Source organism: Manihot esculenta, chromosome 5 (genome assembly GCF_001659605.2).
Source record: "Manihot esculenta cultivar AM560-2 chromosome 5, M.esculenta_v8, whole genome shotgun sequence".
NCBI classification, from domain to species: domain Eukaryota; kingdom Viridiplantae; phylum Streptophyta; class Magnoliopsida; order Malpighiales; family Euphorbiaceae; genus Manihot; species Manihot esculenta.
This window is the reverse complement of record NC_035165.2, coordinates 6592413-6656683: the sequence shown is the minus strand read 5'-3', so window position 1 is coordinate 6656683 and position 64271 is coordinate 6592413. Positions and strand designations below refer to the sequence as shown.

The 64271-nt window shown below is 35.5% G+C and overlaps 8 protein-coding genes across 10 annotated transcripts; 4 read left to right on the top strand and 4 right to left on the bottom strand.

Annotated features, from left to right (window-relative positions):
• Window positions 1-3834: 3834 nt before the first annotated feature.
• Window positions 3835-6791, bottom strand: LOC110614412 (chlorophyllase-1, chloroplastic). Its single transcript, XM_021755937.2, has 3 exons — window positions 6424-6791; window positions 5788-6253; window positions 3835-4264 (listed from the first exon to the last, which is right to left on the bottom strand). The coding sequence occupies exons 1-3, from the start codon at window positions 6733-6735 to the stop codon at window positions 3948-3950; spliced, it is 1095 nt and encodes a 364-aa protein (XP_021611629.1). The 5' UTR covers window positions 6736-6791; the 3' UTR covers window positions 3835-3947.
• Window positions 6792-16456: 9665 nt separating this feature from the next.
• LOC110614397 (protein LIFEGUARD 4) lies at window positions 16457-19084 on the top strand. Its single transcript, XM_021755917.2, has 4 exons — window positions 16457-16973; window positions 17075-17188; window positions 18403-18560; window positions 18682-19084. The coding sequence occupies exons 1-4, from the start codon at window positions 16724-16726 to the stop codon at window positions 18886-18888; spliced, it is 729 nt and encodes a 242-aa protein (XP_021611609.1). The 5' UTR covers window positions 16457-16723; the 3' UTR covers window positions 18889-19084.
• A 302-nt stretch (window positions 19085-19386) lies between these two features.
• LOC110616282 (protein LIFEGUARD 2) lies at window positions 19387-21209 on the top strand. Its single transcript, XM_021758658.2, has 4 exons — window positions 19387-20078; window positions 20167-20280; window positions 20395-20552; window positions 20650-21209. Exons 1-4 carry the CDS (start codon window positions 19835-19837, stop codon window positions 20854-20856), a joined length of 723 nt encoding a protein of 240 aa, XP_021614350.1. The 5' UTR covers window positions 19387-19834; the 3' UTR covers window positions 20857-21209.
• A 521-nt stretch (window positions 21210-21730) lies between these two features.
• LOC110615125 (VAN3-binding protein) lies at window positions 21731-24987 on the bottom strand. Its single transcript, XM_021756836.2, has 7 exons — window positions 24607-24987; window positions 24301-24414; window positions 22853-23285; window positions 22531-22758; window positions 22376-22425; window positions 22216-22273; window positions 21731-22109 (listed from the first exon to the last, which is right to left on the bottom strand). Exons 1-7 carry the CDS (start codon window positions 24928-24930, stop codon window positions 21874-21876), a joined length of 1443 nt encoding a protein of 480 aa, XP_021612528.1. The 5' UTR covers window positions 24931-24987; the 3' UTR covers window positions 21731-21873.
• A 2769-nt stretch (window positions 24988-27756) lies between these two features.
• Window positions 27757-32463, bottom strand: LOC110615058 (serine/threonine-protein kinase Nek1). 3 transcript variants are annotated; one of them, XM_021756761.2, is made up of 7 exons: window positions 31763-32463; window positions 31349-31492; window positions 31096-31162; window positions 29644-29709; window positions 29331-29377; window positions 28989-29215; window positions 27764-28423 (listed from the first exon to the last, which is right to left on the bottom strand). In XM_021756761.2, exons 2-6 carry the CDS (start codon window positions 31432-31434, stop codon window positions 28996-28998), a joined length of 486 nt encoding a protein of 161 aa, XP_021612453.1. In that variant the 5' UTR covers window positions 31435-31492; window positions 31763-32463; the 3' UTR covers window positions 27764-28423; window positions 28989-28995. The 3 variants fall into 3 exon arrangements, with proteins under 3 accessions (XP_021612454.1, XP_021612455.1, XP_021612453.1); XM_021756762.2 differs by lacking the exon at window positions 31763-32463 and having other exon boundaries at window positions 27757-28423; window positions 31308-31486; XM_021756763.2 differs by lacking the exon at window positions 31763-32463 and having other exon boundaries at window positions 27758-28423; window positions 31320-31486.
• A 9092-nt stretch (window positions 32464-41555) lies between these two features.
• Window positions 41556-46235, top strand: LOC110616031 (sulfate transporter 3.1). The gene is made up of 12 exons (XM_021758329.2): window positions 41556-42077; window positions 42161-42368; window positions 42671-42842; window positions 43013-43078; window positions 43549-43662; window positions 44363-44479; window positions 44616-44742; window positions 44862-45148; window positions 45257-45447; window positions 45535-45620; window positions 45719-45795; window positions 45893-46235. The coding sequence occupies exons 1-12, from the start codon at window positions 41741-41743 to the stop codon at window positions 46079-46081; spliced, it is 1971 nt and encodes a 656-aa protein (XP_021614021.1). The 5' UTR covers window positions 41556-41740; the 3' UTR covers window positions 46082-46235.
• Window positions 46236-47633: 1398 nt separating this feature from the next.
• Window positions 47634-49969, top strand: LOC110615254 (protein ANTAGONIST OF LIKE HETEROCHROMATIN PROTEIN 1). The gene is made up of 2 exons (XM_021757047.2): window positions 47634-48296; window positions 48764-49969. Exons 1-2 carry the CDS (start codon window positions 48134-48136, stop codon window positions 49816-49818), a joined length of 1218 nt encoding a protein of 405 aa, XP_021612739.1. The 5' UTR covers window positions 47634-48133; the 3' UTR covers window positions 49819-49969.
• Window positions 49970-50436: 467 nt separating this feature from the next.
• LOC110615253 (protein NETWORKED 1D) lies at window positions 50437-58863 on the bottom strand. Its single transcript, XM_021757046.2, has 5 exons — window positions 58687-58863; window positions 58273-58358; window positions 57885-58125; window positions 52167-56230; window positions 50437-51839 (listed from the first exon to the last, which is right to left on the bottom strand). Exons 3-5 carry the CDS (start codon window positions 57985-57987, stop codon window positions 50667-50669), a joined length of 5340 nt encoding a protein of 1779 aa, XP_021612738.1. The 5' UTR covers window positions 57988-58125; window positions 58273-58358; window positions 58687-58863; the 3' UTR covers window positions 50437-50666.
• Window positions 58864-64271: the final 5408 nt, after the last annotated feature.

Below are 64271 nucleotides of genomic sequence, written 5' to 3'. Positions count from 1 at the left end.
TATGCAGGTCGGCTCTGACATATTCAATATGGCTTCTACTTTCTCCGGGTTAGGCTCAATGCCCCTTCCACTCACCATGTATCCCAGGAACTTTCCTCCCCTGATGAAAAAGGCACATTTTGCTGGGTTTAACTTCATTCTGTATTGATCTAATACCCCAAATATCTCCCTTAGATCTGCTATGTGTTGTTGAAAAGTTGAACTTTTAACCACCATGTCATCCACATACACTTCTACATTCCTGCCAATTTGGTCCTTAAAGATTTTATTCATTAATCGTTGGTAAGTTGCCCCGGCGTTTCTTAATCCGAAAGGCATAGCTTTGTAGCAGTAAGTCCCGTCTTCAGTTATAAATGAGGTTTTCTCCTCATCCGACTTCTCCATTGGGATTTGGTGATAACCAGACATAGCATCCAAAGAAGACATATAATCAAAGCCGGCCGTTGAATCGACCATTTTATTAATATCGGGGAGGGGGTAACAATCTTTGGGGCAGGCTTTATTTAGGTCGGTGAAATCTATGCACATCCTGTATTTGCCATTGGCTTTTTTAACTAACACAGGATTTGCCAACCATTGTGGGTACATCACTTCCCTAATAAAGCCTGCTTCTTCTAACTTCTGCACTTCCTCCCGGGTGGCCTGCTGTTTTTCTCTTCCTACTACTCTCTTCTTTTGCTTCACTGGTCTGGCCTCGGGGAGGACATTCAATCGGTGTGTCATCACTTTGGGGTCAATTCCTGGCATGTCCGAGGGCTTCCATGCGAAGGTCGACGCGTGACCTCGGATCAGAGTCATGACTTTACCTTTTTGTTCTTTGGTGAGGTTGGCGTTGAGACTGAAAATATTACTTGCATCTGCTTCTGATAAGGGGAAAGTTTCCAATTCTTCAACTGGCTCTGTCCGGGCTTCTTTTGTTTCATCTCTGACCTCCAGAACTTCTGAGTCGAGCGCTTCTCCAGTTGAGCTTGGTTCTGTTATTGTGGCCAAGTATACCGCCCTTGCTTCTTCCTGGCTGCCCCGAACCATTCCCACTCCTTCTTCCGTTGGAAACTTGAGTGCCAAATACCTGATGCTGGTGACAGCTTCAAAGCTAAACAACGCCGGCCTCCCTAAAATCGCATTGTAACTCAGTGGGAGTTTAACCACCAAAAACACCTCATGATGGGTGCGAGCTCTGGGTGCTTCTCCCAAGGTAAGGGCCAGCTTCACCTTTCCTTCCACAAATACCGGTGCTCCTCCGATCCCTTTGATGGGTGACTGGTCCCGAACCAGCTGTTCCTCCGGGATTCCCATCTGCTGAAAAACCCGATACGGCAATAGATTGACCTTACTCCCATCATCCACCAAAACCTTCTTCACCCGAAAATTATGAATGACTGCTTCAATAACAAGCGCGTCATCATGGGGCATCTGAATGCCCTGTGCATCTTCTGAAGAGAAAACGATGGCCATGGGTGAGTGTTCAACGATCTGCATGATCTCGCCATTGCTGATCTCTCCTTCCCGGTTTCTCTTCTTTCCTCGACGGCTCATCCGTCCTCCGGTTCCTCCAACAATCATATTAATAGTCCCACTAGACCCATCATTCACTGGTCCAGCTCCGGTTCTCCTGGGCATCTGGGCTGCCGGACTGGGCGGAGGCCTCTGCCCCTCCGGTTTCTTCACAAAATTTTTGAGATGCCCCCTTTTTATCAATCTTTCAATCTCCGTGATTAACTGAAAACAGTTATTTGTATCGTGGCCGTGTGTCCGGTGGTACTGGCAATACTTGTCGGGATTCCTCTGATCTGCTTCCGACCTCATGGGTTTAGGCCACTGGAGGAACTCCTTATCCTGGACTGCCATGAGCACTTCGGCTCTGGAAGCATTGAGGGGAGTAGGCTTCTCAGGAACCCAAGGGGGGAGCACTCGTGGTTCATGAGCCCTGGGAGGAGGGGGGGGCCTTTGATCCCTTCTTTCCCAGGCCTGCTTATATGGCTCAGGCCTCTTCCCACGCTTCTTCTCGTGTTTCTCCAGCCTTCCTTCCTCCGGGGCTTTCTCTTTTCCTGCCACCCCTTTGGCAAATCTACTCGTTACTAAGGCGTCATCCTGCCTTATGTATTTTTCCGCCCTCTTCATCAACTCGGCCAGTGAGGTCGGAGGTTTCCTGCTTAAAGAACCAAAGAACTCGGCAGAGGTTGTTCCCTTTTGCATGGCCTCTACCGCCCTTCCTTCGTCGAGCTCGGGAATTTGCAGGGCTTCCGTATTGAAACGGGCGACGTACTCTCTGAGAGATTCACCAGCTTTTTGCCTAACTGTTTCCAGATAGCTTGTCTTCCTATCTGCTGGCACCCCGGCTACGAACCGGCTAATGAAGCGGAGGGCAAGGTCTCCAAAACTTTTAATGCTTCCGGCCTCCAGGCTGTTGAACCATGCCCTCGCTGGCCCCGAGAGCGTTGTTGGGAACACTTTGCACATCAGAGCATCTGACAGAGTTTGCAACTCCATGAAGGTCTTATAGTTCATGACATGTTCTCTCGGGTTTCCAGCCCCATTATAGGCCGCCATCGGCGGCATCATAAACTTTTTGGGAACGGTCTCCTGCTGCATTACCTTTGAGAAGGGAGAAGAAGTAGGCAAGGAGGTTTGACTCTGATCTTTCTTACCTAGCTCGGCTAGAAGCTGCTCCTTCAACCTTTTCAGTTTTTGGTTCATTTTCTCGTCTTCTGGGTTGGATCTTTTGCCCAAACTACATTCTTCCTCCTCTGTTCCAGTTCCCGTTTCCCTGGTTGTTTCAGCAGAATAGTCATCCACCTCTTCATTTTCTATCATCTCTCTTGCCCTTCTCCCATGGATTCGGGCCTCCGGTTCTTCCTCTTCTCCGGCATCGTGGTTGTTAGTTTGGAGGCGGATAGAGGTGGGTCGGGGTTCATCGGTTCTGGGTTCCTCCACTACTGGGAGTGCGTTTACTGGGGTGCCAAGTCCCCTTTGTTGCATTATTTGCCCCAACCAGTGAGCAGTGGTTTGTAGCTGGAGAGTCATGGTTTGAATGTCTTGGTTAGACAGGGTCATGGTGGGAGTATTCCCTGCCAAGCCTGGCGAGGGATTAAGAGAGATGGGTGTTTGGTTATTTAACGTCGTAGGGCTAGAAAAAGAGAACTGCTGCCCCTCTTGGGCGGAGCTTAAGTCATTTGGAATATTAAGGTTACTTTCTTGGTGGTTTGCCATTGTGGATCTCAGTGGGTTTTGAAAGTGAAAACTCTGGTGATGAAAAGATCTCCTTCGTTTCCCACAGACGGCGCCAATTGATGATCTGAGATCCAATAGAATAGAGTTTTACAAGGGTTTTGTATTACTGAATCAGGCTTAAACTTTCTGAGGAGAGGACTCCTCTTTTATACATTGTCTTGCTTGCTGGTGACGTGTAAAGGTCTCTCCAGGATTGGGCCACGCGTCTCTGCCATGCGGATTCGGAGGTACTAGGGTATCAGCCGCCTGCTCCATGCGTAACGGCCTCTGATTCTCCCCGTGCGTACGCTCCAGCGGATCTGCCAGGCTGTCTGGTGAATATTGTTCTGGACTCCGGGCTGGGCCGAGAGTTGGGCTGGACGCTGGGCCTGAGAGGGGTCTGCTGGTCAGGGATCAGGCTGGACTGAGTGAGGAAGCTTGGTCGAGCCCGGCCCGGAAGCTGGGATGAGCCAGGCTTGTTGGGGGGTATCAAGTACGTGGGCCTCCGTGTCATGGGCCTTTGGCTGGGGTCAAGCCCCTGTTCTGGGGTGAAGAAATCCAGCGGTCATCAAATTTCAATTATTTCTTAATTAATAAATAAAAAAATTAGAAAGATATATTAAATAAAATCAAAATACAACAACTGGGTTATTAATTATTAAAAACTGAGGAATACATATATATAAGGAACTCTAGACGAAGGGCTTAGAGGATTGCATACGCGAGGGGATATTTTTTTACATATACACAATATTAGAATGACAACCAGGAACCCAATCTAAAATACAAAAAAGATCAAACTTAAAGCTGTAAGAATCTCCCAACTTGACCAAGCTTTCTTGCGTTTCATTGATGAAGAAGCCAGGATTCAGATCCACTGGAGCAACAGTAGGGTCATTCGCAATGGTCAAGTAGTCCTTTGTCTCAAAACGAAAGTAACCATTCAGAAACGCCACAATAATTCCACCTACAGTTCTCCTCAGTGGATCTCTATGATTATTCCCATTGCAAAAGTTAAATATGCGTTCATGGTCATCCAAGATGTCCATGTGACTGATCAAGCATAATTTAGCCACATTTTTATCATAATTATTGTTGCTTATTTACACATTTTTTAGTTTAATTTATGATTTTTATCTTGTTTTTACAGAAAAGGAAGAAATTAGAAAATGGGAGAAAAAGTGCAGAAAAAGTATAGAAGGATGATTTGCCCAGTGATTTGCCCAAGATCACCAGCTAAACTGCTCCAATCACTGCCCAGATCAAGCTAAAGCAGAAACCCGGAGGCAACAGACAGCAGTGATATGGGCAGTGATTTGCCCAAGAAACTCGAAGATCACTGGCCAAATCACTCGCAGAGACATAGAGGACTGACTCACAGAGAAGCGATCTGGTCAGTGATTTGCCCAATCACTTGAAGAAACTGGTTAAATCACCGGGCAAATCACTTCGACAGCAGAAAATACAGCAGAGCGGGAAATTGTTCAGGAAACCGAATTTCAAGTTTTCAGAAGTCCAAATCCAACTCAATCACTACCAAAACAATTCCAAGAGCCACGAAAGAGTTTCTCACCTAAGGAATTCCAGTTGCAATTAAATTCAACATCAAAAGAGGAATCACAAGCCAAATTAAAGAGGGATTTCAAAACCCTAGAAGGATGAAACTCTTCAACTATAAAAGGGCAGCCTCCAAACCAGCAAAGGCATCTTCTGCTGAGGGATTGAACTCGCCAGAAACTCTCCAGCATCTTCCTTTTTCTTTTCTTTTCATCTTTTTGTGTATTTAGTCCACCATGAGTGGCTAAACTCCTTCTTTTCTAGTTGAAGTGGGTGAATTTCAGATTTTGTGATGAATTGGGAGATTTAAATCTCCATTGTTAAACTTCTATTTAATTTCAATATTTATGCAATTTGAGCTTTCCATAAATATTACTTTGCTTTTAGAATCAATAAGGGCCCATTGCTTTTAAATTGCTTAAGTAATATTGTTTGAATGATTTAGGTCCGTAATTGCTTAGGTTGTTCAAATACACATTTAATCAAATTGCATAATCTAAACTTGACCACGCGGTTGGCAAGGATAGAATTGGGTTTCTCTAAGTCTTAATGCAGTCAACAGTTGTTCGATGCTACAATGCCCCAAGGACGTTCCTTGGCAACTTGTTGATTAGTGTTTGATTAGCGAACGTTTCCTAATCAAACTAGAACTAAGGAGGAATTTGGATTGTGAGAAGCGTCTTCCACATCCAAAACTAATTTATTGGAATAAATAGGAGAGTTAAAGAATCAATGATCAATTCTAAACAATCTGAAATAGATCCATACTTCAACTAGAAGTTTCTCTCTTATTGATTTACTCATCTTTAAATTATTGCTTTCTTTTGTTATTTAGTGTTAATACATCAACTCAAAACCCCCCTCTTTTAATTATTTGTTATTTACTTATCTTGGTTATTATTAGGAAGATCTTTAGTGTCAATTCCCTGTGGTTCGACCCTATTGCCACTATCTACAACTTTATTGTTGATTGTTTAATAGGTTTATTTTTGACGGCTTCGACAACCGCTTATCAGTGACCATACTCTGTGGCAACAAAATAACCAATGGGAGGCTTGCTCTCCGAGTAGAACTCCTTATGGTTCACTCCACTGGGAGCACAAGGATGAATAATGTTAAAAAATTTCTGATCACCTAACCCACTGCCAATTACGGTAACAGGAATGGATAAGTTAAAAGAGTTGGGGACATATGTGAGAATTTTGGGATTACAGCGGCATCCTTTACTCCACCCCGCTACAGGATCTACGCCAACGAGTATTGAAATGGGAACTTGAAGGGGGACGTTGGAATATCCGAGAGCAAGTGCAAAAGCTGCCTTTCCACCTCTGCTGTGGCCTGAAACAGCAAGCTGTTGGAGGTTCCCTTTAACATTATCAGGTAATGCAGCGTCGAGGCCTGAGAGTAACCAGTTAGCTGTTTCCGCCGCGTGATTGAGTTCGTCATTTTCACTTGTGGTAGGAATGATATCTGGGCAAGTATATAACTGAGCCAAAGATTAAAATGGAAAATAAAAAGTAAGAACTTTGTATCTTTATCCTTGCATGTAACAAAAAAAATAAAAATAAAAACAAAAATGGCATCATTCCCTTGGACACTGGTAGCCTATGGCTCATATAGAAGAGAATCATGAATCCATATGGAAAGAGTACGTACCTGAGGAGCAACAACTATGTAACCATGAGAAGCTATATGATTGAAGAGGCGACTGTAGGCAGAATTGCTACTACAGGTGCCAGGAAAAAACAAGAAGACAGGGTAATTTCCCTCTACAGTTGGGGAAATTATAAACAAGGGCTTGGGAGAAGTATCCACTGAAATACGCTTTGTGGAAATATCTCCTGCTTCAAATACCGGAAGCTGCTCTGCCAAAACTGGCTTCACCACTTCCGACGACAGTGATGCCATTGCCAGTAGCATTGCCGACAATGTTATTGACAGTGTTACTGTTGCTGTTGCCGTTGCCATCTCTGTGCAAGAGAGAGTGTTGAGAGCTCAAAAGCGTTAGAATTTAGAGCTTGCTAGCTATCCATTTATAGACTTGCTGAAGGAGGTGATTTCATGTGGGCCAACTTATATGAAATTAAAGGTGTAGATTTTTCTGGTTATAATCGAATTATCAAATTAAAACTACCGTTAATTTTATGAGAATAATATTTATTTCAAATTGATTTTTATTAATAATTTAAAATTATTTATGACTTATTTTTTAAAATGGAAATCGAAAATCGAAAAATAAAATTTGAGATCTTTTCAATTTATTGAGATGTATTTATCATCAGACTAAATTTGTGAGTGCACTTACATTTGTGAGTGCAATTATTTATGATTTATATGCTCTAATATCATTTTGAAAAAATTATTATCAAATTTTTAGATTTTTATAAAATTTATTAATTTATTTAAACATCACTCTTTATATTTCATAGAACAAACTATTTAATTTTTTTTTAAAAAAAATTATTAATCAATTTATTTTATTCATGTGAATAAGGGAAAAATGATAATTAATTTTGTTCTGTACTCATTCAATTCAATGCGTCCATTAGTCATGTGTTGCACACACAAGTAAGGCCAAATTTTATCAATAAATCTGCCAATACTTCAAATCAATCAATAAGGTATAATAATAATATTTCATTTTTAGGGTGTATTTTTCAAATGCGTCCATTAATCATGTGTTGCACATACAAGTAAAGCCAAATTTTATCAATAAATCTGCCAAAACTTCCTTATCTGCCAAATTTTATCAATAATAATAACAATTCATTTTTAATATAGGATTTATTTATAGACATGCATTTATTATCTATCTTTTTTTTTTTTTCAAAAAATCATTGTCATTCATGAAGAAGAGTATATCATATTATAAGACAATAAACAAGCAAGATTAGGAGGGAATTGCTTTCCCATTCCGAATAAGGTTTCTAAATTGTACCGTCAAAATTTTTCGATTTGCATAATTATTTACTAATTTTGAAATATGCTCTATATTAATAGTACGGTAAGCATCTATAAATATCGTGAATGACCGTCTTTATTTTTTAAAAGATAGAAAATAAAAGAAAATTATAGTGTTGTTTAAATATTGATAATATTTTAGATAGATTTTAGTACACATTTCAAATGGTTTATGAATTTAAATTGATGAATTAAAAGAATAATAATAAGACGACAATAAAATTTTTAAGTGAAGACGATAAGATGGGATTATTAAAGGTCCATAACAGGGCAAGGAATACAAGGGGACGAGCTCATATACATAGTCTAGAAGATTTACATCCAAAGGCCCAGTTCAATCTAGAGCAACACCAGTAAGCGACACACCCAACTCAACCAATTAACCAGAAAGGGAATCCGCTAAGAAACCCTCTATTGATCCCTAACCTTTTGCATCGCCACCCTGCCAACCGTACCAAAATCAACCAACCCAAACCGACCACCATACAGTAGCACTGAGAAAGGCCAACCAAAGCGCACAAGCAAGCTCCCAAGCAGCTCAAACAACAGTGAAATAGAAGAAGCTTGCATCCGTTTAGGAATGCAGGAACTCCAGCTACAGTTCCACTATAGATCAGCTCCGAAACCTGCCCTTGGCCAGGACTAGGTTTCGTTATGGATCATACTTGCTGGTTCGTCAAGTTTTACGAGTTAAATCAATTTCAAAATGTTTCATTAAAAAGTGATTCTGATTTGGAAAAGTTTTATTTTGGTTCTAATTTGGTTGGACCTCGATCAAAATATTTTTAAATTACAATAATATTAATGTTATATATATATTAAAATAAATAAATTATAAAATTTAGATTTATAATATATTATTTATTTAGTTTTATAATAAAAAATTATAAAATACCAAATAAATATAAAACTTATCAACGGTTTCGATCGACTGTCAAGCCCACTATTTATATGTCAAGATAACCACTTGAATGGACTATTTAAAATAAGGCCGAGTACTTGTTCGGCGAGACAACTATCTGGCCGACCTAATAATTAATCATGACAATCACGTGGTTAGACAAGATGACCATTCAAAGAGAAGGATACGACCTGACTCATATGACTTGACAAGACGACCTAAAATGAGGTGTAAACCTAGATGATCCAACAACTTAGTGAACGACTTAATGATGACCAGTCTAACCTGATAAGTAAATGGAGTTAGTAAGATGACTTGACAAGCAAATGGTCAAGACTAATGGTAAGCACTCGAAGGGACGACCTGATAAGCAAATGGTTGGACCAATGACCAAGCAATCCGAGAGATGACCTGATAAACAAATGGTCGAACCAACGACCAAGCAGTTAGTAGGACAACCTAATAAGCAAATAGTTGGACCAACGACCAAATGGTCGGACCACTTTGTGGACAGTGCATCATAGTCTGATGACTAGTGTAACGACCTGATTAAGCGGCACCATATTATTTTACACTTATATTATTTTTGTAAAAGGACACAATTTAGTTTAACTTAGATTCTTTAAAATTTTATTCTTCTGGATTCTTTTAATACGTGTTGTGCACTTGGGTTAAGCTTATAGATAAAGTATAAATAGCCCTTATTATACAGAGAAAATATATCAATATACAAATAGTATTATTCTTTTCTCTTTTTACATGGTATCAGAGCAAGCGAGTTTCTAGGGTAAAGATTTGGTAAAAGTTGTGACTTTCGTTTCACTCAATCCATTTTGCTAATGCCCAAAAAGACGAAGAAATGACAGATCCAGTGTTCATGATAGAAATTAAGTCATCTAGTTCGTGAAAGTATAAAGAACTTGCAGTCGGCATGGCAAATGGCGATCCATTTTGTCTACAATCGTCGGACCATCCAAGTATGATTTTGGTCTCAACTTCTCTAATGGGGAGCAGAAACTTCAGGTCTTGGGATAGAGCCATGAGAATAGCATTAGGAGTTAAGCAAAAGTTAGACTTTATTGATGGCACTATTCCGTACTGAGTAAAAATCATGAATTCTTCGAAAAATAGAAAAGATATGACTATATGGTCACATCTTGGATTTTGAACTCCATTTCGAAAGATCTCATAGATGGTTTCATCTATACGGCATCTTCAAGAGATTTGTAGTGTGAAATTACAGAAAGATTTGGAGAGAGTAATGACACTCAAATATATGAGTTGCATAGATAGATTTCTCTCATCTCTTAAGAAAATTCTCTTGTTTCTCTTTATTTCACCCGTTTGAAAAGGTTGTAGGATGAGTTAGGGTCTATAGAAGTATTACCCCCATGTTCTTGTGGAACATCCAAAGCCATTGATGAAATAAATAATAGGAATAGACTCATGCAATTTTTGATGGGTTGAAATAAAAATTTTGATTCTGTGAGAGATCAAGTTTTGGTTCTTGACCCCCTGCCATCCATAAATCGAGTATATTCTATAGCCCTAAAGCACGAATCTCAAAAAGGAGGTTCTGAGCAAAAGAAACCTTGAATCAAATAAAATCTTGGTGTTGTTTAATTGGTCACAAAAGGAAAAATAAAAAAGATATGATCCAAAAAAGGGACACTGCAATCATTATAACATGGATGGTCATGTAACATCATTCTGTAATGTCTCCGGCTCAGTTAATCAAATAACCGGGTAGGGGGTGTTACAGGTCATGTTAGGGATAATTGTTTTAAGCTTATAGGATATCCTGATTGGTTCAAGGACAAAACCAAAATTGGAGGGAAACTTGTTAAACAGGAGAGAGAAAGAAATGTTGATCGGAAGTTGATGGCCATCACTAAGGATCTAGAGTTTGAGGAGGATAATCCTCTTGATGTAATGCATGATGGTGCTAAAATCGATGAGATTGGAACAACCCTAAGTAATCTCCAACAGAAGTTCTCAAGGCTGGTGAAAGGAAAAGCAGCCTTAGCAACCACGACCATTGGTGCAAGTACTCAAAGATTCAATTGTGGCCCAGACGCCTTTGCAAGTAATTTATGTTCCGTTAATACTTAGATCAATGAGGTGCATAATAATATAATCTGGATTCTAGATACAGGTGCCACCAACATCATATCACCAAATAAAATTTTATTATGATCATGTTGAGATTTACAGGTACACAGAGAGTATAGCAGGCTTGCTACGGGTTCTGGCGGCCTTAAGCCGACCTGAATCCTAGCGCCGGTGACGGTCCATTTTGGGGTCGTTACATTAACAGTCTATCTAAATTACAAAAATGTGTTTTTATTCACTTGCCTAATGGAAATATGGTTAGGATAACAAATGCTGACACAATTTGCTTATCTGATTCTATTATTTTGAGAGATGTGCTCTATATTCTAAATTTTAATTACAATCTATTATTCGTTAGCAAGTTGATAAAGCATAGCAAGATTTTGTTATTTTTTCATTCTCATTTTTGTTTCATACAGGACCCTCTGATTAAAAAGGTTGTAGCCCTGGGAAAGGAAGAAGGAAATTCATATAAATTAAACTGAAGAAGTTTTGATGAAACTGAAGTTTATAATTGTTTGTCTAAAATTTTATACACTGTACCTTATCTTTAGAATTTTATAAATATTGTGCATGGTACTTTTAGTATGAATAGAGAAAGGATTAATGATATAATATATAAGTCTACTTGCATGCTTAGTCTTAAGGATATTCATGATAGGTTGGATCATGTTTCTGTTGACAAATTAAAAAATATTAATGGGATTAGGTATGATGAAAATGAAAATTTACAATGTGAAATATATAATTTGGCTAAACAACCTAGGCTTCCTTTTCCTATAAGTCATAATTTGAGTATTGAACCCTTTGATTTGCTCCATATGGATATATGGGGGCCTTACACAGAAGAGTTCATAACTGGAGCTAAATATTTATGAACTATTGTTGATGATTACACTATGGCTACTTGGACCTTTATGATACAATTCAAATGTCAAAATTTATATTTCTTGTCCAGATTTTTAAAAATGATTGAGAATCAATTTGAGGCTAAAGCAAAATTTATAAGGATTGATAATGGGCATGAATTTTTAAGCAGTGAATGTCAAAATCTGCTTGAAAAAAGGGGTATTATTCACCAGATATCTTACCCTTACACTCCACAATAAAATGAGGTGGTGGGAAGGAAACATAAACATCTGCTAGACACTGCCAGGCCTTAAGGCTTCAAGGTAATATGCTAAAGAAATTTTGGTCGGAATATATATTGACTGCTATCTATCTTATAAATAGGATGCCTATGGCTAGTTTTAAATGGAAAAGTCCTTATAAGAGGCTGTATAAAAGGATCCCAGATTATACACACCTTACAAAATTTGGGTGTTTGTATTTTGCTACCAGAGTTGGTTCTCATAAGGACAAGTTTGAGCCAAGTTAAAGCTATTATGATAGGATATAGAGGGACTCATAAGGCTTACAAACTTTATAATTTACAAACTAACAACATTCTAGTCAATAGAGATGTAGTTTTTTGTGAAGATATTTTTCCTTGTGCTCATGTTATAGATTTAAATTCATCTTCCATAGTTTCTATTTTCATTGTTGAACCTAACTTTGCAAATAAAGACCGTTCAGATCCAAATTCTCCTTCATTGCCGACCAGTCCAACCATGACAGTTCAGGTCATTCCATGTCCGACCAATCTGACTAGGTCCATTCAGGTCATTCCATGTCCAACCATATCAATTCAGGCCTCTTCATATCCGACCAGTCCAACTAGGTCAATTTAGGTACATCTACCTCTCATATTGAATTAAGAAGGTCCACTAGAGTTGTACATAAACCAGCTTGGTTGCAAGACTTCGTTAGTTTTGCTTCTAGTTCAACCCAACTTGTTTTCAAGGTGTGCTTTAAGTCACACCATCAGTCCTTTGTCCATAATATAGCAGTTATTAATGAACTTATTACATATACTTAAGCTTCTCTTGATACTCTGTGGGTTGCCGCTATGCAGCAAGAACTGACGGCTTTAGAGAATAATCATACATGGGTTCTTACAGACTTATCTAAAGGAAAGAAGACCATTGGGAATAAATGAGTTTATAAAGTAAAATATAAACCTACTGGAGAAGTTGAAAGGCTTAAGGCTCATCTAGTAGCTAAGGGCTACAATCAAATTGAGGGTTTAGATTTTAAGGATAGGTTCTCCCCTATTGCAAAACTAATAATTGTTAGGATCTTAATTGCTTTAGCCACTGCAAAATGATGAGCTGTTTATCAGCTCGATATTAATAATGTTTTTCTACATGGAAATTTGAATGAAGAAGTTTACATGCTATCTCCTCAAGGGTATCATAAGGCCTTACTCGACCAGGTTTGTTTGCTTAAGAAGTCTCTCTAGTTTAAAACAGGCTTCCAAAGAGTGAAATATTGAGTTCACTAGCTTTCTTAAATATTTGGGGTTTAAACAATCTTTCCATGATCATTGTCTGTTTGTTAAGCAATCAAGGCACTCGTCTATGACACTCTTAGTAGATGTTGATGATGTGATTGTGATGGGCACCACTATTGATGATATTACTATTATTAAAACTGCTTTGCATAATAAGTTTACTATTAAATATCTAGGTCAGTTTAAATATTTTATTGGGTTTAAAATAGCTCGATCTGATCAGGCTACTATTATAAGTTAAAGAAATTTATTATTGACTTGTTGACTGATGTTGGTATGTTAAATTGCAAACCTGCTTTATTTCCTCTACCTAAGAGTTTATATCTATCACCAGAGGTCGGTGAGCCTTTTACTCAACCAGATTATTACAGAAGACTTATTGAGATACTTTTATATGTTAATCTAACCAGGCCGAACATTAGCTATGTTGTGCAACATCTAATCCAGTTTATGGCTACTCCTAAAAAATCTCATTGGGATGTAGCCATACATATTTTATGATATCTAAAGGCTACTGTTAACATTGGTATTTGTTTTTCTATTAATTGTGATTTTCAAATTACTGCTTATTGTGACTCGGATTAGACATCCTGTTATTTTTTTTTTGAAAATCTTTAACAAGTTTCGGGATCTTTATTGGTTTTTCAATGATTTCCTAAAAAATAAAAAAGTAAACTACTATTTCTAAACCTTTGCTGAAGTAGAGTATAGGACCACGGCTACAACAGTGTGTGAATTACTTTGGATTACCTCTATTTTATGAGACTTACAGGTTCCGGTAGGCTATCCAGTCTAGCTTTATTGTGACAAAGCAGCTATACAAATTGTAGCTAATCTGGTTTTCTATGAAAGGACTAAACATATCAATATTGGCTGTCATATTGTGTGAGAATAATTCTAGAAAGGTTTTCTGATGTATCAAGTCAAGACCAGATAGCGAACCTGTTCACTAAGCCTTTATCGACTGCATTACATCAACAATTTTGCTCCAAGTTGTCTCTAGTATCTCTCTCAACTCCATCTTGCTGGGAGGGGAAGTATAGAAGGATACGATCAACTACCAGGCCAACTATTTATTTGTCAAGATGACCACCTAAAGTAAGGCTGAGTACTTGTTCAGCGAGATGACCACCTGGCTAACCTAATAGTTAATCATGATGACCAGGTGGTCAGGCAAGACAACTATCCAAAAAGGAGGATACGATTTAGTCCAAACAACTAGACAAGATAACCTAAGACGAGATGTAAATCTGGACGATCTGATGATTTTATGAACGACCTAATGATGATTAGTCCGACCCAATAAGCAAATAGAGTCCGTCGAACCAATGACCAAGTGTTTGGAGGGACGACCTGATAAGTAAATGGTCAGACCAATGATCAAGTAGTTGGAGGGAAGACCTAATAAACAAATGGTCGAACCAATGACCAAACAGTTAGTAGGACAATCTAATAAGCAAATGGTCGGATCAACGATCAAATGGTCGAACTACTTTATAGATATTGCGTAGCTTAATAACCGGTATAATGATCTGATTAAGCGGCATCATATTATATTTATATTATTCTTGTAAAAAAGTACAATTTAATTTAGGTTAAATTCTTTAAAATTTTATTCCTTATGAATTCTTCTAATCGATGTTGTACTAAGTCTATATATAAAATATAAATAGCCCACGTTATTTTTTTCTTTTTTACAAAACTTTAAAAAATACATTGAATTGGGCGGATTCCGATTTTGATACAGAGAGATGTTTATACTGCCCTCTGATAAGTGGTTGTGATCCGATTCATGAATAAAAATTCATATTAATACATGTCAATTATCCAGACAAAAAATGGAAAGCTACTTTTCAATTTTCTAAAATTTAACAAAAATTCATAAAACTCCTTTTTTTTCGAATTTTCATAGAAACCGTTTTTCATTTACGATGAAAATGTGTTTCGGCTGAAAAATTATGATCTTTTATGATTAAAATTACATTATAACCTTTTGGTACCTAAATTGATAAAATATTTAGAAATATATATATATATATATTTATCAAAATGGAAAAATTTTATTTAAAAGTTTAGAGAGATAATATATTGATTTATAAGGGTAAAAAAATAATTATTATTTATAAAATAAATTAATAACACGTAATAAAAAAGTTTAAAAGTAAAGTAAATTTAAATGTATTTTGTATTTTTAATTGTGAAAGGAACATAAATAATTTTTAAAATTTTTAGTTAAAAATATTTTATATTATCAACAATTGCATGCATTTTTCATATTTTCTTTTATTTTATATTGAAAATGAAAACTATAATTTAAAAAAAATGAAAAACATAAAAAGAAAAAATGTATTTTCTATAAATAAATAAACCTGTCAGTTTCCACCTCAGAGAAGGGTAGAGTATGCACTAATTAAATTAGCAACTGTGTTTAATTATTGTCTATCAACTATTAACAGTAATTAACCTAATCAATAAGAGGCAGAGAAATATATTTTATTTAGTTATATTTTAAATAATTTTATTTAATAGTGAAATTAAAAGAGTATTTGGTTTAGGTTTTAGTAATTATTTAAATTTAAATTTTAAATTTTAAATAATTATATATTTAGGTGCCAATAAATAAGGGATACGTTTGCTAAAAATTATAAAAAAATTAAACAAATATTTGGTAGAATTTAAAATTAAATAAACATAATCTTTCATTTTTTTATAATTCATTCTATAAAAAAAATTTCTAATAAGTTTTTGTAAAACCATACAAAATTATAATTTTAAAATAAAAAAATTTTAAATTAAAAAATTATTAAAAAATAAAATAAATTGAATTATTTTTTTATAAAATTTTAAAAATATAATATGATTATAAATATATCTGAATCTAGATTAAAAAAAAAAAGTGCGAGTATGTAAATAAGTCCCTTCTTGCAACTTCAGCAACCCACCTTTCCTCTTTCTGATCAGTTATGGCATAAATAGATAAATAAATGTGCTTTTTCCTTTTTCTTGCAAAGTAAGGAAATTTCCAGAGTTGTCTCACAAATATAAAAGTTTCCTTTTAAAAAAAAAAAAGAAAAAGAAAAATTAAAATAGAAAACCTCTAATCCATTCAATGACTAAAATAACAATTTTAAGATAATTAAAAAAAATAAAAATTATAAAATAAAATTAATTTTTAATTGATGATAAATATAGTTAATTAAATTTAATATCATTCCCTGAATTTCTTATAAAAAAGAAATAGTTTGTCCAACTGGCAATTAATTTTTCTTCATTGCTAATATTTTAATTTTAGGATTAATTAGTTTATTTTTGAACTCCTTAGCAGCTAAGCCAAACAAAAGTGCTGTCCCCGCATTTTCAGATTATCCACTGGTCGCCTACCGAACCTTCCACATTTCGCTTGAACGGCCTTTCCGCTCCCTATATGTTCGCTACTTCAGCTCTCACAGCTTGAATAGAAACTGCCTAGCTTCTGTTCGCCTTCATTCCTCAGCCTTAATCAAAATCCTAGCGTTTCCTTCATTTTCCTCACTTTTTAGAGCTTATCAGAAGTGTTGATTCTTTTCGGAAATTCTAAGCAAGCAAGCACGATGTGGGCCCAGCCGTACCGAAAGAGTGACTTGGAGGCCGGCGGTAGTCCTCTCTATCCGATGATGCTGGAGAGCCCCCAGCTCCGGTGGGCCTTCATAAGGAAGGTCTATTCAATTCTATCTATCCAGTTGCTGGCGACTATTGTGGTAGCGTCCATTGTGGTCTTTGTCCATCCGGTTGCAAATTTCTTCGTTAGTTCCGGGGCTGGACTGGCTCTCTATATTGTCCTCATTGTTTTGCCCTTTATTGGTACAATTTGCGTTTTTCTGAATTTTTACTGGATTTGAATCTTTGTGGCTTTTTTCCTGCTCCGGATTTTCACGTTTAATTTCCTTTGGCAATTTTTGCAGTTTTATGTCCCTTGTACTATTACCACCAGAAGCATCCGGTGAATTTCCTTCTCCTTGGGATTTTTACCGTTTCTCTTTCTTTCGTTGTTGGATTAACTTGTGCGTTCACCAGCGGTAAGTTCACTCTGCTCTTAGTGTTTTTTCCTTTTTTCTGTTTTTTACCCCTTTTCCTTGCAGTTGAATGTGATCATTCGTAATGTAGAAGCTTTTTAGGCATTGGTGCGAATAATCTTCCTTCTTAATGCTTTCTTCGGTACTAAGAAATGAGGAAAAAAAACTCCTTGATAGAAGAAAGAATAAGAATTTCGACTTTTGAATTATAGCCTTTCAATGTGGGAAAGATTTTTCAAGAATATACATGCAATTGTCAGAATTTTAATTTCAACTTTTCTTTCTGTTTAGTGTTATTTTTCTTAATAATGCAACAAATCATAAACCTTTGGAGTGTTCTCATAACAATAACTTCTGTCTGCAAGCCTTAGGCATCTTACTTTAACACGTCTATCAGTCATTTACTTATTTTGGTCACAATTGTTTGTCTATTTGTGTGTTTTTTTTTTCCATAGCCATGTGTGACGCTTGCATAAAACGATATAGATTGGTGACATGTAGTGATATGCATAGTGAGATGAAGAATTATGTGTTGTTGGCCTCTTTTTCCTCTAATACTATCAAATGTTTTTGAAGTTAGTAAGCAGGGAAGATCACAGTTCACACTTACCTTTGCAGTACTTAAGACCTTTGCAGTACTTAAGTTTATTAACCAGTCAGGTGACATGGTCACAAGTTAGACGAACTGGAGTAAGGAGTTATATGAAGCTAACTGCCTAGAAAGACGTTTTAGTCCTAGGTTTTCACAATGCCGAGTGTGGGGCATTAATTATATTATCCTTGGTTGAATCCAGTCAGCATGGTCCATGACCATGGTGTTCAAGTGATACTGGCAGCTGGATAATTTTGAGCCTTTCCTTGGATTTTTGATAATTGGGATAGTTCAGTAGTAATATTTACATTTGACTGCAATATCCTGCCATATTCAATATTTGATATTTGCATGTGACAAAGTTCCAAAATTGTGCTGTTTTTAATTGGTAATCAAGTATTTCAATTTATCTAGAATGCTACATTAGCAATATGTATGCAATCATTTCTTTTAATCATTGTCTTTCTTTGTTTTTTTTGGGTCCAAGCTTGTAGAAACTGCCTCATTATTTTTGCAAGTATATTTCATAATTTTGTGCATCTCTTTGGCCAATTACCATAATTTATTAGCTATAACGTTTTCATTCCAATTTTGTGAAATTTACTGCTATTTTATTTGGCAACAGGGAAGGTTATTCTGGAATCAGTTATTTTGACAACTGTAGTGGTTCTTAGTCTTACTCTCTACACATTCTGGGCAGCAAGGAGGGGCCATGATTTCAACTTTCTTGGTCCCTTTCTGTTTGGTGCTATCCTTGTTCTTATGGTGTTTGCTTTGATCCAGGTATAATTGTCCTTCAACATTCTTTTCTTTTGGCTGGGTGAAGTTGAATATGATCACAGAACTCCTTGGAATGGGACATTTTTGTTCTGAATTTCTAATGGTCGGTGATTTATTCTTGCAGATTCTCTTTCCATTGGGCAAAATCTCTGTCATGATTTATGGGTGTCTGGCTGCAATCATATTCTGTGGGTACATTATATATGACACCGACAACTTAATCAAGCGTCACTCGTATGACGAATACATATGGGCGGCAGTGTCTCTCTATCTGGATGTCATTAATCTCTTCCTCGCGTTGCTCACCGTCTTCAGGGCTGCTGAAAACTAAGATAATTGTACAAGTTTTGTACGTCCTGTTAATGGATCAGAAGAGATTGTTATCAATATGTAAATGCGACCAAGTTGTTAATTGTCTTTCCGTCTGCAGTCCTACCTTGTAAAGGTTCAAGGGGGAAATGCCAATATTCCGAGAAATTCTGTTAATACTGATAAGCAGTTGATTAAGAGATTTTAGTATCTTACCAGTTGCTTTTGTCGTCTTTCCCTACACATTATTGCGCAATCAAGGAAGAGAAGTGAATGTTATTGGAGTAATAGAGGACTTCTTTCTGGTAAAAATAGCCGAGTGAAATTCGCTGTGGCATCGGCAGGTGTGAAATTGGATATTTGTATATTGTGTTGGCTTAACTACGTATTTATAGGGGTTATAAAATTAAGTGACATAAACATTGATTTGTAATCTAAAATCCATATGATTTTAGTTTAAATAATGTTACTCTTTCAGTATTATTAACAGTTCAAGAGAATTTCATGCTATATTGAGTGTTTCTTTGATTGGATTGTAGTGAAAAATTTTCTATTTTAGGGTACTACCTGGGACTGTTTACCCGTCAACTTGGTCCCCTTTCTCTTCACCGTATGGAGTACCTACGTTTTTTTTGTTTTTTTTTCTGAAAGATGGAGTCCCTAAGTTTGATTGTTCACAACTTCACATAAAACAAGCAAAGCAAGAGCAAAAAAATACATGTGAAGCACAAAGGAGAATGTTCAAAGAAAGGAATGAGAAAAAGCTAATGCTTGAAAGGAAAACCTTCGCACTAGCATATGCTTTGCCAGTTTTTTCTGATTACACAAAACTTGCCCTGAGGTTGCTTCTGTCCCAAACAACTTCTCAATTCTCAAATGGCTAATAAAGGAACAAAAACCATACTTTCCTCTTCCCTGTATCAAACTTCAACCATTAGCCTGACCCCTAAACTTGACAATCTTGAATAATGGGGCCGCCTAAGAAGAGGGACGTGGAGGCAGGAGGTCTAAGAGCAGTGCCAATGGCGCTGGAAAGTCCAGAGCAGCACTGGTTCTTCATTCGTAAAGTTTATTCAATAATTGCTATACAATTGCTTGTGACAGTTGCCGTGGCAGCTACAGTTAATCTCGTTGCTCCACTCACGCACTTTCTCGTGCACACTAAGGCCGGGTTGGCTCTCTACATAGTCGTCATCTTTATTCCCTTCATTGGTAGTACAATTTTAGGCTAATGTTCCTTATCTTCACTCATTCATACAAATTTTTTGGTAACTTCATTGTTGCAAAATCATCAATGCAGTTCTGTGTCCATTATACTACTATTACCAGCTGCGTCCTGTAAATTATCTTCTCCTTGGGATGTTTACGGTTGCGCTTGGATTTTCAGTTGGATTCACCTGTGCATTCACCAGCGGTAATACATATACCAAACCAAGAAATTTCTTTCAACGGTTGAAATTCTGGTAACCATATTTAGTATCAAACGGTGAATTTCTCTTCTGATCAAGCTTGCTTGATTTGATAACAGGGAAAATTATTCTGGAATCTGCAACTGTTACAGCTGTAGCTGTGGTGAGTCTCACCCTGTACACGTTCTGGGCAGTAAGGAGAGGCCATGATTTCAGTTTCCTTGGGCCGTTCTTGTTTTGTGCCGTCATTGCTGTTCTGCTCTTTGGTCTGATTCAAGTACACAGAAATTTCTCTCTTCTTTCCTGCTCCCTTAACAAGTACATTGTTACCCTTGGATTTCTTTATCATGGATTCTTTCTTTTAAAAATTGCAGATTTTCTTGCCACTGGGAAAGATCTCTGCAATGATCTATGGGTGCTTGGCATCAATTTTGTTCTGCGGATACATAGTATATGACACGGACAACTTGATTAAACGTTACGCTTATGATGAGTACATTTGGGCAGCAGTTTCTTTGTATTTGGATATCATCAATCTCTTCCTCTCTCTATTAACTCTTTGCAGTGCGCGGGAAGGATAGCTCAACAAGAGGTATCTGTCACTCATTACTGGGTTTTCTGTTTCTTCATTCTGTTCGTCAGTTTTAGAAATTGAATTTTTTGAGATTATGAATTGTGAAATATGAATCTCTCTTTATTATTTTTAATGGCATGTGATGAGGCCTAGCAACTGTAAGTCTTTTCTAGCTGCAAGCCTGCAAGTAGGCTTATTCTAAGGTTCAGGGCTCCAGGATGGACGAAAGCCACCCTTCTTGTTGAGTATCCCTAAGTATACTAGGCTTGATTCAATTGAAGCTTAACAATTTTTTTTTTTTATAGAATTTAGTTGATTTTGATGTTCTGTATATTTAGTTTAAAAGTTTTCAAATTTGAAAATTTGAATTCTTTGAAACCCAAAATAATTAATTTTTTTTTTATTATTAATAGGTCAAGTGAATTTGCAAAACTACTATCAACATTTTTTCTTAAACCAAAATGCTCATAATTTTATTGATTTTCTTTCTTCCCTCTGTTTCTTAGTTCTTTTATGCCCACAACAATATTTGAATTAAATATTTTAAAATCAAATACGAAACATAATTTATAAAATTAAAAATAAATTTCTTTATAAAATAAATTAAAAAGTTTTTTCAGATATTGAGAAGATTCTTAAAAAATAAGAGAAGAAATGCCCATCATGATATATCATACATGAATTATATATTAAATATAAATTAAAAAATTCTTTCACACATCCAAAAGAAATTCTAATTTTTCATTGATTGAGTATACACAAGTGTATGCAAAAATTTTTATATAAATTATATAAAATATTAATTAATCTGTCTTTTTTAAATTAAGGTGAAACATACTAAATATAAATTTTATTTATGAATTTTAATTAAAGGTCACTTAGTAAATTTTAAAAATTTTTTAATTAATTTGAACCAAAGAGGTTGTCAATAATATAGTTCTACATTATGGCTATGGCCTACTACGCTATTACTCACATGGACAAACAAATTAACAACTCATTGGTTCAATAAAATAAGAAAAGCCTAAGCAATTGTCTTGGTCCTGAAGTGCCCACCGCCCCTCTTCCTCTGGGAGACAATGGAGAGAAGCTTGGAAATCCCATCAGTCCAGATATCATGTTCTCTCTGATTCTTGCACTCGAACTCTATAATCCCTCTCGTTGCTGTTTTCAATCCAAAGTATCGACGCTCGTCTCCTCCATCGAACAAGTGTCTCCCTGGCCATGCAGCCATGTCCTTGCACACGTCCACCACCACATCTGCGCTTCAACCAACATCAATCATTAAGATCATTTTGGCTGTTTATTATACTATTTGACAGAGTTAAGACACCTTGGTTCATGTTCATTAAGTTAAATCACTCACTTTTCTTCTTCTTGGTGATGGTCCCTGCGACATGTCTGCTCTTCATCTTCAGCATCACCTGCAGAGAGGTTTCAGTGTCAAATCAATTAGAGAGATCCTGCTCAAAACCAAAATTTTTGAATGGAATTTTTTGAAATTTTCTTTTAAAAGAATTTCCCACCTGTCCCGATCGGTGAATGTAAACAGAAACGATTTTCCAGTGCAGATCACCTGCAAAGCCAAATTGATATTGATTAAATTTGACTATTTCATGTTGTTATTCTTATTCTCGAGCGAAGAAAAAAAAGAAAAAAGAAAAAAGCCTAAGAATAGTGCCTTTGCGGGTACGTTTGAGAAGCTCACTGCCCCTGGCAAGGAACTCTAGATTACAGGCACCCAGAAAATTTTCTCCACAGACAACCTCGCCGCTACAGTTTCGGTTATGGTTCCCATTATTATTTCCCGCACCACAAATTCCCAGACCTCTCTCTGTCGGTATAACTGCGGCAACGTTCAGAACATCTTTCAATGCTCTTGCCTTCAATGTTGCCGCCCCACGAAGAGCTACACAAGAACGAAAATTTTCACCGTTAACTTGAATATGTTACAGGCAGTATTTGCTAAAATTTCTCAGTTGCGAGAAGATAACTATCATTACCAGTTGCTGCGGCTGCTGTAAGAGTGGTTATATCATCATGGGAACGGACATTCACAGCGGAGCTCACCACTGAAGCGAGATGGTCGCGCTCAACGCCCATAGCCTCAGCAGCCTCCACACACTGTGCAGCCACTAGTGTTGCCGCAGAGGCGACAGCCATGTCAGTCTTCGCCAGCTGCTCGTTTCTTCCTGCTGCTGAAGAAGAAGCCGTGGCTGCTGCTATGGCTGCTACAGCAGCGGCCACCGCAGCTACTGAAACAGTAGCATGGAGCTGGGCATTGTGGGCTCTGGTTTCTTCTTTCTTCTTCTCTTTCCTTTCCTTCAACCACCTCCCAACAGTCTTCGTCCCAGCAGCAGCGGGGATACCGCCGTTGCCTGCGCTAGCGCGACCGCCATTGAATAAGGTGTTTATGGTGTTCTGTGAATTGAAATACTGCATGGACAATGCAATGATTCATGAGCTTGAAACAAGTTCAAACTTTTTTCTAGTTTTAAACAGGTTTACACTGTTCATTTTTTGTACATCCGAATAATAGTTAATCTAAATGGTACGAGATGGAAGCAACAGGGTCATAAAACCGAGGCTGCGTTGCTCACAGAATGCAATATAAGCACGCAAATCGTAGATTAACAGTTCTCAACTTTCAAGAGATGCAGGGTGAGAGAGGGGGGCATGTGAGTTAGAAGGGAAAAGACTTTACTAGGATTTCAAAAAGTCGCAGTTTGCTTCAAATAAGCAACGCAAGCAAAATTTACTTGGGAGACATGATAAGACTTTTTTTAGCTCACCATTTGGGCAGCTTACCTCACTCTTTCACTTCATGGGTCATTTCAACCAAAAAAAGAAAGACTGTTCTTTTTTAGCTGGAAATTTTCACCATCAGACTATGAGAGATCAAAGAGAACTCATTTTCACATGCATATGTATATTAATATTAATTAATGTTGGATCCCAAGTAAAGTAGATGGGATATCTACATTTTAAATTTGGGAAGGCCAGACCACCGTAGAATCTTGGGCCTGACTGCAATTGAACCACAGCTCAGCTCCAGTGGCAGCCTTTCTTTTTTCTCTTCTGGATTACTTTTGTATTGGAGAGTGAAGACTAAAGACTGAGGACCATTAAACTTAGTCGATACGACACCACAAAAGATCTTAGGAGAGATAAAGGTTTTATTGGAAGAAGACAAAAGCATCTGTCTGCATCTTCTGTAATATAACTCTACATACTAAAAGCATTAGAGCCCAAAGATGGACTGCAGCAGAGTTGATTCCAATTCCTGGCTTGAAAAAACTAATAGCAACAAAGATTGTGTGTGGATAGTGGAGAAAGACGGATAAAGCTGTGATGACATTGATATACTGTCCTCTATGCCTACCAAATACTGAAAAGGAGAATATATAGTGATTATAAACATAATTATAACGATACGAGAGTTATACGAGACCTTAACCACATCGTCAAATTCTTCGGAAGGTGAAATTGGAGGGCTGTCTGATTCTGCCAAGTTCAAAGGTCCACTGCTGTGTGAGAGCCTCCCGGATGTCAATGGTGACACTTCCTGCAAATTGAAAATAAGACCGTGAAAAACAAACCAAAAAAAGTCCTCTAAACATGGAACCAAGAACAACAATGGTCGAGTAATACAGCAGATAACATCATGAGTTTAAATACTAAAATTTCTTTATCATATATTCTCCGAATCCAAGTTCAAACCCAAGATAAATTCTTAAGCCAATGCTTTTGCACTCACTGATTGTGACATGATACGTTCAAGAACTAGCTGGGAAGTAGCAGAAGATGTGAAAGAAAACTGGTTCTCAGAAATACTATGAGCAATAGTGTCTTCATTCTCAGCAGAAATATCCTCAAGTATAGAAGCGGTGGTGCAACTGGAGCTACTATTGGTAGACTTATTGGAAGAAATGCAAGAGAGAGCTCTGGAGACTTCAAGAGCTGAGACACTCCACGACCTTGACAGGAACTCCATGGGAACTTTTGGGCTTTCAGGCAGCTGCATGGAGCAGACAGAGCTATGCTCCAGCTTGCGAGGGTTGATGAGAGGGATCTCTTCCATGGGCGGGGATGATCCAGGAAAGGAGCTGGTTTTGAAATTTTAGCGAAGGAAAGTGAGGCTTTAGGACTACTTTATAACAATAGGCTCGTCTAGTCCTTTTTTTGTACGTTTACCGTTCCGTGCTTTAGGTAAGGAATGGTCAAACAGGGAACAAAGGTTAGTAGGAGAGGCACGTGGCATGTGCCACGTGGCTCATCATTGGATCCCACTTTTTGAGCCTTATGATTGGTTAAGCCTGATTTATACTATAAGCCATGCATAATATGGCATTTATCCTTGAAATATCTGAGTTGGCATAAAGATTAAAAGGAAAACACAAATGAGCTAAGCAGAGCTAAGACTCAACTGATACCAAACTCAGTGGACAGGACTGAATTTTAACAAAAATAAAATATGTAAGATAAGAGAGATAAAAGAAAAGACAATCTCGTGGTAATAAAAAACCTGAGAGCCAATGGTGGATAAAGATGGAGTCCAACTTGATTAGTGACAAATCAATGGAATAATAGAAAAATAAACAGGGAGATGGATACTCAACACATTTCTACAGTTCTGCAAATGGCAGGGACCAGAGCAGGACCAAGAGAACCAAAGGTGGTGAGCAAGGTGATTATATGTTTCTTACCTGTCTAGAGTCTTGGCAACGTCCAAGGCCGACAAGCTTGGAGGTCCAAACAAATCAGGCTGCACTATTTTGCCTCAACAGTTTTAGACACAAAGCTGCTCCTTCAACACCAGACCTTGTGCTAAAATGCGCGTGCCTATATACGTCATCATATGTGTCCTTTTTCTTCCCATCTTACAAAGCCCTTTCTTTTAATTTTTTTTTTCCTCTTCTTGATCAGAAGTCCAAATCACACAGAGAGAGGAAAACCTGCTTGCTTCTTCTTTTACAAACTCTTTTCTGGTTCTTACATGGTGACCACTGGCTAAAGAGATGACCTTTATTCCTTTTGCTACTTTCAATCGGTGACATTACGGCCACCCTTTATAGATATGTTTCTTTCTCTTAAAATGATCCATTCAAACATTCAACTTTAAAAAAAAAATCATATATATGAAATTGTTTGATACGTATATAGCAATTTTCGTAACCTATGACCTCCATAGGCAATCCTTTTCCTAAAATGACCTCCATAGGCAATCCTTACATCAAAGGAATTGATTGAAGATAAAGAAACATTATTTGCCTGAAAGATTTACATAGGCAACTAGGCTCCTATAAAGTGCCAACTTGCCTGTGCTTTTGTCACCATGAAGTTTCCTTTTGAATATGATGATTGAGGGGCTTCGACCTCTTTTTGCCCAAGTTGAGAGGGAAACTTGGAACTCACAAAATCAAAATTAAAGTGCCTAGTGCCTTGTTGCCTATGTATGGCCATGTTGGTACAGGGAAAAAAAATTATATAGCATAGCAGAAAAATATCTCTTGACATGATGCCACACAGATCAAGAAACGAGATAGACTCTAATTTTACTAGTGCATCTAGGCCAATGATTTAAAACACAACCTGCAGAAAAAACAATGGATGGTCGGCAACAAGTATACGGGAATCCTTGGCCCTTCTTCTCTGCCCAAAAATTGTTTTCTTGCTGATTCTGAAAAAAACACAATATGAAACTAATATCAATGGCACTGTGTTTTGCTGCTTGTCTCTTTGCAGCTTAAGAAAACAAAGCAATAGAGTTTAGTCTGGTTCAAAGTTTTGACACAATTTGACTGGTGGTCATCACAAATCCCTACCAAAAGAAAAACAGCAAGCAACGTGATACAAAATAAATACCAGAAGCAAATTGCATTCTATGGCCTAATAAGAACCTCAGGAGCCACCTGTTAGAACCACTGCCACCATTTTACTGCTTCATGGTTTTTGATATTTTGAAATCTAGAAAATAAGTTTTAAAGTATGAGTGTGAGCTTAGCCGGGGAAGCACGTCTCTCCCTTTTTATTCTTTTTTCCTTCCTTCAGTGATGCATAATCGCCGCTTATCTTTGTCACTCGGGTTCGTACATACGAACGGTGCCAACGTATCTCTGTTAGGCCGGCCATTTAATTCTCCCGTGTGGGGGCTGCGAAGAGACTGAGTCTGATCTCCTAGCTCTTGTCATGTCACCGGACTAAATTATCTTCTGGTGGACCTACGCGTATGGTTAGTCCGATCTGCTTTATGTCACCGGACTTATGTCACCGGGATGGGGCAAGCGGTGTTAGGTCGGTCCGTTTGAGAATGGCCTAATGGGTTTTGGGCCTATGTCCTTCTTTAGAATCCAACCTCGTCTTAGGGTGTGAGAAGTTCGACGATCATCAATTTTTATCAGAGAAATCTACAAGAGTCATCACATCCCTCAACCACGATGGGATAATGTTTTGAATATCATGAGTATATTCATTTAAGTCATGTTCTACATTGCTATTTCCCTCGTAAGATAAATTACCCAGTCACACACTATGTTTTACAGTGTAATCTGAGACTGATGAGTTTTTGCTCCATGAAGGTTGCAAAAACACTACAAAAGTTTCTCTGCTTACACTTCCAACTTCACCAGTCTGCATACATGGCTTGAATGAACCTTTCCTTTTGATAAAATATCAGCCGATTCCTTAACCCGAATGACAAAACTTTATGGAGTAGTCTTTACCATGACATTTTTCTTGTTGTGTGATCAAAAATTTGCAAATATGAATAGCCATTATGATAAAGGCATTCTTGATCACATGATATTGAAGATTGATTGATCTATCACCATATTTTCTGATATACGTTGCAACGTTCTGTTCTCTTAAAAGTGCAGTAAAATACTAATGAACGCATAAAACCATAAAAGATTTTTTTTTAAAAAAATAACTAAAAATATTAATAGAAGAATAATAACTATTTACATGTGCAAAACAGATGCAAAAAACATGTCCTAAATGCCTATAAAGTAATCTATATGAGGGAAGAAGAAACAAAGACACTGTCAAAACTGTGGAATAATAATCATAATGCCACTGCTGCCATGAACCCATCTCGTTTCCGCATGATCCGACCTTGTTGCCGTTTCAAACCAGGTTTGAACCTTGTAATTCTTTCTTCTTAAACAGTGTCCTTTGTACTATTTGGAACTGACCTATTATTGGTGGATCCCTTCCTTCTTTCAGTTTCTCTCATAAAATGGTATAACTTGACCTTTTGTTGTGCCAGATTCTAATAGGCTTCATTCCAACTCTTGACCACCAATGAACTAGTCACATATTTGAGCAAGGAGGAGTCGCGGCTCATCAAGCAATATCCTAACTCTTTAAAAACATAACCAAGATTTTTAAATTCACCTTTCGGAGATTTTCAACCTCTAGTTAGTTGGTTCTAAATTCAATAGCAGATGGATGCCGAGACTTGGTTTTCCATGAGATCCCAGAGATTCTGCATATATGAGTTTCATTGCAAAAGTGGACACATTTCTATCAGGATTCTTCAGAAGAACATCACTCCCCATGTTGTCTCCTGGACACTAAGAAAACGAAGTAATGAAAGTAAGACAGTTGAAACCTGAAAACAATGCAGATTGCTGCAACAAAAACAGCTTAAACATAGTCCATCCTAATTTTGTCCATTATCGTAATACTAGACGCTCAACTTAACCTTGGCATTTTGTAATTTTGTCCATTATCCTAATTTTGTAACTTCTTTATTGAATTTGATTCTTCATCATTTATTTTTACTAATTTAATGATGATGATGACATAGTAATCAACTCATTATAAAAAAAGTGATGGTGGAAATATATGAACAAATTAACTAATTAGTCTAATGCACGTAAATTGCATGAATCCAAGTCCATCTTCAACTATATTTTATTTTATTTTGATGGCTTCTAATTTAAGATTTTTCCCAGCTTTTCATTTTTAATAATACAACAATAAGTAAACATATCTAGTTAATGTATATGAAAGTCTTGATCTCTTGTCAGAAATATATTTGAACACTGAAGTAGTTTTTGATAGTGCAATCAGTGAAATATAATTTATATATAAATGTAATATTTATAATAAGTACACAAACAAAATGCCACTTACCTTGACATCATGATGAAGTATATGGTCGGCATGCAAGTAATCTAGTGCCATTAGCAGTTGAACAAGCCAATTGCAAAGTTTCTGCATATTCTTTTACAGTGAAATATAAAGTATAAATGGCCCAAAGCTCTGTATCACTGTACAAACAGCAAAATGGAAAAACTTCCTCAAAAGTAACTATCTCTTCAGGAAAATGAACACCATTAGCCTTTTTTATAGCTCCTGCCCTGAAAAGAAAAAAAAGGAAGGGCAAATTTTCAAGGTAAATAAGACAGTACAAAACAAGCCATGAAGCAGCAAAGGTAAGCATTGCACACAAGATAAGTAATAATCATGACTTACATGTCTCCACCTTCACAATAACCTATGATAATGCACACATAGCATCCCTGACAATGAATACGGCGAATACACAAATTATCAATTGTTCAATGGCAATAGGAAATACAAATTCATCCAAAACAAAGAGGATCAGATAAATTGGTAAACGAAAAAACATTGCAGTGGATTAAACAGAGTCCAAGAAAAAGCTAAACAACTATTGAACTATCAGAAAATACTACAGAATATGAGACAATTATAAAGGGAAAACTCATTCATCAATAGCATAAAGCTGATTCAAGTAACACAGCTAGACATGAGGACATATGCACACCTTTTCTACCCATGAATCTCTGTACTCGACAATAAATGGATTTCTCACTTTTGAAATAAGTTCCATCTGCAGTAAAGAACCAATAGCAAATAATAAAGATAAAAGTTTAGGTATTGTTAAATTTAAAAAAGAGAGAAGACAATAACACATAAAGATTTACATGGTTCGCCTATGAAAGCCCACATCCAAGGACACAAAACCTTAAAGGGCCACATTTTTATTGAATTGGATTATCTCACTAATATAAAAGGTTCCTATTTATAATGAAAGATCAAAGATATATATGGTATGATATCATAAATATAGGATTCTCCAACTATATAGGAATATATCAAATCTCATAATCATTGGAATATATAGACATAATTATTCTATCTATTTAGGAATACTAATCCTATATTAAATAGATTCAACTTTCCATAACATTCTCCCTTAATTGTAATTTGGAATCTCATCAATTCTAACACTCCCCCTTATGAGATTCTATATAGAAGCAAAAAACTTCCTTATAGCAACTTCCAACCAGCAATCCATAAGCACGTTAAAAAATACTCGCACAAAAGCACTCACACAAAGTACCAAAATACAAAATAATCTTCAAAATTGCACTTTCCTCTCCAAAGACAATACCAGCGAGGAAACAACGACATAAAAATTTCTCTCCAAAGGTACTACCGGCGAGAAAACTTCACCATAAAACAACTCTTAGGATTGAACAAACCACATCAATCGAACACAACATAGATGTGAACAGTACACACAAATAGTACCAATAAATAGTGCTCATTAATGGTATCGATAAACAGTACCCAAACAAAAACCTCAAAAAATTAAAAGCTCCGATATCATATTAAATTTAAAAGAGAGAGAAGACAATAATATAAGAAGATTTACGTAGTTCGGGTACGAGAGCCTACATCCACAGATGTAAAACCTCAAAAGGCTACATCTTTATTGAATTGTATTATCTCACTAATACAAAAGGTTCCCATTTATAATGAAATTCTCCAATTATAATAGAAATATATCAAATCTCATATAGGAATATATAGACATAAATTATTCTATCTATTTAGGAATACAAATCCTATATTAAATAGATTCAACTTTTCATAACATTCCTCCTTCATTGTATAGCTTGGAATCTCATCAATTCTAATAGGTATCAATAATAGATGGGAAGGGGGGTGGTGATGCTAGAGGGATTTCTTGCAAAACATCATATCACCAATTCTCAAATTACAAAACAATGAACTATAGCAAGGTCTAACCATCAAGATTTTATATATAATCATGATAACTGCAAACAATGTTGAGCAAGTAAATAGGGTTGTTAAGCATCACATCCACTTCCAACAGTATACACTGTTCTCAACCTTCAAAATTCTTGCAAAATCACAATAATTCAATGTTAATTGTTTTCTAAATTAAGATAAAGCTGAATACACCAACCTCCTGGTGCGCAGACCTGCGGGCTCTATCAGTCTGACGAGCCAAACGGATCTTTTTCATAACATACCTAGAAAATATATGAAAATATTGTATGATGATGAGATGATGATAAGTAAAGACCAATCATTCATCTCTCAGATCATAACACTCAAACACTGCAAGAAACTAGAAATAAACAAATTCAATTTCTGAAACACATATGTCAAGCTCACACATGCAGGCACCTATGAACGGGTACTGAAAGCATGCTCACTTCTTCTTTTCATGTCTATGCCTCACAAGAAGAGCTGAACCAAAGGAACCTTTGCCTATCTGCTCGAGAATTTCATATTGCTCCATTGTGAGTTCTATGAACCCCCTCCCCCTTCCTTTAGACCTTCCAAAGAATTTTAAACCCCTAACCAGACCAAGAACCAAACGTTAACAAAATAAAATTAGGCTACAAGAAACGTTACCTGCATAAAAACAAAAGCAGGATACAACAATAAATCATTACAAGAAATAAGGGAGAAGTAATTTGCAAGAGCACACTTAAAAGATAAAATACAGCATAATAACTGGCATACTAGGGGAGAAAAAAGAATATCCACATCCACGATTGACAACATTTATTTTGTGCACAAAGACACTAAACATAAGAGAAAACAGCAGGTAGACTACTTCATACCATGCATGCAGAATCCCCAAAATTGTGAGAGAAATGCAAGTAGAGCTTCACAATAGGTAATTTCATAATCAGAGCCAATGACCCACTGGTTAGAGGGCAAGTTGTTGATCGTCCAGTCCAAAACCCAAAACTGCAAGCCACGTGATTAACTCCAAAACATGCACCACTTTTTCCCCTTCCGAACATACGAGACAAGCAGCAGTCAGTTGTAATGCACCATATCCATTGAAGGATTCCACGTCCACTTCAGAAGCAGAAATTGCACAAAAAACAACTTAAGTCTCTTAAGAATCCACCCCAGTTAACACTGAAGCGCACACTGTCCAAAGACTAAACCTTTCATGAAAGAATGAATAAACAATTTAGAAATGCTTTCTTGCATTTCAAATTAGAACAAGAAAATTCGGTCAATAGCATTAAGGATTCATAAGCAAACAGGAGAACTATTAAAGAAACTGAATGCAAATATCCCAGGTGCAATAAAACTGACCATTAAAAAAGATAAACAAACAATAAGGAAAATATTATTAATGTGTATTGATACAGTAGAAAGCGGCAAAAGAAAGCAAGAGCAAAAGAGCAGAAATTGAAATTCGAAAAGGAAGAAGTCCAATGGCGCTGTCACTGTTCCTTGAAAGGGCCGGACAGGTGGATCATGAACCTCCTCTAATTATATTACAGGAAACGACATCGTTTTTTGACCATCCGGGCCAAAATCTAGGCTTAGTGATCTTGAGCCCTTTCTGTAGGCATTTAATTGGGCTTGTCACTTCCCTCTTTGAATCCCAACGTCCATTTCTAGTATTTCGTCAGAAAATACTAGCAAGGCTCGCTTTTTTAAACAGCTGGCTAATATTCTCTATTTTATTAGTTAAAAAAATATAATAATTAAAAAATAATAATTTTTATAATAAATATATTTCAATTAATTAACGTTTATTTTTTTTGAAAAAAAAAAAAGAAATTAGTTTCCTCTGGACAAGTGGGTGTTGTTTGAATAAGATAGAAGAGCATTTATCTAAGAATAGGACTCCCTAATCCTATAACTTGGAAACACATTACCTCAGCAGCTCTGGCCATTTTCTTTGCAAATAATTTTTCCAGGAAATTGACATGCTCGACTTGGGAAACTAAGTTTAAAAAAATTATTATTTAATTTTTATATTTTTAGTTGATCTTTTAAGTTTTTAAAAAATTTATTAATTAATTTTATGTATTAAAAATATATTAAATATTTTTATAATATTTAATAGTTAAAATTAACAAAAAGATTAATGATATCTGAGATATAGAAATAGAGTTTTACAATGGATTCTGTAAAACTGGAAAAATTTAGATCTAGAGGAGAGTATTTTTCCTTTTATATATTTTCTTTTGTCTGCTAGTGACGTGCTAACAGAACGTATATCATTGGTCCACCTGTCCCTGCTACGTTGATATGGACGTACGAGGGAATCAGATCTCTGCTCCATGCGTAACGGCCTCTGATTCTTTCAGGACGCGCATGCGAGTGAATCCACACTAGGGATCTGCTGGTCCAGTCGGAAGGGTCGAGCTAGCCTTGGAGAGGGGGAGCTGGACTTAGTGCGAGTCGTGAGGTTCGAGGGTTTCGGGATGATGGACCTGCATCGTGGGTTGGACCCCAGACTGGGGAGGAAGAGACCAGCGGTCATTGATTAATAATTTTTTTAAAATATATGTCACGTTTTAATGTATATAGAGAGAAAGGATTGCGTATGAAAAGCACTAAAAAAAAAATTAAGTGGTGAATGAAAGAAACAAATGGAATTGGGACCATTGGCAACAAATTGCATACAAGAAATGAAGACATGGGAAAATTGGAGGTAGGGTCAAAAATGATTCTGCAGGTGTAAGTCGCTGCCAATTAAAGTAGGAAGATGGAATTGGTAGTCCTCTTTATAGAAGATCCACTAGCATGGTTTTTCATTTTTGGACCACCAATGTTTTATGCAGCCCACATTATCAGCTTATTAGCTTTTCTCTCCATTGCTGATCTCTCATCGCATATACATTGTGGGTCACCCGGAATCCGACACATGAGATTTTGAGAAGTTGAGACCACATATAGCAGAGCTAAATATAGTGATCTGAATCTTAAACAACGATTTGGAAAGTTTTAGTAGCCAAGACAAGGGGAAGTGGGGTGGTGTCCTTGTTACATGAAGGTGCAAATCTTGAAATAAAATATCACTTTCTTATTTAATAATCAGTGCGAGACAAGCCAAAACCAACAGACCTCAAATGGGACCATAACACATGTATTGTTTTGGTTTGACCTAGATGAGATGTCTCTATTCAGTAAGGAAGAATGGCACAGCCACCATAAATATAATTCTTCAAACTTCTCAATATCTGAAAATTTTTGCTTTTTGTTAATGTTAAGTATGGCCATTATCACCATTCATTTCTTCTCTCATCTTTAGATATTGTTTGTGCTTCAACTCTTTGTGACTCTCCCTCAAAGATCCCATCTTTTTCATGCACGTCCTCTGCCTTTTTGCGTATTGTCTGAATTCACTTTAGCTTAGTGACCAGGTAAAGCTTTTGTGGGCCTCTCCGGTTCTGATCTATTCTCTTGCCTTTTACTTTTCTGCTATGAACCTCAGAACAAGACACCCAGGTTCAAGTTCAACTAATGTTTTATGGTACACTGATAATCCAAATTATCATGATGCAACACAACAGTTTAGCCCACGAATTTTGATTAATGGGGAGCCATGTTCAGTGGAAATTCAAAACAGTAGAAAATCTCCAACAATAACAGGAATTCAGGTGGAATATTGTCTGTATTATTGAAGTTTCGTGCAGATCATTGGTCAGATGCAGGTAGAAATCTCTGTAGCCACCATACCCATGTGAGGATTATTCTGCTTTTTTAGCTGTCGTTTCAACATGGATAACTCACTTATTGTGTCTTCACAATGCTAAGAAATTTTAGCTAAGTCAACCAATAATTTTTGGTGAAACAGAGGTTTTTATTAGTCAATGGCAACCATCCATTCAAACCCTAATGATAACTAGATTCCATATCTCAAAATCTTTCTTTGCTAATTGTCATAGCAACTGCTATAGCTTTTGTTTATGTTCACTAATATGGTTTACAATTGACTTCAATCAAGGATTTTAAGAAAAAATAAAATAAAATAACTCCACCCATTAAATAATATGTAAAAATAAACTAAAAAATTTTAAATTTTTTTTAAATTTAAATTAAATTTTAAAAAAAGTGTCAAATTTAAGTATGGTCCAGTAATTTGCATTGCACGTCATTGAAATTATTCATTGACCTTCTGGTAAGTCTTCCAATTGCAACCTTAAAGCTCAGCAGAAGACATGTTTTTTCTTTTCTTTCTTCTTAAAAGAAAGTGATAGTGGATTTCATTTTCATCTTGTGGAGCATTTTTCCAATTATTTTCTCGCTTTTATATGAATTTATATTACTTTTTCAAGTACGCCAATCGAAGTTGGACTAATTTTTGTTATTTATATTATAAAACCACAAAATTTTAAATTCTTTTAACTTGCATTTTCCAATAGTACGCAAGTGGAAGACTTTTGCAAATTGATGGTAGAAATTATGCAGGGAATAAATTATATATTTATTTTATTAAAAACTATACATAACTCTTAACTATTTTTTATTTTAAGGGAATAGCTAGGGCAGTTGATATTTGTAAGATAATCAAAATATTATTAATTAATAAAAAATTACTTTTTCGTCTCAGTATATAATTAATAAATAAAAAAATTATATTTTAATCTCTCAGTATTGTCATTATTAGTAAATTAGTCTCTATATTTTTAAAAATCTTTTAAAACGTCCTTAACTTTTCTATCCGTCAATAAAATAATTTTTCTGTTATTTTTCCCGTTAAAAATAGATAAAATATGAGAGAGAAAAATTTTAAAATTCAATTTTGCCCTCAAATAAAATTTTTTATTTAGTTATTGGATATTACTATTATTAACAAGTCAGTCCCTACATTTTCAAAAATCTATTAAAATATTATTATCTTTTTTCATATCTATTCAAATGTCTTTATCGTTTTTTTTGTTAACGAAATAGTCTATCGTCTCCTTCTAGAAGAAGAAGATGATGGAGATGAAAGAGAAGAAGAAAAAAGAAAAAGGAGAGAAAGAATAAGATGATGAAGATGATGAAGAAGAAGAAAAAAAAAAGAAAAATCTCCTCTTCCTCTTTAAAAAAAGAATAAAAAGAAAAATTAAAAAAAAATCAAATAAGAAGAGAGAAGAAAAACCAATGAAAAAAAAATGGAGTAATTTAGTTTTTTACTATATTAACGGCAGATATAGATGGAATGACTATTTTGTTGACAGAAAAGATAAAAATATTTTAAAAGCTTTCTGAAAATGTATACACTAACTTGTTAATAATCACAATATTCAAAAACTAAATTATAAATTTTTTTTAATAAATTTATTTTTTATTTTTTAATTTAATATTTAATTTTTTTAAAATTTAATGTCCGTTGGTGAAAATACTATTGGTAAAAAGATAAATGACTAAATTATCTTTTTTAAAACTCAGCACTTTATGTTTTTAAATTTTAATTACATTACAATATCATGTTCTTCTCTCGCCGTTACTAACTGCTTGCTTCACTCACTGATCGCGTTATTTGTAGCTTGCATCTCTCCTTAATCGCCATTGTATGCAGCTTGAATTGCTCATCATCTCGCGTCTCCTGCTACTTGTCATCGCGTGCGGCTTGATTGTCCACCATCCCACCTTGTTGTTCGCCATCTCATGTTGCTGGCCGTCTACTGCTGCTCATTGATTGTCGTTGGCCGTTGCTCGCTGTTTGCCATCGCCATCTGCTCCTCCATTCACTTCGACGAGACATGAATAATGAATTTAAAATTTTTTAAAAATGAAAATGATTTATGAATTTAAAGAGAAAAAAAATTAAAAATTTAAAGAAAAAAATAACATTTTTTATTGATAAAAATATTTTTAGAATTATAGATTAATTTTTTTTATCAAGTTAAAATTATTGATTTAATAAAATTAAATCAATAGACGGAAGGATATTTAATTTTTATAAAATTAAATTTTTTTTGAACTAGATGAAATTAAATTTTAAATATTAGAAAATTAAAGTACTAAAAATAAAAAGAAAAATCTATTAATTATATTATGTTTAAAAATAAAAAATTAAAATTTCCTTAATTAATATGCAATCCACACGTTTTTTCAAAACAGAAAGGAAGGAAGAAGGGAGACCCATCAGCAGTCCTCTGAATTAGAGTCAAAGAAAGCCCATTCCAATTACTTGTATAATGTTTATTAATGCATGATTACCCACGTAGATCACTTTTTAATTTTCGTTTTTTGAAAAAAACACGTGTCACCATTTTGAAAACTTCAATTGCGTAATCATTAATTTTCACTTGCTAAGCACTCACGTTTTCTCACAGCCTTGAATATTTTATAATGTGAGGAAAATGACATTTCTTATAATTTCAAATTTTACTATATGCTCCTTTCAGGACTTTTTGTAACTCTGTTTTTGGCCATTGGGAATAGAATCTCAGTTCAAAATTATTGAATGCTAATTAAAGAAATGAAAGACTTGAAAAATACGATGTATGGTCACCTACTGATCAGCGTATCTTAGTTAAGTTTCAAACATATTTTAATTTTCATTCCTCATTATTAATTAATTAATTAATCAATAAATATTCCTTCACTACCCACTTTCACTATTAATATAAATATTAAGTAACGTTTATTTGTGGATAATAAAAGAGATGCTGGAATTCAAAAAATAAAATTTTAGTGTGTTAAACTTGAAATTTTTATGAGGGTTTTCTTTTTTTTTATTTTTTTCTTCTGCTACAAGTGACATTTATCTCTATCAGATGAGCTCATATTATTAGGTGCCATACTTATATCAGACGACTATTTAATTTCTTTCAGTGCGCATGCGAATAGAGCTGTGAAATGACAGGTGTTGCCTATTTTTTCTATGTCTCCTTTTCAGGCCGATTACCTATTTATTGGGTTTGGGCTTGCAGACGACCCGGCCTGTCATTCATGCTAGATTCCGAGTCAAAGCCATTAGACAGGTCTGTTTAGAGGCGCTCCGAACTCAATGTTTGGTCTGCTCTTGTGAGCTCCAATTTAACCCAAAATAGATACGAGACCCGACGATTATCAGTAAAAAATATGAAAAATAATATATAGTAAAAAATACTGTAAATAAAAATAAAATAAATAAATAAATATATAAATTGAAACGAATGCTTCAAAAATTAAAAGAAAACATAAAAAAACAACACATTAAAATTTTTCTTAATATAAAATTTTAAAAAATACATGAAAAAAAAAAAAGAACGGCAATTTGGTGGCCAAACCTAGAGACAAGTCCGAACGCAAAAATGAGGTTGATCACGGAGTTCATCTAATTCAAATCATTGAGCCATTAAATAATAAAAATAAAAATAAAAATTAATAATTTTTTATCTATTTAATTATTAGTGGGTGCATTATGACAATGAGCTTCCAAAATGCTTACTCAAAAATATTCTTTTGATAAGCTAAGAATTGGGTCATTTGGAATAAAAGAAAAGAAAGAAAATTAAAAAATCATCAGGGATCTCTCAAGTCAAGAGCAAAGACCAGCTCTTCCTTACGTGTTTATGTATAATAATTCTTGAAAGAGATGGATCAAGATATACCATCAAACCATATTATTAAATATTACCAGTTGACTATTATGACGTATTAATTTTAAAATAATAATAATAATAAATATATAGAAAACCATATTATTATATTTTATTATGTGGAAGGATATCTGAACTTTTATTTTTTAATTTTTGGTTTGTAATTTACTGGATGGATTATCCTAAGCTTCAATTATTCATAAGAACAAATGTCTAAATCAGCCCTCTAATACTTTATTTTAAAATTGTTATATAATTTCAGTTTTTAATTGGATATGAATTAATGGAATTAATCAAGAAATTATTTTCTATGCTTTTTGACCATCAAATATTTTCTTTTAATTCAATAAAGGACCGATGAACTAATCGATGGATCATATAGAAATTTTTCTATTTTTTAAATTTTAAAAGTGAAAAAAAAATTAATTAAATTATTCTCCATTTATTAAGAATGTTTTTTTAAAGAATGGACGACAAATTTGAAATATGCACAATTGAAATTAATATTCTGAAATTCAGAAAATATAATTTTACAGTATAAGAGTAAATTTAGTATGAAAAGATCACTCCTCTTTCCTTTTTTCCCTTTATTTGTTCTCTAATGACGCATAACCGCCACCATACTACAGTGTTATCTGTCTCTATCACTCGGATCCGTATATACGGACGTGCCAATGTACCCTCATTTGTTAAGCGACCATTTAATTTTTTCAGTATGCATGCTAATAGGACTGCAAAATGATTAGATTTGCTCTTCTACCACTTGTCACGTTACCAGACTAGATAATTTTTTGGTGGATTTAAGTATGGGATCAGTACGGCATGTTTTGTTCACGGGTTAAAGAATGTGACGTTAGACAAATTTTCTTAAATGGATACTATTGAATTTTGAATCTGTATTTTTTTTAAGAGTCAGATCTCAATTCAAGAAATAAGAAATTCGGCAATCCTAGAAATGATGCAGCTTCGGCTATAAGATAATTTAAAATGACAAAAAAAAAAATCCCTAAGAGGGTTCCCATTAGAAACCCTAAGGTCTATGAGTTTTGGGTGTTAGTTGTCTTATTTTGTCTTGTGGAAAAGAAACTTATCCCCGTGATTCTACTGTCAATAACACAAATTTTTGCTTCTTTAATAATGTGAGTACTAGTTTAAAATTCAAAACACCCACTTCCATACCTTTATGTTCTGTCCATTATTCCATGCATTAATTAATTAATACTAATAGTTTTTACATGCAAAATTATGAATTTAAATTTTAACATTTGTTAAAAGAATTTTACTTGAATACCGCTTATAGTGAATTGATTAAAAAAAATAAATGCCAGATGGAAATATTTAATTGGCTTTGGGATTAGGATGTGGTCATTATATTTTCTTAAATTATTAATATTTTAAAATATTTTGTCATTTTATTTTCAATGTGAAACAGACAATGTGTAGAGTTAATTATCCATGCCACACCATATATTGTGGATAATATGAACAATTTGATTGGTTAATTAATAATTCTTTAAAAGAAGACAAAATGGCTGTCACGGGTTTTTTTTATCCTTTTTAAGAATTCTACCAATACAATGCGTATACGTTCCCTCAATTATTCCAAAAAAAAAAAAAAGGGTGTTTTTTTTAAAAAAAGAAAATAAATAAAGTAGCATGCAGATTGCAATGGTCCAAGTACGGGACGGACCAGTGGAAAGTGGACTCCCTATCAACACCATGATGTTAACACGTGGTCTCAACGGCTGCGATTGAGTTTCCGTTTCACCACACTGCACACAATACTCGCTAGAGCTGTAGCTTTTAACTTTAAGGCTTTAGCTTTAGAAGAAACTAGGAGGAGTAGGGACCCATGGTCATTGCCGTCAAAATTGGCCGTTAAAAAGCAGCAGTTTTGTGCTCTAACTCGTTTGGAGGCTTTAAGCCTTCCAAAAATATAAATAAACTCGTTTAAGCGTTTCAAGTTTGACCCGAAGACTAAGAATAAGGGTCCCATCTCCCATCATTTGGGTAAACTCTTAAATCCTGTCTTATGCTAAATCATTTGTTAGTTTCTTTCCGTTCGCCTATTTCTCTATTATTTATTAAAAAAATTATATCAAAATATATAATATTTATTATTTATAAATTGTATATTAATTAATTTAAAAACAAATTTTAAATTAATTTATTAAATATAAGTTTGATTGATGAGAGAAATGAAACACTCTAGTGAAGTTATTACGTGTGTTTGCATACGTATAGTTCTAGCGTATTTTATAGACTGGTCGGAAAACTTCAATATGAAGTACGTAAGCTTATTTGATTTCAGCGATAATCTTTAATTTTACTTCGCAATGAGTACAAAGTCGGAGTTTTAGGATTTCACTAAATTTCAAATGCAATTACTTACACGAAACAAAAGATAAACTTTCACATAATTATATATATAAGTTTTATTTTTAAAATGAAAATTTAAATTAATATAATTAAAATTTTCATCTAATAATGGATAAAAATAGAATAAAATAAAACAAATTCTTATATAACTTTGATTTCTACACAGCTTATCATGAAAACTGAAAATATCAACCAAAGTTGGGCAAAAAAGTGAAGAACTTGCTAAAATAAAGAACAGGTCAAATATCAAAATTGGGTCAACAATTCTCTTTTTAGCATATTTATCATCTTTAACAATTTAATTCAATCACTCACCACCTATTAACAGCAACGAAACTAACAATAAACAAACACGTGTCCAGTTGACATCCCACTTCAACGGCCACCCAATGAGAGCGCACCACCTCAAACGACACTGCGGCGTTGGCACAAGGCAAGGCGGCCTTCCGGGATCCTAACTCCTGTTGGCCAGCTGAGAGAGGATATGGGTAGGAAGGAGAGGCGCAAAAAACCAAAAGAAAACAAGAAAATTGGCACGAGGTGGGCAGAGGGAGCTGAGCAGCTAATAAGAAATCATTATCAATTAGATGTCTCTTACATTAATCTAATTTATCTTTAAAATTATTTAATAAAACAATTGGGTCCCACCACGCACTGAAACTGAAAAGCCTCTCCTTCCTCTATAAAGCCTTGACCACCCTTCAGTCTCATCACTGCACCATCTCCTCTCCCTTTCTCTTCCTCTCCAATCTCCCCACCACCTCCAAAATCACCATAGCCACACTTTTGTTATTCACTTAAACTAAAACTATTGCTTTTTATAAGCAGCCCCCGGATTTTAGAGGCTGAAATATAGCTAAACTTTGTAACGGAAGTGTGATTCCACACATGGGCAACGCCGACTACGTCTATCCAACCTCTAACGTGGAGGGTGCTCACCGTGTGGCTGTTCCTCCGCCGCAGCCCTTTGTAAAGTCTCTGAAATATAACTTGAAAGAGACTTTCTTTCCTGATGATCCATTAAGGCAGTTCAAGAACCAGCCTCCTTCTCGGAAGTTCATTTTAGGCCTCCAATATTTCTTGCCAATTCTTGAATGGGCTCCTCGTTATACTTTGGAGTTCTTGAAAGCTGATCTTATTGCTGGGATCACTATTGCTAGTCTTGCTATCCCTCAGGGGATAAGTTACGCCAAGTTAGCCAACTTGCCACCGATTCTTGGCCTCTGTAAGTAATAAAAACCAGAGAATAAAGCATATTTTAATTAGCTGATGGAGCATATATTTAATTTTAACGTGGGTTCAACGCAGATTCAAGCTTTGTTCCACCACTGGTTTATGCAATGATGGGAAGTTCAAGAGATTTGGCAGTAGGGACCGTGGCTGTTGCATCTCTCTTAACAGCTTCTATGCTAGGAAATGAGGTTAATGCTAATGAGAACCCCAAACTTTATCTTCATCTAGCCTTTACATCAACATTTTTTGCTGGAGTTTTCCAAGCGTCTCTGGGCTTGTTAAGGTAAAAAGAAATATTTTTTTCCCTTCCCCTTTTTAAAAGAAAAGAAAAATCCAAGATTTATTATTAAATTTGGCAACTACTTGATCAATAAACCACTTACTATATATTATAGTAAGACCGAGAATTAAAAGCCACGCCTTAACTTGACAGAAAGGTCAGGGAACATTACGCATTTATGCTTGTTTCTTTCTGTGTCTCATCTCTTTCTCAAACTCATTTACTCTTTTTTTTTTTTCCGTAATAACAAATTAGCTAAGCCTTCGTCTAGCAAGTTTAATTAATGGTGATGGTTTAACATGCAGGCTGGGATTTATCGTGGATTTTCTGTCGCATGCAACGATAGTAGGTTTCATGGCAGGAGCAGCAACAGTAGTTTGCCTGCAACAGCTAAAAGGGATATTGGGTCTTGATCATTTCACTCATGCCACTGATCTTGTTTCAGTCATGCGTTCTGTTTTCACTCAAACCCATCAGGTCCACTTCTGCTAATATTCTTCCGATCACATAATTAAGTAAATCTAATAGGAATGCTTCATTATAAAATGATGATGATTATCACATCATAACAGTGATTAAGAAGCTAAGCTTAATTATGGGCTACCTTTTGTTTATCTAATCTAACAGTAATCAGTTGATTATTGCAGTGGAGGTGGGAAAGTGCAGTTCTTGGGTGTTGCTTTCTGTTCTTCCTTCTCACAACCAGATACTTCGTGAGTAATTTTTTACCTAATATGATAATTCTGAACTCAGTTTTCACAGTCAAATAAGTTTTAATAAAAAATATAAAAAACTAAAAAATACCAATATTAAAATATTACGAGTAGGAATCAGTCACGCACTTTTCTCATTTCCTAATCCCATGGATCTAAAGATTCAAAGATGCTTGATCACTTATTTTACCAACTGCAGCAATTTCAAAGCATTAGTTCACTTAATTACTTTATTAAAAATAAAAGGCATATTGGCATATAGATTTGTGCATTCTCTATTATAGAATTAATTAATTATACAAATTCGTCCAAAATAGAATTACAAGTTTGAAAAATAAGGATTTTCTAAATTAATTAAGAACTAATTAAGAAAAGAAAATCATGCAAATAACTTATAGAAACCTATATTATTTGATCAGTGTTTGCAATATATGTAATTAGTGAGCTTAATTAATTAAGAATGCATGCAGAGCAAGAGACGACCAAAGTTCTTCTGGATAGCAGCAATGGCACCTTTGACTTCAGTTGTATTGGGAAGCCTTCTTGTTTATCTCACACATGCTGAGAGACATGGAGTTCAAGTGGTGAGCATTCCCATATATAAATATTTACTTTATAAATAATAGTAATAAAATAAATGAATAATAATTAATTATAACACTTTACCCTTTCTAATTTTTTAGTAATAAAAAAAGTGTTTTTGTCTCAATTGCATACATAGCCGATAAAACGTGACATGCCAAAAGAAACAAACTCTCCAATGAGCAATTGAAGCATGAACCTTCCTTTAAGCCACCACAGCACAAAAGGACTTGATCTTCATCCATTTATTTCACTATTAATATTACTAAAATTTTTAATTATTAATAAGAATTATTCCATGGTATGCAATAGAGAATAGGTACACGTAGGCATGTCAAGTTCCACATCACATGTGTTGTAGGCCTCTTTGGCAATCAAAATAATTGCTCCTTGGCCCATCGCCAAATAATTATTGGCATGTACCGCCGTTAGGTACATGCTCCCTTCTCCGTCCTTTTTATTTATTTTACTTTTTCAGTATTTAAAAAATATAATTTTTTTATTATATTTATTTTAAATATATTAATTTTTTAAAAAAAATTAAAAATAAAATAAAATTATAATGATAAATAGAAAAAATATATATAATAATATTATTATAGATATGATATGATGGTTACATGGTAAAATTTTTTCCACAGCCATGATTGGGGGATTAGATTTCCGTAAATTATCTCCGATGTGATGTGTATTTTTGTACAGATTGGAAAATTGAAGAAAGGGCTGAACCCACCGTCCTTCGGCGATCTGATTTTTGTGTCTCCTCATCTAATGACAGCTATCAAAACAGGGATCATCACTGGCGTCATAGCTCTGGCTGTAAGCACCCTCCTCATCTATTTCCCGTACTAGCATGCATAAGATTTTTTTATTTTTCCAACTTTTTAGTGGTGAGACCTTGATAATTTCCCAGTAATTGATTAATCAAGTAATTAATGAGTTAATTGAATTACAGGAAGGAATAGCAGTAGGAAGAAGTTTTGCCATGTTCAAGAATTACCATATAGATGGTAACAAAGAGATGATTGCCATTGGGACTATGAACATTGTTGGCTCTTGCACTTCTTGCTACCTCACAACAGGTATGTAGAGATTGTAATATGAAATTTTTTTTTTTAAATTGCTTTGTGGAATTTTTGTTTAATTTTTAAAGCCAGAGTACTGATAGCTTGAATTGGCAACTGAAAAATGAAAAATCCAGGGCCATTTTCGAGGTCGGCAGTGAATTTCAATGCTGGGTGCAAGACAGCAGTATCAAACATTGTTATGGCGTTGGCTGTAATGGTGACACTCTTGTTTCTGACCCCTCTGTTCCATTACACTCCGCTTGTGGTGCTCTCCTCTATTATCATCTCTGCTATGCTCGGCCTCATCGATTATGAAGCAGCGATTCATCTATGGAACGTTGACAAATTTGACTTCATTGTCTGCATTAGCGCTTATGTGGGGGTGGTTTTTGCCAGTGTTGAGATGGGCTTGGTCATTGCGGTATATTCATCATCTGTTTTCTTTGATTACCTGATGTGGGAATTCTTTAAATTCCGTGAAATTAAACAAATTATATATACCAATCTAGCTATTTGTGAAAATGCGCAGGTGGCAATTTCTTTGCTAAGGGTGCTTCTGTTTGTTGCAAGACCAAGAACTTTTATTCTTGGAAACATTCCAAATTCAAACATCTACAGAAATGTTGAGCAATACCCAAATGCAAGTACTGTTCCTGGAGTTCTCGTACTTGAGATTGACGCTCCAATTTACTTTGCTAATTCAGCCTACCTAAGAGAGAGGTATATTTATTTCTATTTTGCTAAAGCTTCATACACATACTCCAATTTCACAGGAGACTGTGAGCTCACAGAAGGCATACAATGCAGGATCTCAAGGTGGATTGATGAAGAGGAAGACAGATTAAAATCTTCAGCAGAAGCCAGCCTGCAGTATGTAATACTGGACATGGGAGGTAAGTGCATGAAAATGCCTTTTCTTCTTGAACGTGTAATTGCAAAAGCAACGCAAATTCACTCTGGTGTTATGCTTCATCTGTTTATTTTTTGGCAGCTGTTGGGAACATTGACACCAGTGGAATCAGCATGTTTGAGGAAATTAAGAAAATTACTGATAGAAGAGAGCTCAAGGTACATTAATTTTCTTAATTTAATTATTTAGATCAGATTTGCTTTTGCATATATGTGCTAATATGTTGTTATTTTCCACTCATCTCTATATATATAGCTTGTATTGGCCAACCCTGGATCCGAAGTGATGAAGAAGCTAAACAAGTCCAAGTTCATCGAGAACATAGGCCAAGAATGGCTCTTTTTGACAGTAGGAGAAGCGGTGGCAGCATGCAATTTTATGCTTCACACATGTAAGCCAAATCCTTTGAAAGATGATCAATCTGAGGCATATAACAATGTCTAAGCTACTACTTCAATCATTTGATGGGCAGAAGCAAGAGCTTTTATTGCACTCAATCAGGAATTAACATATGCATCATCAAATCAACAGCAAATGAAGCCCAAGTTGATTTGATTGATACTTTTAGATGAAGGGTTCTCTTTTTTTTTTTTTTTTTCTTTTAAAATTCCCAACGTTGTCTAAGCTGTATAATATGCTTCCTTATACATGAAATTTCAAGGGCAGAGCTTCTGAGGCTCTACAAAGAAGATGCTACTAGTGTTTGTTCAATTTTGATTTGTTGCTTAAAAAGAGGGGGAAAAAGTTGTGATTTCATATGCAGCAATAATTACAAATTTAAAGTACAGGACTGAGACTGACTCTAGTCAGTCGCTAGATACAAGCAAACCTAAACACTTAAGCTTAATCTAAGCCAAACTCCTAAAGGATCCCCCATGTCCCGGTAGCCAAAATGAGCTTCCCTAGTTGAAGTAGGGGGAATCAGTAGCAAATCGCTATTCTACCAAACTCAAAAGCGTCCGTAGTCTGCCAGACATTAGCAAGCTCCCCCAACTATGAAAGCCACCCATAAACTTAAGCTGCTTTTCAAAATATTAAAAACTCAAACGCAACCTTAAAACTAAGTGCAGAATTTTTTTTTGTTTCAACAGTCTATTTTCATATAATCCATCTCCTGTTTTCTTTCGTTTTTGATGGTTAGCCTCTTTTTTGCCTGTGATTGTGCTGCCTTTCTCTGCTTTTTCTAAACAAGGGATGGCTTCCCCCTCCACACGGGAATTGGCCTCCTCTTCCCGCCTCTAGGATTAGAATGTTAATATTCCTTTTTTTTTTTTTTTGCATTGTAGATCTAGACTTTCAAGCTTCATTGTGAGAGTTTACAGAAAATCTGCTGTTTCAGCATCCCTCTCGACATGACTAGCTTCATTCGACATTTAAGTTATGCTGTGGTTGTATGTCAGAACGTTAGCCATGCCACTTGAATTGACTCCAGTCCCCTAAAGATTACAAGAGAGTAAGATTGTCTACTGTTTTGCCCTTTCTAGTCCTCTAAACCTTTAACATCTTGTTTACCTAGCTTTTGATCGATTTTGATTTGCACAGATGGGTTGGTTTTAGCTAAGGTTTCCTTTGAACATGTTGAACTTTATCCTTTTAGTTTGGATTCTCGGTACATGCATCTGGCACTGCTTCACGCTATTGTGTTTGCGTCTTCTTTGATTTGTCTAGATCCGATGGTAGCCTAAGTATGTAATGCTGCATCACTAGGCCTTCTTGTTGAGTGAGTCTCCTTCTTAGGGTCGATTGGACCCAGTGATGCCCTAGGATTCTTGTAGTGGGCTTAACTTCTTATATCTATTTATTTCTTTATAGGGTTCATTGGTGTTTAGCTAGATTTTGCAATTATAAAATAATAAATGAGCGAAAAAAGGAGATTACTTTAAAAAGAAAATTAATTTTACACAAATAAAAAACAAACTTTATGAGATTCTTATATATATATATATATTTTAATTTTATTAATTTGTCCTATAATATATCTTATATGAAATCACACTTGTATAATATAATTTCTCCCTGCTCTAGAGGAAAAACACTGAAAAATGTTGCTTTGCCCGACCGACATCGTTTTTCTGTGTCATAAGCACAGTGCTGTCCCCTTAAAGAGAGAGACAAAGCCGTAGCCATCTTACACTGACGTCCACCCCGCCTCTTCAACAACTCTCGCATACGCATATCCTATTTTCCTTCGAGGGACAAAGCCGTAGCCATCTTACACTGACGTCCACCCCGCCTCTTCAACAACTCTCGCATACGCATATCCTATTTTCCTTCGAGGGACAAAGCCGTAGCCATCTTACACTGACGTCCACCCCGCCTCTTCAACAACTCTCGCATACGCATATCCTATTTTCCTTCGCTTTCTCGTGTTAAACCATTTTCTGGGAAAATCTGCTTTATTTTTCTTTTCAGATAAAGACTTATTTCTTTGTTACAGAAATACATTGGTACAAATTTTCTCATTAACCGATCCGTGGAAAATATCTCTGCTTCCACATGGCTCCCCCAAAGAAATTGAAGAAAAGCAAAAAGACTTCAAAGAAATTGAAGAAGAAACAGAAAAACAAAAGCAAAAGTGTGAGTGTAGCTCCCATCGATCCCAAAGCCACTGATTCCGATTGGTGGGACAGTTTCTGGCGCAAGAATTCTTCATCCACAGGTTCTCTCTCTGTCTCTCTCTCTAGCCTTGTTTCCTTTGACGTCTATGGAATTTAAGCAGTATTTTCTTATTTTATCTAATTTTTCGATATTTTCCCATTGGTCCCTGAATTTTGACTTAGGTATTTTTACTGTTAGAGGGTTTACTGAGACTGCAAATGGCCACATAGCTGTGAAATTTGATTTCGCTGTTAATATTGGTGATGATTTTCATTTATGCTGATAAGTTTGATAAGATTACGATTCGATGAATAGCTGAAGGATTGAGAATTTAAGTGGGTTAGTTTGAGTTGGAAATAATCTGCTGATTATCTGGAAACCGTATGCCCTTTTATGTGGAACGAAGAAATTTTGAAACTTTTCAAAGTTTTAAGTGTTGACTATATTATAATTGGTAAATTTTGGAACTAAAATTTCCTTTTTTTTTTTTTTTGACGTGTATTCGTACATTTGAATTTAACCTTGTAGATGCTTCAGTACCATCCGACGAGGAAGAAGCATTCAAGTATTTCTTCAGGGTCTCAAAGAAGACTTTTGAATACATTTGTTCTCTTGTAAGGGAAGATCTTATCTCAAGACCACCATCAGGGCTCATCAACATTGAGGGAAGACTTCTTAGTGTGGAGAAACAGGTGGCTATTGCTTTAAGAAGGTTGGCATCAGGTGAGTCTCAAGTCTCAGTTGGGGCTGCCTTTGGAGTTGGCCAGTCTACTGTGTCTCAGGTGACTTGGAGATTTATTGAAGCATTGGAAGAAAGGGCTAAGCACCACCTTAAGTGGCCTGATTCGAGTAGAATAGAGAGCATTAAGTCCAAATTTGAAGAATTGTTTGGGTTGCCAAATTGCTGTGGAGCCATTGATGCAACACATATCATTATGACCCTTCCAGCAGTGGAAACCTCAGATGATTGGTGTGACCAGGAGAACAACTACAGTATGTTCTTGCAGGGAATTGTTGACCATGAGATGAGATTTCTTAATATTGTTACAGGTTGGCCTGGGGGCATGACGGTGTCCAGATTATTGAAGTGTTCTGGGTTTTTTAAACTCTGTGAGAACGGAGAATGGTTGAATGGAAATCCAAGAAAATTATCTGAAGGAGTTGAGATCAGAGAATATGTTGTTGGTGGAGCTAGTTATCCTCTGCTACCATGGCTCATAACTCCTGATGGAAGCGATGAACGCTCAGATTCATGGTCCACTTTCAATACAATACATGAGGAAGCAAGGATGCTTGCAGTGAAGTCATTCTTGCAGTTAAAGGGCAGCTGGAGAATCCTTAACAAGGTTATGTGGAGACCAGATAAAAGGAAACTACCAAGTATCATCTTGGTATGTTGTTTACTTCACAATATTATAATCGACAATGGAGATCAGCTGCATCCTGATGTTGCTTTGTCTGGTCATCATGATTCTGGTTATGGAGAAGAACTCTGTAAGCAAGTTGATCCATTGGGAAGAACCTTGAGAGAGAATGTAGCAGAATACTTGCAGCATATCAAAGAAAAATCCTTATCCAAGTAGTCAAATTTATATCTTTGGTTCCAGAATCTAGAACAGAGATTATTTTTGTAGCTCCAATATTGGGCACAGTTAAAAATTGAGTCTCCTAGTGAGGTGTGATGTAAATTTCTTTTGTTTGTGAGAGCAATGGCAACCTGTGAACGTCCGCATATATCAGTATTGTTGCTGTTTTGATCCTCTTTGGGGGAAGAATGCAAGATGCCTGTGCCATATTTTGCTGAGAAGACTCCGCTTGCGTGAAACTTTGGTGGGAAATACTGTCTTTATTATCATGAAGCAAGCAAAACTGCCCATTTAATTTATCAGTAAAAAGGATCATACTTGATAGGTAATTTAGTTGCTTAAGAAAAAGAAAATGCTTAGTAATACTATTTCCTTTACATCGTGAACTGTACCATGGCTTAGAATCCGGTAATTGCTGTCTAGGGCTCTTTGCTGGTATGTTTTTCTTAATATGGCAGCAGGGAACATTGGATTGAACAGACAAATTCTCAATGGCCATCTACTGACAAGCCTCAAACTCTCATATTTTGTTCTATGTTTCTACAAAGCTTGTCTTCTGTTATAGTAACACTAATAAATTTTTGTGAGTATGAAAATAAAACCAACCGAAGAAGAAGAGGGAAAGCGAACAAGAAGCTCTATTGAAGCAGCAGCCTCGTTTGATGAAAGCCGGCCGTCATATACAACAGGATCTCTAAACTAAAGGATACTTGATCCTCTCTTAAGCAAACAAGGGATAACATTTAATTCTATGGAAGAATTCTAAAATTTATGAACAAAGAAACTAAATGTCTTAATTAACCCTTAGAACTACACCAATTTATGCCGATAGAATGTTATTTCTCTCAATCCCCCTTGGTTGGAGGATGCACACATGCACAGAAATGCCCTTTCTTTCTCTTCTGGCTACTTCTTGTCCCACCATATAGATAATCACGCAGTTTAACTCTCGTTTTTCGTTCTATGATTTTGGTTTTTCCTCTACTTTTGTTTTGATCGTCGAGTTTCAGCAAAAGAAATTGCAGTTTTTGCACCTCCAACTGCACCCGCCCGATTTTTTCAGACCCTCTTCGTGCCTGTTCTGAAATTCTCCTCTTTCTGACACTTCCACTCTCATCCAATGCTAACGCAGATTTCTCATCGAGGGAAAATGATTCATTTTCAATGCTCTTCATTAACTTGCGATTCACATCAAACAATTTCATGATGGCCTCCTCAGATTCTTCCAACTGGTCCTTAACGTTATCATATTCAATACCTTTTCCCTTTTTGTTCTTGTCTGTGATCTCCACCTTCTTCTTCAAGTCTTGCACAGTTATTTGAAGATTAGTTAACTTTTGTGCATCAGAATCAAGTCTTTCTAGAATTTTCCTCTCATTCAATTCTCGACGAGATCCTGACGATCTCTTTGAGATCTCTAACTTGTCCACACTAACGTCTTTCTCAACCATTGATTCCATAGAAGGATGATCCTTGTTGCGCTTCTTCTCAGTCAGTGCAGCAGTTCCCTTCTGGGCCTTTTCAACAGTCAGGTCAATACTGGCATCCTTGTCAGTAGTTTCCCATATTTCAAGCATTTGATCATTAGCCTCTGCAGTCTCCCTTCTGCTGATCCCATATGATGAACACTCAGATACATGATCAAGCATTATGTCTTTCGTCATCACTCCGTTCCCCTCTTCAGAGATGTCATTCTGAAGCCTGAGATTATTATCAGTCTCAGATCCCAGTTCCTTGTCATCTAGATTTTGATTCTCATGCTCGCCTGCTTCAACAGCTTCTCCATGTAAGCTGCTTTTGGATTTCATCTCTTCAATCTGTCTAATTGCATCAGCAAGTTTGGAATTAACATTGGAGTTTTCCAGAATAACAAGTCTCTCCCTTTCCTTTACCGCTTCTTCAATGGCTACAATTCTTATTTGCAAATCCTGCAAGTCCAAAACTCCAGCTGGACGCATGGCAGTTCGGTCATCACTAATCTGTTGACAGCTTTCAGCATGCACCGCAAATGTGGCATCCTGCAACAAGTGAGAAATAGAAGCCATGATTTTTAGATGATATCCAAAACCAGCGCAACAACAAATGGAAGAAATGGCAGTTGGAAACTTATTCACTATAGCCGCTGACAAAATACAGGTGAAAACTACAGCTAAATTAGAAATGTAGGTTGTAGGTTAGGAAAATGCACAGCAACACAGGTTATTAAAAAATATCGTAGAATACTTGATACTGCTGATTCGCAAAACTAAACCAGTACAATGAGAAATTTTTGAGGTTGCAACAGTTAAGGAATCAGACCACCAAAATTTCTATAGTGAACTCAGTATCTGATGAAATAAAATTACCTTTTCTTCCTTTTTGTGAACTCCATGGAATGTTGCAGGTGAGAGAGTATGATTCTCCAGGGATGTTATACAATCCCTCAAAGAGATGAAAGCTGTGACATGTGCAGTTATCTGAGACTTTAGTTCTTCATTATCAAGTTCCAAGGTGCTAACTCTTTCTTTCAACTGGTCAATCTCCCTAGCATTTAAACAATTTCTGCCTTCAAGGCTCTCAGTTGCTTCAATTAGCTCATGAACTTTTCCCTCAAACAGTGCTTGTTGGACAGTAGATATCTGCAGTTCGCCAAAAAGTGCAGAAGCCTGAGATTCCCACCATTCAACCTCATTTCTTCCTTTTTGCAGTTCACAATTCAAACTATCCTCCCTGATCTTAGCTTCTAAACGCTCTCCGATCAACTTCCCTAGTTCAATCTCCAATTCTCGATTTGCTTCCCCAGTGCATTCTACCACCTTAATTTGTTGATCACAATCTGCAGAGAGTTTAATGATCTGCTTTTCTTGATCTAATCGTATCAACTCAGCCTCATCATACTTGCATTTCAGGTTCTCCACCATTTTATGCAGCTCCCTTTTCTCATCTTGTATTACACTAAGCTCCAATAACTCCTCCTCCATTATCTTCACCTTATCATTAAGGCAATTGTTGACATAATGAAGTGTATCCAGATTTTCACTAAGCTCTTTTATATCCAAACATTTTTCGGTGACAATATCCCTGAAAATCAGAGACATTGTACTGAGAGACAGAGTCTCAGCAAATATGGCACAGTTCTCATCTTCTAAATTACATTTCTCTTCTCCCAAGTCTGAGACTGATTTCATCAGCAACCTTTGCTCATTAACCACCTTGCAGTTCTCTTTCTGTAAATTCTGGTAATCCCCTTGCAAATCTAACAGCCGTCTTTGCAAAGTTTTTAGCTCAGCCTTTAAATTTTCCTCTTTGCAGTCTTTCTCCATTATCATCAATCTCAATTCTTCATTAACCTCTGCAAGTTTTTGGTTCTTACCATGCAAAACCAAGAACTGCTCAGACCTGCTTGCCAACTCCTGGTGAAGGGTGTTTTTAGCTGTCACGAGATTTGCCACCTCTTGTTGCAGTTGCCCAAGCAGAGTAACGAGAACAGTATTCTCAATGATCAACTGTTGATTTTTATCTTGCATCTCAAAGAGAAAGTTGTGTGTTTCATGAAGCTTGTCCAGTGCATGGTTCAGAAGCATTTGATCTTGCTCAGCTTTATCTTCACAGCCCTGCTTTACATCGAGTCCAAGAGTCCTCAGCACCGTGTAAAGCCCCACTCTCAGCACATCAATTTGATCATACAAAGATTTCACTTCCATATGTTGTTGAAGATTTTCATGCTTCAGTTCAGAAATCAGTTTCTCTGACAGTTTAGATGCCTCCAGGAGTTTTTGATACTCAAGGAAAAGGGACAAATTATTTTTTTCCAGATCTTGAACACATTTCTGCAAAATGAAGATATCTGTCATAGCATAAAAGGCTTTGTCCAATCCTTCTTCGTGTTCTTTCTTTACACACAGGCCATCCTCTTGCAGCAGTTGAATCTGTGTTGCCATACCAGCTAATCGAGACTCACTCAACTGGGCATGACTAGCATATTCTTGCTTTTGAGCATTTAAGTGAACCCGTAATTCTTCTACTTCATGAAGTGTGGATTCTCTCTCCTCCACCAAAGTTGAGTATTTCTGTTGTAACTCTCTAAAATTTTTCTCCAAATCTTCGTGTATTTTCTGGGTGTTCTCCAACTGAGAAATTAAATTTCCCTTCACAGTGGCTAGATCAGACTTCTCGTTGTCAAGCAACATACATAATTCTTGTAAGCTCTTTGACTTTACCCTCAACCCCTCAACTTCAGCATTTGCATCAAGAAGGGAATTCTCCAGAAAGTTGTTCTTCTCTGTGAGTTTCTCTAAATTATCAGTTGCAATCCGTAACTGAGAGAATAGCGTGGCCTTATCAGAAACAAGAGTGGATTTCTCTTCCAAGAGAGATTGATAGGATTTTTCTAACGCTTGTACCCTCTCCCTCACCCCTTCTAGCTCAATGTTCAAATCTGATATTGAATTCTCCAAAAGAGCATTTTTCTCTACAAGTTTCTCCATGATCTCCAACTTTTCTAAAAGAGCTACATTTTGGCTTCTCTCTCTCTCACAAACCTCTTTCAGCTTTGTGTTCTCGTCTTGCAAAGCCTTCACAGATGACCCGAGGCACTCTGGACTGAAGCCAACTGATTCCGCCTGGTCCATGATGTCCTGGTGTTTCTTGTTCATGTCATTTAGTTCCTCCTTCAGACAGTAAATTTCTTGCTGAAGAGCATTTCTTTGATCCACCCGAAGTTCTACCTCTGCTTCAAGTTTCCCTATTTTATCCCTTAAGCTTGAAACCTCACCTTGCAAATTTTCTATTGTCAAAGCTGAAGATAAGTTGACTTCAGTCAGGCCTCTGTTCTCTACCTTGACCTCCTCAACTTCATTTTGTAAACTCTGATTGCGAGCTTCTAGGTCCTGCAAAATCTGAGTTCTATTCTGAAGCTCGGATGCCATAGATCTCAATTCTTCCTGAGATCGAGAGTGCAAATGCTGCAAAGTTTGAAAAGCAGTTTCAGCCTCCATAAATCGCAAACGCTCATCTTGTATGGAAGTCCAGAGTCTCCCCAGCTCTTTCTGCTTCTCTGTAAGTTCTTCTCTTTGAGAAGCCATTATCTGTGCCGCAGACTCTAACTCAGTGCGCATCGTCTGATTTGATCTTTCCAACAGAAGACACTTTTCTTCAGCACCCTTCAACTTCACAACCCCATCATCTATCTCAGAGTTAAGCCTTCGGCCCTCCTCCAGGGCAAAAGCAAGTTTCCGCTCCAAACTTGAAATTGTATCCAAGCACTGCTGGTACTGAACAGCAGCAGCTTCTTTCTCTTCAGTTAGCTTGGCTAGAACTTGCCTCAAGGTTTCAACTTCCCTTTCGGCTTTTTCTGCACGTTCATTAAACCTCTTGGCATCTAGCTCAGCATGCAATAACCTTCCTTCGAGATCAGATATCTTCTCTAGACACTGTTTGTACTGAAGAAGAATGCGTTCTTTTTCGGCCTCTAATTTAGCCAATTCCTGCGTAAGGGATTGCACCTCCAGTTCAGCTTTACTAGCACGGTCATTGAGTTCTTCTGCATCCTTTTGGGCCTGGGAGATATTGTTCTCCAAATTAGTTATTTTGTCCAAGCACTGTTGATATTGAAGAAAACTAGCTTCCCTTTCAGCATTTAGTTTACTAAGGGCTTCCTTCAAAGTCTGAACTTCAGCTTCAGCTTTGCTGGCTCGTTCATTAAGCCCTCTGGAATCCTCTTTCGCACGATAGACTTCTGACTCCAGATTAGACAATCTTTCAAAACTCTGTTGGTACCGAAGTAGGCCAGCTTCCTTTTCTGCTTCTAGTTTAGCAAGTGCATTCTTTAAGGTTACAATTTCCTGCTCAGCTTTAGCCACTCGCTCAGACTCAAATGGAACTCGAGCCTTGATATCACTTTTGCCATTGTTTTGCATGCCTTGATCTTTCTCTTCAGCGTCCTGAAAATTAAGGCCTTTTCTTGCCCTTCCTTCTGCGGTCCCAAACAAATCATTAAGCTGTTTCAAACCCTTTCTTCCAGGAACAGCATCAGATTCTTCGGTAAAGGCTATATGCCTCTTGACAGCATGGGAATGTGAAGGAGAAATTCCCAGAGCATCCTTTTGTAATTCATCAGGATCAAAAACCGTGCGTATTGGTGGCATGTCAGGCGTACGGGGCTCACCATCAGCAGAAACTGCAGGTGCATCATCAGTCAACATGAAAGGGACTTGGTTGGGAAATGCTTCTGCCATTGTTCGATGTGCCTGGCGAATCACTCCAGTTGCATGATCATATCTTTCAGCCAAGGCACGATATGCTCTGTAAAACTCTTCAACCAATTTCATAAGCTCTGGGCGTTTCTTATAGTACATCTCTGCCCTCCTTGCAAAAGAATCTGCATCTTCTTCAATAAGTTTAATCATTTGTTTGACTTTGACATCCATATCTGTTCAAACAGAAGATTATTGTATTATGGGGGGAGAATGAGTAAGCATCAATGCTACAATTAAATGAAGCAGAAAAAGAACTACAAGTAAAAAACAAAATGAAGAAATCTGTTAAATACTGGCAATTTAGCTTCTTGGACCTGGAGAAATCCAAAGTTACCATGTGCTAGCCTGTGAATTTGAATATTTTATTACTTACAAAAAACATGCCTCTTGGTTTTATTAATTTGCAACTTTTTTCAAACCGCAAACTATTCATAAATTGGAAGGCAGACTGAACAGTTATGCTCGTAGTTTTAGAAAATGAATATGGTTATCAGGCCGAGTTATAAACTGCAGAAACCCTTAACTGCATTACTGAAATAATTCAGAGTTGATGCAGAATGGAATAGAAACCCTCCCTGCAGACTAGGACTGTCGCACATGTAACAAAGAACTTATTAGAACTTATTAAATGACTTCCCTCTTATATTAATAAAAATGGGAAGAAAAAAAAAGGTGCATCATCTCATGGATTATTCTTCTCTAAAAATTAGGTTACTTTACCAAAATAGGACACTTGCCCAAATACAGGGAGAATAAAAGAAAGAAGGGAAGGAAGCTATGCCGCATAGTAATAAGCTTCAAAATTCTATCTGCACTAAATGAAAATTTAATAGATGAGACACCAGACATAACCTATCAACTGAAAGAACAATGGTAAACACGAACAGAAGCTGACAACAAATAAAAAAAAGGATACAATAAAAATCACATCAGCTATGGGTTACTCATTCAATTCCTCCTATTTTAATACCAGATGTGTGGCCAAAATCATCCATATATCTGAGCAAGTAAACATGAAGATATACTATCCACAAAAGAAAGAGAATTACATATTTAAGCTCATGGGATGTTTAGACTTCAAAAAAGGTAGCTTCCAATAACATCTAGAAAAATGATAATGTATTTCCATGTTTAAAGTTTTGAAGCTATGTTTCACACTATTTTTAAGTGTTTTAGCCAGTTTCATCCAACTTATTAGATTTCTTTACTTTTGTTTTTTTTTCATGGCCAGTCGCAAAGTAGGTGTTAGTAGGTGCTTACACATTCTAACTGTCAATCTCTGTCTGCTAACAGTAAGAAGAAGATCTTATTTTTTCCTTTTTTTGGATGAAGATAATTTATTCAAGTAAATAACAGAGGCATTATGTTAGTGTTTTTGGTTATGAAGCTTTCCAAGATAGCCAGACCACTCTCTTAGTTCAGTAAATGTAACTAGCCACAGCCCTTTTTGCACCAAATAAAGAACGAAACGATAAAAAACTGCAGAATATCAAAATCCAAACCAATTAGGATGTAAGATTGTAATTGCCTTTTCAGGATGATTAAGAAGGAAAGCGGATAGTCATTTACTAAATTTCTCCCTTCTACAGACAACCTAAGCATTTTCATGCTGCCATACACACAGGGACATAACCGTTCATTTGATTAAACAATTGACCAATTTCTATCATTACCATTTATCATCATAATTCAACTCAGTGTTTCAGCATGACTGAATCTGTAGTCAACTGCTTTTATACAACAGTATAGCCTCACAAATTAGACTCGATATCCATCAACTCAACATGTGGGGATTTGTAAATGAGGACAGAAATCCAAAACTGGTACCTGTAAGATTCTCTTGAAGCCATTTTGAGTTTTTGGGGCTTATGTGGCTGTCCCACCACCAGGAATATTTACGTTTAGAATCTGCGTGCGCCACAGCTGCCATGACTCAATCCAGCAACTATTACTTTCTAATTCTGATCACAGTAACGATGATCCAACTAAGAACCGGATGTACTTGACCAGAAGATCAATTGAAAAACAGATGGCTAGTATGAAGCTTTTTGTGCCTCACCCACTGTGCCTGGTCAACGATATTATGCAAAAAAAACGAGATGGATCAGTTTCCCGATGATCGAAAACTAGTAATTCGATGAGATTAGTTTAAACCAAACTGTACGCAAAATTTGGAAATGCTGATAATAAAGTAACTAACAAAAAGGAAAATCACCTGATGAGTATGATTTATGCGTAAAAGAGTAACCGCTACCTTCGAATTTCTAAAAGAAACCTGATCAAAGGAACACCACCATCAAACTACAAAACAGCCAAAATAAAGAGTTAGACAATTAGTCAATGAGCAATTCGACAAATAAAAAAAAAAAAAAGAGAGAAGAACTTCGAAGCGTTAAATGTTCAGTGTTTGATCAGTGAATTATCAACAACTGTACGATCCAACACTCCAGATGGCACAGAACAGCCACCAATCAACGTCTCAAAGGGTGGAAGAGAACTGATCAAGCGCCAAAGAATCAGAAAATACATAAAACACACAGAGAAAGATAGAGAGGCACATGATCATTGCCGGAAGACCAACTGATACATCGAAGCATTTAAAAAAAAAAAGAAAAAGAAAAAAACTCACAGAAGGTTCTTTATTCTCTGTGTAGCTCCATGTTTTGTTGATCTTCAGAAGTCTAGCCCATGTTTGTTAGATCTGTGTGCGTCTCTCTGAAAATCGTTCGTTCTCTCTCTCCCTTTGCCGTTAGCTTGCGTTTTATGCTGTGCCTTTGCCTGTTTGGTACGATCAGAGAAAGAAAGAGAAACTGTCCAACAGCAACAGGTATGGGATGGGACCCAGAAGAGAAAACAAATATTTTTTTAGAAATGAATAAGGCAAGTCTACTGAATACCAGCTACTGGCATTGGATTACTGATACGGTAAGACGTAATGACAAAAATATCCTTAACTCATAAAATATATAATTTGAAATCACATTTTTTATTAAAAATATTTCAAATTTTACTGTTACGACATTTAGAGCATACGTTACTTAATTATATATTTCATTAATTAAATTTTTATACGTAATTTTAAATTTTGAAAAAAATATAAACGTTATTTCAAAAAAAATTATTTCATTCAATATGCTTCAAAAATCTCATGATTAGCCATTCCATTGCAATATATATATATAATTAGCCATAAGCAAAATAGATAAACGAAAAATCGATAATTCCATTGTTGCGGAAGCACAAAAAAAGGCGTTTGGCGTTGAAGAACAAAGCTGGTGAGGGTTTAATGATCACAGGTGTTGGGTCTCTGAAAAAGAGCATCCCGCCGGATTAATTGTTATAATTAATTAATATGCTTTATTAGTCTTTGTTGGTTTAACCAATTTTAATCTAATCATTATACTTTTTTAATTAATTAACAAAATGGAGTAGCTGATTCCATATCCAATTTATTTTATTATATTCAGGGATCTGCTTCATGCTTGATTAAGTTAATTATTTAAATTTAATTTAATTCCTCCTTGTGCCCACATGTTTAAATAATTAATCTCATAATTAATGGGTTGAATGATTTTGTTTTGATTTGAATCATGAAGGTGGACTAATTCAATGAAAAATACTAACTAATCACAATCAAAACAAAATTATTATTACTTTTAGGCTCCGTATTTTAGAAAAATATTTTCTTAATTTTTTTCACATTTTTCTAACGTTTAAATATTTTTTAAAAATTAGTTAATACACATCTAACTAAAGAGTGTATTAATTCTAGGCCGAATATATCCTTACAATTTTATATTAATTATATTAACATATTGAATAGGTAAACTAAAATTATAATTTGATATTCGGAAATTTAAAAAATAGAGTTTATAAAGCAAAAGTTAAACTTAGACCGAAAAGATAAAGTCTTTCTTCTTTTATTTTTTTTTTTATTTTTTAATAAAATATAATTATTATTTTACTATAATACCACTAATTTCTATCACTCAGATTCATATATACAGACGTGTTAGCGTATTTATTTTTGTGTTAATCGATTATTTAATTTCTCTCGGCGTGCATGTTGACAAAGCAGCGAGATAACTGAATTTATTCTACTACTTTCCATCACATTTTCAGACTAAATTATTCTCTAGTGGATTCACTCGTGGAATTAGTTTGATCTGCTTTAATCACGGGCTGAATTATACAATATTGTACTAGACTGCTTTAGAGGGATCTAATAAATTTTAGGCTTATATTTTTTTCAGAATTCGATTTTAATTCTGAGGCTAAAAATTTGGCTATTTAATACCTAAATTAAAAGGTTGAATAAATAATATAAGATTCTACATATTTCATATTATTATTATTTTAATGGTAGGGAAACGAACAAGAATATAAAGGCAAAGGCAATTGCTTTCAAAAGTCTAATTATTCAGAAGCATAATCCTTTGGACTCTTCTACTGACAAGGACACTAATTGAAGCTGATTTGTTAAAAGAAAAAAGAAAGGATAAGAAGAGTTGGAATTTTTTGCTTTTTGGTGGAACCTGTTAATAATAATAGAGCCGTTTTTATTAAGTTTGGTCTTAGCTGCAGCCCTCCGCATACGTCCACAAGTTATTGAGACTAATAACAAGAGGCGATTATTGTGTAAAATTGAGTAATTGATTGACGATGGTTTTAAAATAGAACCTATTAATTATGTGATTATATCAATGTTTTATGTGAATTTTACTATATTTACTGTGTATTTAATATATATAAATCAAATATTTATGATTATAATTAAACCCTTCCATGTGAAAAAAAATTTTAATAAAAGTTTAATTTAATTTAATTATTTTTAAGTTTTTTTTTAAATAAAAAAATTTTTAATTTTTAATTTAAAAAATTTTCATCATAAATAAAATCACGAATGATTTTATAATAATTTATTTAAATTTTTTTATTATAAAATTATTTATGCTAAATAGGGGATGCAGTCCTAAATTCAGATGTTGGTATCATTTCTGAATCAAATTTATAAGTGCGGATGAAAATACTTGATACAACACAAAATCATTAACGTTTTAAAGTTGCATTCTTGTTATGAAGATTGTCCGGTAACTCATGGAGTATGTTATTTTGTCATACTTGTTCAAACTTGACAGTTTGAATTTGATAGACAATGTTTTACTAGGATTTCATCCGACAATGGCGAGGTATCATCTAGACTATAGTTATCATCCTACTCCTTTTAGTACCTTTGCACAGCACAGACCAACTTTTAATCGATGTTTTTTGGAGTTTTGTCCGATGCCTTCTCATCTTTTAGCTTGGCTTTTCTTTTGGATAGCGTTTGGATAACTTTTGTCCAAGTTTTTGGAGTCTCAAGGGAAGTCTCCTCTCTTATTCGAGAAGTCATGAATGAGGTCTCTTCTCGAACCTTATATTGCTCGAGAGTTTCTTGTAATTTTTTAATGCATCAAAGCATTTGCTCATTATTCATATTATTGAAGTATGAGCGTGTGTTTTGTCCACTACTAGAGGTGAAAAAATGATGGCCCATTTGTTGGCAGCAGATTTAGCACCAAGTCGTAAATTGTTAAAATATTTGGAGAATAAGAGAAAAAAAAAAGTGTTTTTTTAAAAGTGAATAGAAATCAAATTTAATCCAAGTGAATAGGAAGAATTCAATAGATCACCCAACAACAAAATCAAATGATATGCTAGAAATGGAGCTGAATTGCAATTTGTCAATTTATAAAAGAGAAGATGTGAGATAGTTGATACCTATAGATAGTCACTCCGATACTCAAGTTTTACTGATCAAATGAAATTGTTTTGAATTTTTAAAAAGAATATGTTAAAATGTGTACCTTAATCTATGTGCACATTTATTTTTATACGGTAAAAAAATGAAATTAATTATCAAAATTTCTGAAAATCTTATTGGTACCTACTAGTGGATAGGAGATCCGTATTTATAAGTATAGTGGGGATTCACTATATTACATTTGTAAACGGTTACTTTTTATGAACACTAAACCTATTCAGGGAGAATGAATCTTAGTAAAGAACCGAACGCTAGGGTGTGCACATCTTTCTTTCTATGGATGAACCATATACCAGTTTATAAGACCATTGTTATGCGATTTTATTTTACAATGATAATTCATACATTATTTTAAACTATTATTATATATGTTAAATATGAGATTTGAAGAACTTCCCATTGTGGGATGGATTATTATCATTTGCATCTCCTAATGATTAAATGCAACGAACAGGTTTAATTAAAGTTGCAACTTTTTTTATTATTATTATTGTTATTGTTATCTTCTAATTGGCCTCTAGTACGCACATGATGAGGTGAAGCAAAATCATGAAAGTGACTATCAAAGTCTAAAAGCTGTTAGGAACTGCATATGCAATACCAAAAGTTGGGTTAGAGAATTAAATTTGCTTTGCTTTGTTAAATAAATAAACCTAATTTCACAGCTTATAAAATGTAGAATCAAAATGGATTTGAGTGAGCTCACTCTTCTTATCCATGTAATTTTCTTTTAACAATGGTTGGTTAAAAAAAAAGTATGGTGTACAATAATCTATTTAAAAAAAGAAAATAATTTAATAATTAATCTCAATTATCATTACAGAGACAACCACTGAATCAATAAAGTGAAAAGAGAGATCACTAATCAATGGATGTTCTTGTGGCTGGCTGAGTGGAGTGAATTCAAGGACTTTTTACATTTCAGCAAAAAGACTCTCAATGTCTCACCAAAGATATCACATTTTACCCCTATAGCCCAAAAATAAACTAAGTACAAAAATAGTAAAAAAAATAAATTTACTCTAAAATTATGAATATATATATAAAAGAAACACAAGAATGGAAATGAAGTAAGAAGGGACCACCTGAACCTCAGCCATTTGCCTGCTATCTTTACTCCTGCTGGAAAAATTGAAAAAGAAGAAATCATGATGGGTATGTAAATAAAAACATGGATGAGTTGATAGAGAAAAGGCAAATAGGAAGTGTTTTCTTCTTGGGAGCTTCTTGATGACTCAAATCTAAATTTAGCTTAAAAAAAAAAATTCCCATTACTTTGGGATCTCCTCCAATATTCACAAAGACAAAGCGATAAAAAGACCTAGTGGTGTTAATGGGCCCTCAACAAATAAGGTTAAATAGAAGGGTTTAATTTGAATTGAAACATATTGGTGCACATGCCTGTCTTATTTCACAGTTTCTTAAAAGCAAAACCACCCTACAATTGCCATGATTTTGTTAGGCAAAAGTGAAAGCAGGTGTGATGGCCACATTCCACCACAGCTTCAGATGCCTCCCTTTATCATGTGCTGCTCTTAAGTCTTAAACACACACCATCTTAAGTGTTCTGTTGGGAAAAATGAAAAAAAAAAAAGAAGCCCTGACCCTGTCTCTTATCATTTCTCATCAACCATTTGATTTATGTTGTGTGATAAGCACCGGACCTCTTTTTAATGTTGTGTGATATCTGCTGGACCTATAACATCCAGGCTAATATCAAGTCTTGAAAAAAAAATGCAAGTTCAAACTCCATTAAAATTCATTAAGTAGGTAGATCCATCAGCATCATTCAACCCGCGATTAAAACTAATCGGACTGATCGAAAGCCTAGATTCGTCAAATGAGAGTCTAACTCATCTGATGGGATGGGGAGTAGGAGAGCAGACTCAAATACGCCATGACCTTATCAACACTGTATCATGGTGGTGATTATGCGTCACTAGAAAACAACAAAAAAGACAATAAATGTGAAATACGTAATCCTTATATTAAATTCACACGCAATCTCAAAAATTCTATTTTTTCTAAATCTCAAAATATTATTGTGCATAGACAAAAATGAAGAGTTATGTTAAGTATGTTTTATTATTTTGACATTTTATGCATAGATGAATGTATCTTTTATTATTGAGAATTTTTTAAAGCTTATTTGTTCAATTACTAATGTACCTATTTTCATTTTTTTAATTATTATTTATTTTTAGCAATTATTTTTTAAATCAATATTTTTTGAATATTTTTTTTATTTTTTTCCAATTTAATTAGAAAATAAAGTTAGAACTTCCGATTTTCATATATCTCTTTTTTTTTCTCAATTATTAGATATTCAAAATGGAATGATTTAATTAATTTGAATTTACACTGGTTATATCCATTAAGATAAAATGATTATAATGATTTAAATCATTTGA

Excerpts from the sequence above, each read along its gene's own strand:
- LOC110616282 (XM_021758658.2), top strand. The coding sequence starts at position 19,835 with ATGGGGCCGCCTAAGAAGAGGGACGTGGAGGCAGGAGGTCTAAGAGCA. Across the intron at positions 20,281-20,394 it reads CACCTGTGCATTCACCAGCG|GGAAAATTATTCTGGAATCT; the intron begins GTAATACATATA and ends ATTTGATAACAG. Across the intron at positions 20,553-20,649 it reads TGCTCTTTGGTCTGATTCAA|ATTTTCTTGCCACTGGGAAA; the intron begins GTACACAGAAAT and ends TAAAAATTGCAG.
- LOC110614412 (XM_021755937.2), bottom strand. The coding sequence starts at position 6,735 with ATGGCAACGGCAACAGCAACAGTAACACTGTCAATAACATTGTCGGCA. Across the intron at positions 6,254-6,423 it reads ACATAGTTGTTGCTCCTCAG|TTATATACTTGCCCAGATAT; the intron begins GTACGTACTCTT and ends TCTTTGGCTCAG. Across the intron at positions 4,265-5,787 it reads TTTTGTTGCCACAGAGTATG|GTCACATGGACATCTTGGAT; the intron begins GTCACTGATAAG and ends TATGCTTGATCA.
- LOC110616031 (XM_021758329.2), top strand. The coding sequence starts at position 41,741 with ATGGGCAACGCCGACTACGTCTATCCAACCTCTAACGTGGAGGGTGCT. Across the intron at positions 43,079-43,548 it reads TTCTCACAACCAGATACTTC|AGCAAGAGACGACCAAAGTT; the intron begins GTGAGTAATTTT and ends GAATGCATGCAG. Across the intron at positions 45,448-45,534 it reads TCAGCCTACCTAAGAGAGAG|GATCTCAAGGTGGATTGATG; the intron begins GTATATTTATTT and ends CATACAATGCAG.
- LOC110615254 (XM_021757047.2), top strand. The coding sequence starts at position 48,134 with ATGGCTCCCCCAAAGAAATTGAAGAAAAGCAAAAAGACTTCAAAGAAA. Across the intron at positions 48,297-48,763 it reads CAAGAATTCTTCATCCACAG|ATGCTTCAGTACCATCCGAC; the intron begins GTTCTCTCTCTG and ends TTAACCTTGTAG.
- LOC110615253 (XM_021757046.2), bottom strand. The coding sequence starts at position 57,987 with ATGGCAGCTGTGGCGCACGCAGATTCTAAACGTAAATATTCCTGGTGG. Across the intron at positions 56,231-57,884 it reads GCTTCAAGAGAATCTTACAG|ATATGGATGTCAAAGTCAAA; the intron begins GTACCAGTTTTG and ends CTGTTTGAACAG. Across the intron at positions 51,840-52,166 it reads TTCACAAAAAGGAAGAAAAG|GATGCCACATTTGCGGTGCA; the intron begins GTAATTTTATTT and ends CACTTGTTGCAG.
- LOC110615058 (XM_021756761.2), bottom strand. The coding sequence starts at position 31,434 with ATGGAGCAATATGAAATTCTCGAGCAGATAGGCAAAGGTTCCTTTGGT. Across the intron at positions 29,710-31,095 it reads GCAGGTCTGCGCACCAGGAG|ATGGAACTTATTTCAAAAGT; the intron begins GTTGGTGTATTC and ends TCTTTACTGCAG. Across the intron at positions 29,378-29,643 it reads GAGATTCATGGGTAGAAAAG|GGATGCTATGTGTGCATTAT; the intron begins GTGTGCATATGT and ends ATTCATTGTCAG.
- LOC110614397 (XM_021755917.2), top strand. The coding sequence starts at position 16,724 with ATGTGGGCCCAGCCGTACCGAAAGAGTGACTTGGAGGCCGGCGGTAGT. Across the intron at positions 16,974-17,074 it reads CATTGTTTTGCCCTTTATTG|TTTTATGTCCCTTGTACTAT; the intron begins GTACAATTTGCG and ends CAATTTTTGCAG. Across the intron at positions 18,561-18,681 it reads TGGTGTTTGCTTTGATCCAG|ATTCTCTTTCCATTGGGCAA; the intron begins GTATAATTGTCC and ends TTATTCTTGCAG.
- LOC110615125 (XM_021756836.2), bottom strand. The coding sequence starts at position 24,930 with ATGGAAGAGATCCCTCTCATCAACCCTCGCAAGCTGGAGCATAGCTCT. Across the intron at positions 23,286-24,300 it reads AATTTGACGATGTGGTTAAG|TATTTCAATTCACAGAACAC; the intron begins GTCTCGTATAAC and ends TTGTCCATGCAG. Across the intron at positions 22,274-22,375 it reads ACATTCACCGATCGGGACAG|GTGATGCTGAAGATGAAGAG; the intron begins GTGGGAAATTCT and ends ACCTCTCTGCAG.